The sequence below is a fragment of the Triticum urartu genome, chromosome 1, assembly GCF_003073215.2.
Source record: "Triticum urartu cultivar G1812 chromosome 1, Tu2.1, whole genome shotgun sequence".
Taxonomy (NCBI): Eukaryota; Viridiplantae; Streptophyta; class Magnoliopsida; order Poales; family Poaceae; genus Triticum; species Triticum urartu.
In genome coordinates this window covers 286,276,421-286,348,509 of record NC_053022.1, presented here as the reverse complement: position 1 = coordinate 286,348,509, position 72,089 = coordinate 286,276,421, and the positions used below count along the sequence as shown (strand labels likewise).

General features: G+C 46.1%; 1 protein-coding gene and 1 pseudogene across 2 annotated transcripts; one reads left to right on the top strand and one right to left on the bottom strand.

The window, feature by feature from the left end:
• The first annotated feature begins 13,604 nt into the window (after positions 1-13,604).
• LOC125508058 lies at positions 13,605-16,137 on the top strand (annotated as a pseudogene).
• A 27,254-nt stretch (positions 16,138-43,391) lies between these two features.
• Positions 43,392-48,854, bottom strand: LOC125508052 (U11/U12 small nuclear ribonucleoprotein 65 kDa protein). Of its 2 annotated transcripts, none has more exons than XM_048672618.1 (12): positions 48,551-48,854; positions 47,671-47,963; positions 47,400-47,471; positions 47,049-47,255; positions 45,969-46,050; positions 45,683-45,862; positions 45,447-45,605; positions 45,204-45,374; positions 44,522-44,609; positions 44,361-44,419; positions 44,075-44,140; positions 43,392-43,786 (listed from the first exon to the last, which is right to left on the bottom strand). In XM_048672618.1, the coding sequence occupies exons 2-12, from the start codon at positions 47,877-47,879 to the stop codon at positions 43,700-43,702; spliced, it is 1,380 nt and encodes a 459-aa protein (XP_048528575.1). In that variant the 5' UTR covers positions 47,880-47,963; positions 48,551-48,854; the 3' UTR covers positions 43,392-43,699. The 2 variants fall into 2 exon arrangements, with proteins under 2 accessions (XP_048528575.1, XP_048528580.1); XM_048672623.1 differs by having other exon boundaries at positions 47,049-47,249.
• Positions 48,855-72,089: the final 23,235 nt, after the last annotated feature.

The window sequence follows — 72,089 nt, the reverse complement described above, 5'->3', positions numbered from 1 at the left end:
GTGTTGTTATTTGTGTGCAGGTGTTGTTTACATTGTGTTGCTTGGTTCTCCTACTGGTTCGATAACCTTGGTTTCTTCACTGAGGGAAATACCTACCGTTGCTATGCTGCATCATCCCTTCATCTTTGGGGAAATACCAACATAGTCCTAGCAGACATGAGCTTTTCTGGCGCTATAGACAGAGAGTGATCACACGCAGACTTCAACTCAACGCTAACAACGGCTGGTTCTATGGCGGAATTTATGCCACACGTTTAGCTCGAGGGCTTGGTGTTTCACCTTTGCCCTTTGATGCTATTATACCCACACAGTATTTAGATTTTAACACCTTAAAAGACCATAAGATTCTCAAGGGAAAGGCTGATAACTTCACTTATAGTCTTTTGTTTAACCTAACATCTCCTGTGCAAACATATTTGCCCGCACCTGCTCTTTTTTATTATCACAGCAAGGGAAGATATTTTGTTCTTCAGAGCGAGGCCCGAGATCACAACACAGTAGTAGAGGCAGCACGGCGGGCCGAGTCATCCGCACCAAGAGCCTCCGTGAGCTACCACACCGACTACTACCCTCCAGGCTACTGATCGACTACCAAGTTAGGCCAAAAGCCTAAGCTTCGGGGAGTACTTGTTTCCACCGACTTTACATTCATGTTCACTTATTCCATTTGTCGGTGCTCACACTTTTTCATTGTATCATCCATGCTTAGATTTATTTTCTTGCTTTCTTCTTGTGCGTTTGAAAAACTTCAGAGAAAACGAAAAAAAATAGTTATGGTTAATTTACTTTCTATGCATTCTTAGTTGTAGTATTAAGAAGAAAACCCAAAAAGATTTCCTTGTTCTTCTTTTGATTGTTGGGGGCTTTCCCGTGTAAATAGTTTTTCTCATTTTTTTTCTTTTCTCTTTTATTTGCTTGTTCAAGAAAACCGAAAACTACAAAAATATTGCAGTGTGTTCCTCTGAATTTCTTTTCTTTTTATTCGAGTCGTACCGAGGATAAGACCACGATGAAAATGTTGAGTGGCTCTCAATTGAATAATTATTGAACTAATAAAGAGCACATTTTACCTTGTCTTCTCCTATTGAATAAAATGTTTTGCAGATTCCAGCTTAGTCCATGGCAATCTTGCACTATTATTATTTTCATATCATTCGGTCGTGCAAGTGAAAGGCAATAATGATGACATTCGAAGAACTGGCCGTGGCAGAGAGAAACTGGTATGAACTTGACTTGTTCTGTCTGTGTAAATATGTTTAACCTAGCATCCATGATTCAACCCATTATGATTAAACATGTTTGCAATGACAATTAGAGATTATAGTTTCTCATGCCATGCATAAGTAGCTGGGAGTTGATAATGATTTACCTTGGATCTCAACATAGCGTTAAAATGATTGTGATGTAGTATGATGATATGGTATCCTCCTCTGAATGTTCAAGTGGCTTGACTTGGTACATGTTCATGCATGTAGTTGAATCAAAACCAACATAGCCTCTATGATATTTATGTTCATGGTGTTCATATCCTACTCATGCTAGTGTCCAATGTTACTTATGCATAATGCATGGTTATGATCGTTGTTGCTCTCTAGCTGGCCGCTTCTCAATCTAAATTGCTAGCCTTCGCCTGTACTAAGTGGGAATTCTGCTTGTACATCAAAAACCTTGAACCCAAAGTTATTCCAGATGAGTCCACCATACCTACCTATATACGGTATTACCCTGCCGCCCTAAGTAAATTTGCATGTACCACCTCTAAAAACTTCTAAAAAAATATCCATTTTGTGTGCCTGGATCGTTCATGGAACGACAGGAGGTGGTCGGTATCTTCCATGCTAAGCGGGTTATTCTCAGGTCGAGTGTTTATTCACTCGCCATCGCACGAGAAAATAGCGGTAATAGGGATGCCCAGTCCCAAACTGCAAAATACAAAAAGAGTTAATCGCTCGGATAATCAAACAAAAACTTGCAATGGAGTCAAAACCTTTACTTTTATCGCTTGGGAACCGCCACTAGCCTGTTTAGCATGGGAGAGATGTTGATAACTCATGGTTGTGAAGTAAATGAAAAGGGTGGATGTCTCAAAATATCATTTACCTCTGTTTTAAAAATTGAGCTCTGGCACCTCTGCAAATCACTACTTCCCTCTGCGAAGGGACTATCTATTTACTTTTATGTTGTGTCATCACCTTCTAAAACAAGCGCCAGAAACTGAGCAAAGCACAATTGTCATGATTTATGCATTATGTGTAGCTAATGTTGGGTGCATCATGACTGGATCGTTTCTACCATGAATTACAATGTTTAGTCGCTGCTTGAACTTTGGAGGTGCTCTGCATTTATGTTTTGCGGTCTCAGAAAGGGCTAGCGAGATACCATTATTGTCATATTATATCATGGTTGTTTTGACAACGTGTTGCTGTTTGAGATATCTTATTATTGCTCGCTAGCTGATTATGTCATTGATATGAGTCATTATAATCTTTAACAGTTATTGTCAGCATGGTTAGTTATAATGTTGGCTGAAAACATAGGTGTTGTTTAAGCTTATTTATGCAAACAAGAGCAAAAGAGTTTGTAAAAGTTTTTCTTTTTCACTTTCAGTTTATCAACTAAATTGCTTGAGGACAAGCAAATGTTTAAGCTTGGGGAGTTGATACGTCTCCAACGTATCTACTTTTCCTAACGCTTTTCCACTTGTTTTGAACTCTAATTTGCATGATTTGAATGAAACTAACCCCGGACTGACGTTGTTTTCAGCAGAACTACCATGGTGTTGTTTTTGTGCAGAAATAAAAGTTCTCGGAATGGAACGAAACTTTTTGAGGATTTTTTATATCGATAGTAAGAATTACTGGAGCCAAGACCCACCAGAGAGGGGCCCGTGGGTGGGCACAACCCACCAGGGCGCGCCCCCCTCTCCTGGCGCGCCCAGGTGGGTTGTACCCACTCTGGAGGCCCTGCTGACGACCCCCCTGATACTATAAAATCACATATTTCTCATGCTTTTCCTCTTGTTTTGGACTCTAATTTGCATGATTTGAATGAAACTAACCCCGGACTGACGCTGTTTTCAGCAGAACTACCATGGTATTGTTTTGTGCATAAATAAAAGTTCTCGGAATGGAACGAAACTTTGCAAGGAATTTTTATATAATATATAAGAATTTATGGAGCCAAGACCTGCCAGAGAGGGGCACCTGGGTGGGCACAACCCACCAGGGCACGCCCCCTCTCCTGGCGCGCCCAGGTGGGTTGTCCCCACCTGGTGGCCCCGCAGACCCTGAAACCAACGCTATAAATTCCTATTTTTGAAGGAAAAAAACAGGGAGTAAGAATTATTGCGATCCACGAGATAAAGCCGCCACCAAACCTTGTTCTTCCTCGGGGGGGGCAGATCTAGAGTCTGTTTGGGGCTCCGGAGAGAGGGATCTTCGTTCTTCATCATCACCAACGCTTCTCCATCGCCAATTCCATGATGCTCCCCACCGAGAGTGAGTAATTCGTTCGTAGGCTCGCTGGTCGGTGAGGAGTTGGATGAGATTCATCATGTAATCGAGTTAGTTTTGTTAGGGCTTGATCCCTAGTATCCACTATGTTCTTAGATTGATGTTGCTATGACTTTGCCATGCTTAATGCTTGTCACTTTGGGCCCAGGTGCCATGATTTCAGATCTGAACCGTTTATGTTATCACCATTATATCCATGTTCTAGATCCGATCTTGCAAGTTATAGTCACCTACTACGTGTTATGATCCGGTAACCCCGGAGTGACAATAACCGGGACTTCTCCAGTAATTACCGTAGTTTGAAGAGTTCATGTATTCACTATGTGTTAATGCTTTGTTCCGGTTCTTTATTAAAAGGAGGCCTTAATATCCCTTAGTTTCCATTATGGACCCCGCTGCCATGGGAGGGTAGGACAAAAGATGTCATGCAAGTTCTTTTAACAAAGCACGTATGACTATTTACGGAATACATGCCTACATTATATCGATGAAGTGGGGCTAGTACCTAATAACCCTAGGTTATAACTGGCACATGATGAATATCATCCAACAAGTCACCGATCCAATGCCAACGAACTTTTTCATATTGTTTTTGCTAAGTTACTACTGCTATCATCACTGTTACACTTGCTACAAAATTACTGCTATCACTGTTACTGTTACTATTGCTGCTGACACTACTATCAAAACTACTAAACTACTTTGCTATTGATCACTTTGCTGCAGATAATTAATCTCCAGGTGTGGTTGAAGTGAAAACTCAGCTGCTCATACCTTCAAATATTCTTTGGTCCCCTTGTGTCGAATCTATAAATTTGGGTTGAATACTATACCCTCAAAAACTGTTGCGATCCCCTATACTTGTGGGTTATCAACCGCTTCATCCAACAATACCGCCAAATCAAAATAAGACGTTGGTGGTAAGCAGTATGACTATGATCGCCCACAACTCTTTGTGTTCTACTCGTGCATATCATCTACGCATAGACCTGGCTCGGATGCCACTGTTAGGGAACGTAGCATGCAATTTCAAAAAAAATCCTACGATCACACAAGATCTATCTAGGAGATGCATAGCAACGAGAGGGGGAGAGTGTGCCCACGTACCCTCGTAGACCGAAAGCGGAAGCATTAGGTTAACGCGGTTGATGTAGTCGAACATCTTTGCGATCCAACCGATCAAGTAACGAACGTACGGCACCTCCGAGTTCAGCACACGTTCAACTCGATGACGTCCCTCAAACTCTTGATCCAGCAAAGTGTCGAGGGAGAGTTTCATCAGCACGACGGCATGGTGATGGTGATGTGATCCACGCAGGGCTTCGCCTAAGCACTACGACAATATGACCGGAGGAGTAAACTGTGGAGGGGGGCACCGCACACGGCTAAGAAACAACTGTTGTGCTTTGGGGTGCCCCCTGTCCCCATATATAAAGGAGGAGGGGAGGAGGCCGGCCCTAGGGGCGCGCCCAAGTGGGGGGGGGACCGACTAGGACTCCCAATCCTAGTTCCCCCCTTTCCTTTCTTTCGGAGAGGGAAAGGGGAAGAAGAGGGAGAGGGAGAAGGAAAGGGGGCCGCGCCCCCTTCCCCTTGTCCAATTCGGACTCCCATGGGGCGCGCCATCCCTTGCGGGCTCCCCACTCTCTCCCCTATGGCCCATGTAGGCCCATTACTTCCCCCCGGGGGGTTCAGTAACCTCCCGGTACTCCGACAAATACCCGAACCACTCTGAAACCATTCCGGTGTCCGAATACTATTGTCCAATATATCAATCTTTACCTCTTGACCATTTCGAGACTCCTTGTCATGTCCGTGATCTCATCCGGGACTCCGAAGAATCTTCGGTCACCAAAACACATAACTCATAATACAAATCGTCATCGAACATTAAGCGTGCGGACCCTACGGGTTCGAGAACTATGTAGACATGACCGAGACACATCTCCAGTCAATAACCAACAGCGGAACCTGGATGCTCATATTGGTTCCTACATATTCTACGAAGATCTTTATCAGTCAAACCGCAATGACAACATACGTGATTCCCTTTGTCATCGGTATGTTACTTTCCCGAGATTTGATCATCGATATCTTCATACCTAGTTCAATCTCATTACCAGCAAGTCTCTTTACTCGTTCCATAATGCATCTGATACGCCCATTTTGCATCATGCTTTTATATCGATATTTATTGCATTATGGGCTGTTATTACACATTATGTCACAATACTTATGCCTATTCTCTCTTATGTTACAAGGTTTACATAAAGAGGGAGAATGTCGGCAGCTGGGATTCTGGGCTGGAAAAGGAGCAAATATTAGAGACCTATTCTACACAGCTCCAAAAGTCCTGAAACTTCACGGAAGTCATTTCCAGAATATATAAAAAATACTGAGCGCAAGAAGTTCCAGAGGGGGGCACACCCTGCCCACGAGGGTGGGGGCGCGCCCTACCCCCCTGGGTGTGCCCCCTGCCTCGTGGGCCCCTGGTGGCCCTCCGATGCCCATCTTCTGCTATATGGAGTCTTTCGATGAGGAAAAAATCATAAGCAAGCTTTCGGGACGAGACTCCGCTGCCACGAGGCGGAACCTTGGCGGAACCAATCTAGGGCTCTAGCGGAGCTGTTCTGCCAGGGAAACTTCCCTCCAGGAGGGGGAAATCATCGCCATCGTCATCACCAACGATCCTCTCATCGGGAGGGTGTCAATCTCCATCAACATCTTCACCGGCACCATCTCCTCTCAAACCCTAGTTCATCTCTTGTATCCAATTCTTGTCTCCAAGTTTGGGATTGGTACCTGTGGGTTGCTAGTAGTGTTAATTACTCCTTGTAGTTGATGCTAGTTGGTTTAATTGGTGGAAGATCATATGTTCAGATCCTATATGCATATTAATACCCCTCTGATTATGAACATGAATATGCTTTGTGAGTAGTTACGTTTGTTCCTGAGGACATGGGAGAAGTCTTGCTATTAGTAGTCATGTGAATTTGGTATTCGTTCGATATTTTGATGAGATGTATGTTGTCTATCCTCTAGTGGTGTTATGTGAACGTCGACTACATGACACTTCACCATTATTTGGGCCTAGAGGAAGGCATTGGGAAGTAATAAGTAGATGATGGGTTGCTAGAGTGACAGAAGCTTAAACCCTAGTTTATGCGTTGCTTTGTAAGGGGCTGATTTGGATCCATATGTTTCATGCTATGGTTAGGTTTACCTTAATACTTTTGTTGTAGTTGCGGATGCTTGCAATAGAGGTTAATCATAAGTGGCATGCTTGTCCAAGTAAGGACAGTACCCAAGCACCGGTCCACCCACATACCAAATTATCAAAGTACCGAACGCGAATCATATGAACGTGATGAAAACTAGCTTGGCGATAATTCCCATGTGTCCTCGGGAGCGCTTTTCTCTATATAAGAATTTGTCCAGGCTTGTCCTTTGCTACAAAAGGGATTGGGCCACCTTGCTGCACTTTATTTACTTTTGTTACTTGTTGCTCGTTACCAATTATCTTATCACAGAACTATCTGTTACCTATAATTTTAGTGCTTGTAGAGAATACCTTGCTGAAAACCGCTTATCATTTCCTTCTGCTCCTCGTTGGGTTCGACACTCTTACTTATCGAAAGGACTATGATAGATCCCCTATACTAGTGGTTCATCAGCATCATACTGCAACTAACTCATTATTCACATTGCTTGCAAGGCTTATCGTGATGTGCATTACCGAAAGGGCCCAGAGATACCTCTCCGATACTCGGAGTGACAAATCCTAATCTCGATCTATGCCAAACCAACAAACACCTTCCGAGACACCTTTAGAGCATCTTTATAATAACCCAGTTACGTTGTGACGTTTGATAGCACACAAGGTGTTCCTCCGGTATTCGGGAGTTGCATAATCTCATAGTCAAAGGAATATGTATAAGTCATGAAGAAAGCAATAGCAATAAAACTTATCGATCATTATGCTAAGCTAACGGATGGGTCTTGTCCATCACATCATTCTCCTAATGCTGTGATCCCGTTCATCAAATGGCAACACATGTCCGTGGTCAAGAAACTTAACCATCTTTAATTAACGAGCTAGTCAAGTAGAGGCATACTAGGGACACTATGTTTTGTCTATGTATTCACACATGTATCAAGTTTCCGATTAATACAATTCTAGCATGAATAATAAACATTTATCATGATATAAGGAAATATAAATAACAACTTTATTATTGCCTCTAGGGCATATTTCCTTCAAAAATAAGATGCATAAAAGATAAACATCACATGCAATCAAAATATGTGACATGATATGGCCATCATCATCTTGTGCCTTTGATCTCCATCTCCAAAGCATCGTCATGATCTCCATCGTCACTGGCTTGATACCTTGATCTCCATTGTAGCGTCGTGGTCGTCTCGCCAACTGTTGCTTCTACAACTATCGCTAACGCATAGTGATAAAGTAAAGCAATTACATGGCGTTTGCATTTCATACAATAAAGCGACTGTTGGGGAACGTAGTCATTTCAAAAAATTTCCTACGCACACACAAGATCATGGTGATGCATAGCAACGAGAGGGGAGAGTGTTGTCCACGTACCCTCGTAGACCGAAAGCGGAAGCGTTAGCACAACGCGGTTGATGTAGTCGTACGTCTTCATGATCCGACCGATCCAAGTACCGAATGCACGGCACCTCCGAGTTCAGCACACGTTCAGTTCGATGACGTCCCGCGAACTCCGATCCAGCAGAGCTTCACGGGAGAGTTCCGTCAGCACGATGGCGTGGTGACAGTGATGATGTTGCTACCGACGCAGGGCTTCGCCTAAGCACTGCTACGATATGACCGAGGTGGAATATGGTGGAGGGGGGCACCGCACACGGTTGGGAGAGATCAACTGATCAACTTGTTGTGTATAGAGGTGCCCCCCTGCCCCTGTATATAAAGGAGCAAGGGGAGAGGTGGCTGGCCTAGGAGGAGGGCGCGCCAAGGGGGAAGTCCTACTCCCACCGAGAGTAGGACTCCTCCTTCCCTTGTTGGAGTAGGAGAGAACGAAAGAGGGGGAGAGGAACAAGGAAAAGTGGGCTGCACCCCTTGTCCAATTCGGACCAGAGGGGGGCGCGCGCCTCCTTCCTTTTGGCCTCTCTCCTCTATTCCCGTATGGCCCAATAAGGCCCATATACTTCCCGGCAAATTCCCGTAACTCTCCGGTACTCCGAAAAATACCCGAATCACTCGGAACCTTTCCGAAGTCCGAATATAGTCGTCCAATATATCGATCTTTACGTCTCGACCATTTCGAGACTCCTTATCACGTCCCTGATCTCATCCGGTACTCCGAACTCCTTCGGTACATCAAAACATATAAACTCATAATATAACTGTCATCGTAGCATTAAGCGTGCGGACCCTACGGGTTCGAGAACTATGTAGACATGACCGAGACACGTCTCCGGTCAATAACCAATAGCGGAACCTGGATGCTCATATTGGCTCCTACATATTCTACGAAGATCTTTATCGGTCAGACCGTATAACAACATACGTTGTTCCCTTTGTCATCGGTATGTTACTTGCCCGAGATTCGATCGTCGGTATCTCAATACCTAGTTCAATCTCGTTACCGGCAAGTCTCTTTACTCGTTCCGTAATACATCATCCCGCAACTAACTCATTAGTTGCAATGCTTGCAAGGCTTAAGTGATGTGCATTACCGAGAGGGGCCAGAGATACCTCTCCGACAATCGGAGTGACAAATCCTAATCTCGAAATACGCCAACCCAACAAGTACCTTCGGAGACACCTGTAGAGCACCTTTATAATCACCCAGTTACGTTGTGACGTTTGGTAGCACACAAAGTGTTCCTCCGGTAAACGGGAGTTGCATAATCTCATAGTCATAGGAACATGTATAAGTCATGAAGAAAGCAATAGCAACAAACGAAACGATCAAGTGCTAAGCTAACGGAAAGGGTCAAGCCAATCACATCATTCTCCAAATGATGTGATCCCGTTAATCAATTGACAACTCATGTCTATGGTTAGGAAACATAACCATCTTTGATCAACGAGCTGGTCAAGTAGAGGCATACTAGTGACACTCTGTTTGTCTATGTATTCACACATGTATTATGTTTCCGGTTAATACAATTCTAGCATGAATAATAAACATTTATCATGATATAAGGAAATAAATAATAACTTTATTATTGCCTCTAGGGCATATTTCCTTCAGCGACAACCATAAGGCTCCTGCCAGTTGCCGATAACTTTTACAAAACATGATCATCTCATACAATAATGTATATCACATCATGTCTTGACCATATCACATCACAACATGCCCTGGAAAAACAAGTTAGACGTCCTCTACTTTGTTGTTGAAAGTTTTACGTAGCTGCTACGGGCTTCTAGTAAGAACCGTTCTTACCTACGCATCAAAACCACAACGGTGATTTATCAAGTTTGTCGTTTTAACCTTCAACAAGGACCAGCCGCAGTCAAATTCGATTCAACTAAAGTTGGAGAAACAGACACCCGCCAGCTAACCTTTATGCAAAACTAGTTGCATGTTTGTCAGTGGAACCGGTCTCATGAACGCGGTCATGTAAGGTTGGTCCGGCCGCTTCATTCAACAATACCGCTGAATCAAAATAAGACATTGGTGGTAAGCAGTATGACAATCACCACCCACAAGTCTTTGTGTTCTACTCGTGCATATCATCTACGCATAGACCTGGCTCGGATGCCACTGTTGGGAAACGTAGCATGCAATTTCCAAAATTTTCCTACGCTCAAGCAAGATCTATCTAGGAGATGCATAGCAAGGAGAGGGGGAGAGTGTGTCCACATACCCTTGTAGACCAAAAGTGGAAGCGTTTGACAACGCGGTTGATGTAGTCCAACTTCTTCTCGTTTCGACCGATCAAGTGCCGAACGTACGGCACCTCTGAGTTCTGCACACATTCAGCTCGATGACATCCCTCGAACTCTTGATCCAGCAAAGTGTCGAGGAAGAGTTTCGTCAGCACGACGACATGGTGACGGTGACGGTGAAGTGATCTGCGCAGGGCTTCGCCTAAGCACTACGACAATATGACCGGAGGAGTAAACTGTGGAGGGGGGGGCGTCGCACGCGGCTAACAGTTGTTTCTGTGTGTTCTAGGCGCCCCCCTCCTCACATATATATAGGTTGGAGGGGGAAGAGGCAGCCAGGGGCGCCCAAGTAGGCCATATCCTACTTGGGCTCCCACCCCAATTTGCCCCCCCCCCTTCCATGTTTTCCGAAGAGAGAAGGAAAGAGGAGGAGGGAGAGAAGGAAGGGGGAGGCCGAATCCCTCCCCTCCCCTTCCTTTTTCTCTTTCCCCTTTCCTTCCTCTTCCTATTCGGCCTACATGGGGGCCGCAGTAGCCCATGCTGGCTGCTGTGTTTCCCCTCTTGGCCCAATAGGCCCAAATCTTTGCCGGGGGGGGGGGTGCCCGGAACCCCTTCCGGTGACCCGATATGTACTCGGTACCCCCAGAACACTTCCGGTGTCCGAATATCATCGCCCTATATGAATCTTTACCTATTGACCATTTAGAGACTCGTCGTCATGTCGTTAATCCCATCCGGGACTCCGAACAACATTCGGTCACCAAATCACATAACTCATATAATACAAATCGTCATCGAACGTTAAGCGTGCGGACCCTACGGGTTCGAGAACTATGTAGACATGACCGAGACACATCTCCGGTCAATAACCAATAGCGGAACCTGGATACTCATATTGGTTCCTGCATATTCTACGAAGATCTTTATCGGTCAAACCTTAATGACAACATACGTTATTCCCTTTGTCATCGGTATGTTACTTGCCCGAGATTCGATCGTCGGTATCTCCATAGCTAGTTCAATCTCGTTACCGGCAAGTCTCTTTACTTGTTCCGTAATGCATCATCCCGTAACTAACTCATTAGTCACATTGCTTGCAAGGCTTATTATGATGTGCATTACCAAGAGGGCCCAGAGATACCTCTCTGATACTCGGAGTGACAAATCCTAATCTCGATCTATACCAACCCAACAAACACCTTCGGAGATACCTGTAGAGCATCTTTATAATCACCCAGTTACGTTGTGATGTTTGATAGCACACAAGGTATTCCTCCGGTATCCGAGAGTTGCATAATCTCATAGTCAAAGGAATATGTATAAGTCATGAAGAAAGCAATAGCAATAAAACTTTACGATCATTATGCTAAGCTAACGGATGGGTCTTGTTCATCACATCATTCTCCTAATGATGTGATCCCATTAATCAAATGGCAACACATGTCTATGGTTAGGAAACTTAACCATCTTTGATCAACGAGCTAGTCTAGTAGAGGCTTACTAGGGACACGGTGTTTTGTCTATGTATCCACACATGTATCAAGTTTCCTGCTAATACAATTCTAGCATGAATAATAAACATTTATCATGATATAAGGAAATATAAAATAACAACTTTATTATTGTCTCTAGGGCATATTTTCTTCACTTTGGCGCCAGGAGGGCGCAACGCTTGCGCAGCTCCTACGCGTGGGCCCACGCCAACCGCATCAGTGCCGACACCGGGATGCGGTGCGGATCAAGCTATCGTGCGGGTGGTTGACATTCGCCCGCGATAGCGGCTGGCAGTAGTGCCAGTGCAATATGTATAGCCGGTCCCATGATCGGCGACCACTAGTCGCACGTTGGCCCATCGCGCAGGCTGACCGGGGCGGCGCCGGTGGCGCCGTTGGAGGTGGAGGCGGCGCGCAGGACGAGGTGGTGTCGGAGTCGAGCTTTCCCTTGCTCTTGCAGAAGATACCCATGGCTAGCATTTGCACTGTCGACGGCGAGGGGAGCGAGCGTGGTCAGATGTGAACGGGGAGGGGAAGTGGATGAGGCTCCCCTCCCCTTCGCCCCCCCCCCCAACACACACACTTGCATTTAAATGAGCACTCCAAAGGATTCCAGACGCTGCCATCCGTGCCCGAGTTAGGTGGACGCATTGACTACGGCCGCGTGAGGTAGTTGTGTGGCCGACACGTGGGCCCGTGGCGGATACCAAGTGGACTTGCGACGTGTTCGTCTCGTGTTGGCGTGGACGCAAATCATGGAAAAAATTTAGGCCGCAAATGTGTCTGAAGGACAGCGCGCGAGCAGCTTTTAGGTTTGATTTATCGCGTATGGCTGGTATTTTTATCTGTTTGGACGCAAACAGACACACACAGACAGTTGGATGAGCACGTTGGAGTTGCTCTAATCTATGTCAACATCTGCTTCTTGCAAGAGACTAATTAACGTCAAGAGCTCTTTGCTGCTTGCTCATGTGTTGATGTCTGCTTCAAATTGATGGCTTGGTTCGATTCGAGCAAATGGGTTTAACCCAAAGTTTTAAAATATTTTTTTGCTGATTTCGGCTGGAGAGTTTTGTTTATATAAATTTGGATTGTGTTGGTAAGTATTAGTTTGCATGGTCTACTTTTCCTAGCTGGCTTGCCTGTTTGTTGTTTAATTTTTTTTTATTTGTTCAAAAGTTTTGCCGAACGTTGAATGGCGGATTTAAACATTTTTTTCAAATACTTTTGCTGGAATTTTGGCTTTTTTACTTTGCTTTGTCATATCTTTTAAGATTCTAAGCTCTCTTGAAATGTTGGCTCCTGATCCATTAGGGCATTGAGGAGTTGGTCGGCCCACCTATAAGAGAGTAGATCGCTCATGCGAGATTTTCTTGTGTCCACTTACAGTCGAATATGAGAATTATATATTCATTTCTGTGTTACATATGAGAATACCACAACCACTCACAAAACAATTTAGTTCACCTCGCACATAAAAATTGCCTCTATCGAGCAAGAGCGAAGCCAACAAAAAAGAAAAATATCAGTGTAATTAAAAGTCAGCTTAACTCATGTGAAACACACAACGAAGCCAATAATCATAATATTATATCGGGCAAAAAGGAAGGTTTAATTCATGTCTGAACGACGGCGTGGTAAAGCGTGTGTCACCCTCAGCTCCAATCGCGGCAAGAGCATGAGCTACAGAGTTACAGCTACGAGGAGCGAACGATACAGAAACAGCAATCTCCTTTTGCTTTTCTTTTTGGAAAAACAAAAGTCTCCTTTGCTTCAACGATTGAGCAACCAGCAATCTCTTGGTTTAGGGCCGACATGTCATAGACTCATGGGCCTCCCCTCAACCCTCGTCGCACAGAACGAGATTCCTTCCTCCCCCCGAAGGCCGGCGGCGCCATGGCCGGTGGCAGCCTGGAGACGGCGTGGGAGCTCGCCCAACTTTTCGTCCTCCGCCCCGTCCTGGCCGTCACCTTCGTGCTATCATTCATCCTCCTGAGTACGGCGGCCGTCCCTTCACCTTGGCTCGTTCCCTTTTAATTTCGGCCCGTTCGTCTTGGTCAACTGACGAGCCTCAGGCTGGTATGTGGCGTGGAGGACGGTGCTGGTGCACGTCCCGCTCGTGCAGGAGATCGCCGGGCTGCGCCGGAAGAAGCCCGTCAAGCCCAAGCCCCCCAACCGCGGGCGCATCGCCAGGTTCTACGAGTCGCAAGCCCAGAGGTGAAGGCTCTAACCTCCCCAAGTCTCCTTTTACTTCTGTTCTCATTTGGATGTGCTGCTGTTGGGGTCTGCGGCAATTCACCTTCACCCACTTTTGCTCAATTCTACTCAGTGCTGTCGAATGTAGATTGGGTTGGTGTATTGATGGATAGCTTTATTTTGATGTTCGCAATTGCTCACGAGAATTTGATTATCATTGCAGTTTTCCTTTTATCGAAACTGATCTGTGAAATATTAGTTTAAGCTATCTATTGCCTACCCGTGGCCTTGATGTTTGCTGCATTGGTTGCGTCCTTCTCTGCAACTACACTGCAGTCTTTTAGTTTGATCTTGGTGCAGTGGTAGAACTGTTAAATGCTTTGGAGAATTTGTGAACGGTAGAATGGTGAAACACTCGTATTTAAATTCAAAGGAAACTTGTTGAGTAAATCAGACAACCATATGTTAAGATTAGCCGCTGGCTGTTTCGGAGCTGCATTAGAGGGATTAGAGTACGATTCTAATCACTCCTAAGAAGCAGAACTATTTAACGGCTGGCACTGCAAATACCTGCAGCTGTATTGTTTCAAAACTTTTTATCCCTTCTACAAAATTTGTGGGAAATATGGTTGGAGAGCAATGAGTATTAAGTTTCATGCATCAACCAGTAGAACCAAAAGTCCAAACTGACGCAGAAGGTTGGGCAAGTCAACGTATACTTCAACAGAAGAAAATATCTGTAAAGCCTGTTTTGTTCATAGAGAGTTCAGATTAAAAGTGCCTATGAAATTTTCTATATTTTATCACTATTAATTGAAAATTGAGCATGATAAATGTGATTGTCAATTCGGGCATTTTTATCCGTAAAGAGTAAGTATTTGAAAAGAGGAAAGATATTTGTAAAGTATTATGATGTGTATATTCTAGCATCTGAGTTATGTTTTGTTGTCTCCGTAAGAGTCTTCTTGTTTTACTTTCACGCGTAGACCAACATAAAAAATTACCACGCTTTTCAGTTGTATGTTAATACCGTTCCTTTTTGTCATAAGAGTTGCATACAATTGTTTTGCCAAATGGTGCTGAGTTTCTTGATATTGGGTCGCTAATACGTAGCCAGCTGCTGTGATAACCAGTTTAATATCAAATGTTTGATTAGTTTTGTTGACTGGTTAAGAGCTGATGCGACTTGACAAGGAATTGTTTCATGCTAATTTTTAGAAAATTCAGACAAGAAGCTAACAGGAAGAATGTGGCTTGGTGTGTCACAGAGTGTTACATTCCTTTCTTCATCTAAGTTTAGAGCATATTGGTCTTACATATAAAAGTTACAACCTCTGTTCACAAATGTAAGACATTTTGGCAATTTAAATTAAACTGCCAAAACGTCTTACATTTGTGAACAGAGGGAATACATTAGAAGATAGACATGATTACTACAGGAATGCTATCTGAAGACTCTGGTTATTCAGAGTGTTGCACACTTTCCAGACATACCCCAGCATTTCAAATCATAGTGTGCTCACTTGCAAAAGTAATACTCCTATCTTATATGACATTCTGACGAAGATAGCTGCTTTCTGCATAGACGATATAGCCTAGTTTTACTTTTGCTAAAATGCTAAGATGATGGTTCCACCCCTAAACCATCTGAGATTCTAGAACACACTTGGCTAGTTTGGGATCTGTTTTTTTCTTTTCTTTTTTGTTTTATATGCTAACGTGAACATGGCTGTTTAATATTGGTTAACAGGAACAGTAAATCAGAAGGGATCTCTTAAGGAATAATCTTTGGAACTTTGAAAGAAGCAACCTCAGTCGGCAGAACCCCTCATCTCATTCCAATTCAGAATGTTGTACGTCCAGTGAAATGGCATATTCTCTTCTTTGGGCAGATCTCAACACGTTTAGGTTGCAACCCCAAATACACAATAATGTATGCACTGTATATTAACCAGCCCCTGTGTAAAGTTAAGGATCTTGTCATAAGATTGTAAATACACATGTACTAGCATGAGAACGCTTGTCCTCTGGAATAATCAGTGTACGATTTTCTCCACAAAGTTTTCCTTGTTAAGTTGATATCTAATCATTGACTCATAACGTCACTTCCAAAGACGAAAATTGCTTTTATCTGATAGGATTATGCCCCGCATTGTTTCTGCTGATCATCCATTCGATCGTTGGGTGATTCCCTGGAGGAGAGAAGGTGAGGATCTAACCTAACCTGGCACGAAGGACTCATAAACCATGACCAAACCATTTGCCACTTTTTGTGTGTGTATCGAAGCTGCTTTCTACGATTGTAATCCATATTTAAACAGAACTAGTGACCTGTTCATCCTTAAGCAGCACGAGTACTACAATGGAAGATCGAGTTTATTTCAAAAATATTTTCAGAATCTTTTGACTTTTTATTTAATTACTATTTTTCCATATAGGGTGCAGATACACCCATAGACCAAACGTCCGCCTCTGGTAGAACCTGTCTTCGGTTGTATTTCTTCAGCTCATAGGCATACCCTTTGTCCCTTTCTTTCTACTATCTCTCAGATGCAATTCCAGGATTTTGTAGTACATGTTGTACTATGCATTTGAGCTGAATGAAGTTGGCGCCTTTTGGTGCCTTTCCCTGTTAAAAAAAAGAAGAGTGATGCAAAACGCTTCAGTTCTAAGAAATGAGAGGGTATGAGGTCTGTTAGAAGGGAGAGAGAGGATTGGTGGAATAGTTGTTGTATTGAGTATATGGTCAAATTGGAGTACAAGACAAGTCGGAACATATCCTAGTCTATCTCATATTTCCTAACTAAACATAATACTCAACATCCCCCCGCAGTCACAACGGTAGCGACGCAGACGATGAGACTGAAGAAGAATCCAAAAAGGGAAGCCGACGGACACCCCCCACAGTCGTAACGGTCGATGCATCGCGGAGTCGTGGCTGGAGAGGAAACCAACAAGGTTGCTCAAGCAAGGCGGTAGCTCTTTGTGCCGTTTGTTGAGGTAGCCGAGAGCGTAGGTTGTGTAGTCGTAGTTGAGGTAGCCGTGCGAAGAACGTCGTGGACGGTGTCGAGTCGGGGGTCGCCGGTGTCGAGGTAGTCGCCGTGGAGCCGCGGAAGAAGAGTAGCGGCGGCGGCCTAAGGAGGCGGCGACGGCTAGAGAAGGAGCGCGGCGGCGGTGTCGAAGTAGGCGATAATGAACCCGTCAACGTGACGAAGACCGACGCGGACGGTGACGTTCCCGCGCCAAGGGAGGCGGCGCGGCGCATATCACGCGGAAGTCAACGCATGTGGACGGCGGTGGACCACGGGCCGCAGCGTTACGACCCGAAGGGGCGAGGCAACGGCGGTGGGCAGGTCGGGGCGACAACGGGGAAGACTTTAGGGCGGTTGCAGGGATCGCGTGCCACTCTCGCTACGGCCCGACGGGGCGACGCAGCGGCAGCGCGAGGGTCGGTGCAGTTTCGGGATGACCTAGAGCGGACGACCTCGGTGCGACGGTTGACCACGGGACACGGCACTACGGCCCGAAAGGGTGACACAGCGGCAACGCGCAAGGTGGTGCAACCACGGGGACGGACTCAAGGCGACGGCGGAGATCACGTGTTGTGGCACTATGGCCCGAAGGGGAGACGCAGCAGCGGCGCGGATCGGTGTAGGCACGGGGAGAACCACGGGGCGGTGGCGCTGCGGCCCAACGGGGAGACACATCGACAGCCTGTTGCTCGATCGGCGGAGGGGCGCGTTGAACTCGGGGATAGGGCGGTGATGGCCGGCGTAGCTCGACGAGCGGGCCGACGCGCGGACGATGGCCGTGAGGGGCCGCCTATCGCGCGAGGCCGTCGGGTCGGGGCGACGGGCGGGCGGACGTGCGGACGACGGCCGTTAGCGGCCGCCTGTCGCGCCAGGCCGCCGGGTCGATGAAGAGGCCAACCGGTCGCGTCGGTGTCGGAGTAGAGGCGCATGGGCGTCAACGGCGGCAATGGGCAACGCAAACCGATCAAGCATAGATCAGAAAACCAAAAAGAAAAAACGCCGATCAAAACGACCAACGAGAGAGCGAAAAAAACCCGGAGCAAGGGCTCGGGAAAAAACTCTCTAAGGCAGCCGATCAACACGGCCGGCGGACGAACCTAGGTACGGGCGGTGCGGCCCCCGGCGACGGTCATGGAGGCCGACAGCCCCGAAGGCGGCGCTCGGGTTCAGAAGCGGCGGCGGCTAGGGTTTAAAACCCAAAAACCGATACCATGTTAGAAAGGAGAGAGGGTGTTGGAAATATGAGCAATTTACCGAATGATTTTATGAACAGAAATATTAGATAAAGCATGACTAATATAACAGGGTTAAAACTAGTCATGTGATTTGACAGAGAGAAGGTAAATAACATGGACATATATGAACTATAATCAAGCTTATCTAGAGCAGATAGTAGGGCAAGTTTCATATATGAAGTAGAATGTAACACATCTAGGACAGACAGCAGAACCAGGAACTGTGGCAAGACCTCGAGCAGAAAGGAGAGGAGCACATACGGGACAACACCAGCAGCAGCACTGGACTTGGGGTCGGTGTCCTCGCCAGCCATGTCGTCGAGGAGGTTGTCGACGTCGGGGAAGTAGTCGTCGTCGGGGAAGTAGTTGTCGGAGTTCGGGATGTCCGTGATGAAGAAGTCAGTAGTCGCACTGAGCGCTCCCCAAAAACCTTATCACCCTGCTCCCGTACATGACTCAAAACGTGCGGTTCCGGAGGCCTACTGTCCCGACCTGCGGTACACGCTGCAAGCCAAGATGGGGAAGAACGTAGCAGCAACGCAGTGCTCAGGAACTTGTGGCGAGAGAAAGAAAAGGTTCTGGTGCATCTCTCTGAGAGGAGCGACCTCCCTTTTATAGGCACAAGAGAAGAAGGTGAGAGTGCGTCGTTCGTATTCAATCTCCACTACAGCAAAAACGTTTCAGCTTCCGCGTGACCTTTCGTATACCCGTCGTGCATGGCAAAAATTTAGACATCGGCTCGGCTCATTCTCACAACCCGCAGCGTGTCGAGGCGAGGCGAGGCGGATGGCGGAGGAGGAGCGCGCGTGGATGTCCCTCTTGTTCTCATCCTCATACATGTGGAGAAAGAGCCTCCCTTATAAAGAGGTCCAACTCCCTTTAAACTAGCAATGTGAGACTAAACTTTAGTTCCACCTCTTGCCTTGCACGAATGGGCTGCATGGGCCTCTAGGATTTATTAGGAATTTCTGAAACTGCTATTGGGCTAGGCCCAAAATAGACAAAATTTCGGCAATCCCCCACCAGATCCCAGAGGCATACAAAATTTTCCTTTAGTTCCAAAACACTGTTTTATATACTGGTACTGCAGTGGAGACTGTTAAGTTGAACTTCCACCTAGAACTCTATGCTACACTAGTAAGCAATTTGAACAATGGATTGGGCCTTGAACTGTAAGTTTTCTGCGAATCTAGCTTCACATAAAGCCTTGATCAATACGTGGCTACCGTGGATCTTCCCCGCGGGTGGAGCTTATGCGCCATACTCCGAAACCTTTCATGAGTTTACTAGAGAGAACCCTACTTTCATAGATTGTGACGTTTAACAATCAGGCTCATATAGGTGCGTTCTTCAAAAGATGTTCTGCAGGACGACATATCTGCTTCAATGAGCCACTTAGAACACATTAAGATATACATCAACCTGCCATGCATATTAGGAGAGTATTGCATCTTCATGGAGTGGTATTGTTAATAGTAAGGATACTCTCCTCTCAGTTGACCAATAGCTTGTCTTCCACATCTAATTCACGGGATCTCCGATCATATAGACTAGGTTACAACTGTGAACAACTCATATTGTGGGTCTCATACCCATCTCCCTCGATGCATTATCTATCACATCACATGATAGACCCTTAGTGAAAGGATCTGCCAGATTTTTAGACGTTTGGATATAATCCAATGCAATAACTCCGGAGTTTCTCATTTTCCTGACAGACTTTAACCTTCTCTGAACGTGTCTTGATGACTTCATGTTATCCTTTGAGCTGCTCACTTTCGTGATCACAGTTTGATTGTCGCAGTTCATAAGGATACCCGGTACAGGTTTCTCAACAACCGGTAAGTCATTCAAGAGCCGGCGAAGCCAATCTGCTTCGACCGTAGCTGTATCTAGTGTTGTGAGTTCTGCTTCCATTGTTGACCTCGTTAAGATGGTCTGCTTGCAAGACTTCCAAGAAACAGCGCCACCTCCATGAGTGAATACATAACCGCTCGTGGCCTTTATCTCATCAGCATCTAGGATCCAGTTTGAGTCACTATACCCTTCAAGCATCTTTGGGTGCCCGGTATAGTGAATTCCATAATTCGCAGTGCCTTTCAAGTAACGCAAAACTCTCTCTAGAGTTTTCCAATGCACATCTCATGGTTTTGAGACAAACCGACTCAGTTTGCTAACAGCAAAAGAGATGTCAGTTCTTGTAGCACTGGCTAAGTACATAAGCGAGCCAATAATCTGAGAATATTTCAATTGATTTTTAGAAATTCTTCGATTTTTGAAGTAACACACTCGCATCATATAGTGTTGGAGAGGGCTTGCAGTCACTATAGCCAAAGCGACTCAAGATCTTTTCCACATAGTGAGATTGAAGCAATGTAATCCCACCATCACCGTCTCTCAACAACTTGATGTTCAGAATGACATCAGCCACTCCTAAATCCTTCATCTCAAAACAACGAGATAGGAAATCCTTGACCTCCTTAATAACATTCAGGTTTGTTTCGAAAATCAGTATGTCATCAACATACAAGCAAAGGATAACTCTGTCGCCCCCACCATGGCGATAGTACACACATTTTTCAGCTTCATTTACAACAAAGCCTGCAGCTGTTAAAGTTCTTTCAAACTTCTCATGCCATTGTTTGGGTGCTTGATTGAGTCCATACAAAGACTTTAGCAACTTGCACACTTTTCCTTCCTGATCATCTAGTACAAACCCATCTGTTTGTTCCATATAGATTTCCTCGTCCAACACTCCATTTAGGAAAGCAGTCTTAACATCCATTTGATGAACGAGAAGACCATGTGAGGCAACTAGTGAAAGTAGAACTCGAATAGTGGTCAGTCGAGCCACAGGTGGGTAAGTATCAAAGAAGTCTTCACCTTCCTTTTGGGTATAACCCTTAGCCACAAGCCGAGCCTTGTACTTTTTAATAGTACCATCAGGCCTAAGCTTGTTCTTGAATACTCATTTGCATCCTATAGGTTTGCACCTGTTAGAGTTGTGTCGAATATTATTGTACAAGGTAGGTTACAGTTGGACTTGGTTTTGGACTGTGTGTAGACAAAGTAGAGTTGTGTCCTAATAAGACACTTGTATCCTAGGCCTCTCATATATATCCGGGGTAGACACACGATGTAACATATGCCAACATAATAGCACGGGCACGCGGGGGGAGCCTGCGGCGTGTGCCGGCACCCGGGCGGCCGGGGTGCGGTATTGTAGCAGTGTCATGGGGAGGAGCGCCCGTAGTCATGCCCCGGGGATGTAGTCATGATGATGAACCTCGTTAACAAATCTCGGTGTCGTACTTGTGTGAATGATTGGTCCTCGGATGATCAACGGTATGCCTCAGATTTATTCTAACAAATGGTATCATGAGCTAGGCGTGAGGCGGGTTGATCAAGAGGAGGTGCAGCCGAGAAGATGAGATCGGATTGGTTCGTAGTTTGTCCGGTGATCGGGAGTAAAGACTCGGAAGATCAATGGTGACAGAACTAGCAGCGTATGCGATCAGATTGGAGGTCAACTCAACGGAATTGGTAAAGCAATCGGCGACATGCAGCAGGCGGCAGATCAGATACGTACGACAGTGGGCTGCCTTGGTGCAAGGTTGTAGCATGCAGACCGGAGCGGCAACACAAGGCCAGGCCTACTGGTCGGTGGCGTCGGCAAGATCGATTCCCTCGATCGAAGCGGCGGCGGCTGTAGCGCTAGGTCAGGGGTTTGGCTGGAGGCGTGTGGCCGACCAAAGGCCCAGGCAGGGCCTCGAGGCCCAAGAGCGGGGCTGGGTTTGAGTGCCGGGCAGACCGAACAAAGGCCAGGTACGTGTGGACTGCGGAGTGCACAGGCAGCTGCGTAGGAAAGGTTGCCAGAGGGACGCAAAAAAAGGAAAGGTTGCCAGAGTACATGTGATGCTGAACCGCAAGGCGTGAGATTTGTTTGGAAAAAAAGCTGCGTAGGAAAGGTTGCCAGAGGGACGCAAAAAAAGGAAAGGTTGCCAGAGTACGTGTGATGCTGAACCGCAAGGCGTGAGATTTGTTTGGAAAAAAAGAGCTTCCTGATACGTGGAGAAGCTAATTCATGGGAAGATAAGATGAAGGAATTGTGTAGAGAAGGGATCCAGCGGGGTCATGTCTTGCACGAATATTTTTTCTTTGGGTCCAATATGATGAGGAGCTTCGAGTATCTATGGCGAGGACCGGCACATAAGGCTTGAAGAAGTCTGAAGTGCGTCATGGTAGGGATCATGCATACACAGGGCGTCAAAGCAATGCACGGAGATGTGCGGGCGAACACGACGCAGGGTGGAGTATGTTTGCAGTCGCATAATTGCGGCTGGGTTGGACTGGACTGTCTGACGGATCGACGGGGATGTCAGTCAAGGGCGGTGATTTCGGCGACGACGACATAGGAGCGTGATGCTGATGGTGGCCGACGTCTGGGGCGTGGAAACACGTGGTGCAGCCTGAGGGCTTGTGTGGCTTCAACAAGACTATGACGCAGGGTTGATTCAAGGCAGTGCACACATGAGAGCTTGAAGTCGACGGGGCGTGGTGGTAGCATAGCGCAGCTACATGGAGTCATGTTGAAGGTGGAGCTAGAGTCTGATGAACGACTTCACTCTGTGCTGGTGGAGGGGCTACGGCGTAAATGCATGGAGAGTCGAAGCCTATTTCAGCGAGAAAAGCGAGAGACACGTGGATCGGACTGGGTACCCGTGGTCTGATGGAGACGTGATACTCGGCATCGGTCGGTGATGATCGGTGGTTCTCTGTAGTAGGGGTTGAGTGGTGTGGGTTCGCGACCTTGGAGACTCGACCAGGACAGCAGAGGCTCGACGCGGCTATAGCGGCGAGGCGTGCGGTAAGCACGGGACACAACGACAGGCCAAGGCACTGGTGGTCAGACATGTGGTCAGACAAATTGTGCAGGGGGTGCTGAAGCAGTGTTGTCGAGTACCAGATTCAAGTTGGTGACTGGGTCTATCGGTGCCGGAAGATGGACAGGAGTTGACCATGGAGAATCTGAGAAAGTGGTGGAGAGTTTGAAATTGTCAAAAGTTGAGAGAGTACATGGCTGCATATTCTGTGGTGTTCGATGCACATGGCAAAGTGCGGATGACAAATACAGAAGGAGGCGGAGTGTTATAGATATGGGACACGTGAGAGGCTATCCGGGAAAAAGGTGAGACAACTGTGAATATGACTCAAGGTGACACAGGTCGACGGTGAAATCCCTTCAAATTTCACACAGACGGTCAAGAAAGGGCGGATGTTGAGTTCAGTAACTCTTATATGTGGCGTCTAATATGTGAGTTGTTCAATTTCATGCAGGCAGTGGTCGGTGTGTGATAGCGTTGAATGGATTCTCCGGATGTTGGGAGCACAAAGTAGAGTAAGGAGGAACTTAATTTATTGCTCGAGTGTTGGCTGTGAAGAAGACGAGAAGGGACTACAGTTGCAGGTGGAGTCACATGGAGTCTGGGAGTAGCAGCGGTGCTCATGGTGAAGGAAATATGCCCTAGAGGCAATAATAAAGTTATTATTTATTTCCTTATATCATGATAAATGTTTATTATTCATGCTAGAATTGTATTAACCGGAAACATAATACATGTGTGAATACATAGACAAACAGAGTGTCACTAGTATGCCTCTACTTGACTAGCTCGTTAATCAAAGATGGTTATGTTTCCTAACCATGAACAAAGAGTTGTTATTTGATTAACGAGATCACATCATTAGTTGAATGATCTGATTAACATGACCCATTCCATTAGCTTAGCACCCGATCGTTTAGTATGTTGCTATTGCTTTCTTCATGACTTATACATGTTCCTATGACTATGAGATTATGCAACTCCCGTTTGCCAGAGGAACACTTTGGGTGCTACCAAATGTCACAACGTAACTGGGTGATTATAAAGGAGCATTACAGGTGTCTCCAAAGGTAGATGTTGGGTTGGTGTATTTCAAGATTAGGATTTGTCACTCCGATTGTCGGAGAGGTATCTCTGGGCCCTCTCGGTAATGCACATCACATAAGCCTTGCAAGCATTACAACCAATGAGTTAGTTGCGAGATGATGTATTACGGAATGAGTAAAGAGACTTGCCGGTAACGAGATTGAACTAGGTATTGGTATACCGACGATCGAATCTCGGGCAAGTAACATACCGATGACAAAGGGAACAACGTATGTTGTTATGCGGTCTGACCGATAAAGATCTTCGTAGAATATGTAGGAGCCAATATGGGCATCCAGGTCCCGCTATTGGTTATTGACCGGAGACATGTCTCGGTCATGTCTACATTGTTCTTGAACCCGTAGGGTCCGCACGCTTAAGGTTACGATGACAGTTATATTGTGAGTTTATGCATTTTGATGTACCGAAGGTTGTTTGGAGTCCCGGATATGATCACGGACATGACGAGGAGTCTCGAAATGGTCGAGACATAAAGATTGATATATTGGAAGCCTATGTTTGGATATCGGAAGTGTTCCGGGTGAAATCGGCATTTTACCGGAGTACCGGGAGGTTACCGGAACCCCCCGAGAACCATATGGGCCTTAGTGGGCTTTAGTGGAAAGGAGAGAGGGGCAGCCCAAGGTGGGCTGCACGCCTCCCCCTTCCCCTAGTCCTATTAGGACTAGGAGAGGTGGTCGGCCCCCTATCTCTCTCCCCCCCCCCCCGAGGAATCCTATTCCAACTAGGATTGGGGGGGGGGATCCTACTCCCGGAGGGAGTAGGACTCTCCTGGCGCACCCCTTGTGGCCGGCCAGCCTCCCCCCTTTGGTCCTTTATATACTGAGGTAGAGGCACCCTAGAACACACAAGTTGATCCACGTGATCTATTCCTTAGCCGTGTGCGGTGCCCCCAGCCACCATATTCCTCGATAATACTGTAGCGGAGTTTATGCGAAGCCCTGCTGCTGTAGTGCATCAAGATCGTCACCACGCCGTCGTGCTGACGAAACTCTTCCCCGACACTTTGCTGGATCGGAGTCCGGGGATCGTCATCGAGCTGAACGTGTGCTCGAACTCGGAGGTGCCGTAGTTTCGGTGCTTGATCGGTCGGATCGTGAAGACGTACGACTACTTCCTCTATGTTGTGTTAACGCTTCCGCAGTCGGTCTGCGTGGGTACGTAGACAACACTCTCCCCTCTCGTTGCTATGCATCACATGATCTTGCGTGTGCGTAGGAATTTTTTTGAAATTACTACGAAACCCAACAGTGGCATCCGAGCCTAGGTTATTTATGTTGATGTTATATGCACGAATAGAACACAAGTGAGTTGTGGGCGATATAAGTCATACTGCCTACCAGCATGTCATACTTTGGTTCGGCGGCATTGTTGGACGAGACGACCCGGACCAACATTACGCGTACGCTTACGCGAGACCGGTTCCCCCGACGTGCTTTGCACACAGGTGGCTTGCGGGCGACTGTCTCTCCAACTTTAGTTGAACCAAGTATGGCTACGCCCGGTCCTTGCGAAGGTTAAAACGGAGTCTATTTGACAAACTATCGTTGTGGTTTTGATGCGTAGGTGAGATTGGTTCTTACTTAAGCCCGTAGCAGCCACATAAAACTTGCAACAACAAAGTAGAAGACGTCTAACTTGTTTTTGCAGGGCATGTTGTGATGTGATATGGTCAAGACATGATGCTGAATTTTATTGTATGAGATGATCATGTTTTGTAACCGAGTTATCGGCAACTGGCAGGAGCCTTATGGTTGTCGCTTTATTGTATGCAATGAAATCGCGATGTAATGCTTTACTTTATCACTAAGCGGTAGCGATAGTCGTGGAAGCACAAACTTGGCGAGACGACAACGATGCTACGATGGAGATCAAGGTGTCACGCCGGTGACGATGGTGATCACAACGGTGCTTCAGAGATGGAGATCACAAGCACAAGATGATGATGGCCATATCATATCACTTATATTGATTGCATGTGATGTTTATCCTTTTATGCATCTTATCTTGCTTTGATTGACGGTAGCATTATAAGATGATCTCTCACTAAATTATCAAGAAGTGTTCTCCCTGAGTATGCACCGTTGCGAAAGTTCTTCGTGCTGAGACACCACGTGATGATCGGGTGTGATAGGTTCTACGTTCAAATACAACGGGTGCAAAACAGTTGCACACGCGGAATACTCAGGTTATACTTGACGAGCCAAGCATATACAGATATGGCCTCGGAACACGGAAATCGAAAGGTCGAGCGTGAATCATATAGTAGATATGATCAACATAATGATGTTCACCGATGAAACTACTCCATCTCACGTGATGATCGGACATGGTTTAGTTGATTTGGATCACGTGATCACTTAGAGGATTAGAGGGATGTCTATCTAAGTGGGAGTTCTTAAGTAATATGATTAATTGAACTTAAATTTATCATGAACTTAGTACCTGATAGTATCTTGCTTGTTTATGTTGATTGTAGATAGATGGCTCGTGCTGTTGTTCCGTTGAATTTTAATGCGTTCCTTGAGAAAGCAAAGTTGAAAGATGATGGTAGCAATTACACGGACTGGGTCCGTAACTTGAGGATTATCCTCATTGCTGCACAGAAGAATTACGTCCTGGAAGCACCGCTGGGTGCCAGGCCTGCTGCAGGAGCAACGCCGGATGTTATGAACGTCTGGCAGAGCAAAGCTGATGACTACTCGATAGTTCAGTGTGCCATGCTTTACGGCTTAGAATCGGGACTTCAATGACGTTTTGAACGTCATGGAGCATATGAGATGTTCCAGGAGTTGAAGTTAATATTTCAAGCAAATGCCCGGATTGAGAGATATGAAGTCTCCAATAAGTTCTATAGGTGCAAGATGGAGGAGAACAGTTCTGTCAGTGAGCATATACTCAAAATGTCTGGGTATAATAATCACTTGATTCAATTGGGAGTTAATCTTCCAGATGATTGCGTCATTGACAGAATTCTTCAATCACTGCCACCAAGCTACAAGAGCTTCGTGATGAACTATAATATGCAAGGGATGAACAAGACTATTCCCGAGCTCTTCGCGATGCTGAAAGCTGCGGAGGTAGAAATCAAAAAGGAGCATCAAGTGTTGATGGTCAACAAGACCACTAGTTTCAAGAAAAAGGGCAAAGGAAAGAAGAAGGGGAACTTCAAGAAGAATGGCAAGCCAGTTGCTGCTCAAGAGAAGAAACCCAAGTCTGGACCTAAGCCTGAAACTGAGTGCTTCTACTGCAAGCAAACTGGTCACTGGAAGCGGAACTGCCCCAAGTATTTGGCGGATAAGAAGGATGGCAAAGTGAACAAAGGTATATGTGATATACATGTTATTGATGTGTACCTTACTAATGCTCGCAGTAGCACCTGGGTATTTGATACTGGTTCTGTTGCTAATATTTGCAACTCGAAACAGGGGCTACGGATTAAGCAAAGATTGGCTAAGGACGAGGTGACGATGCGCGTGGGAAACAGTTCCAAAGTCGATGTGATCGCGGTCGGCAGGCTACCTCTACATCTACCTTCGGGATTAATATTAGACCTAAATAATTGTTATTTGGTGCCAGCGTTGAGCATGAACATTATATCTGGATCTTGTTTAATGCGAGACGGTTATTCATTTAAATCAGAGAATAATGGTTGTTCTATTTATATGAGTAATATCTTTTATGGTCATGCACCCTTGAAGAGTGGTCTATTCTTATTGAATCTCGATAGTAGTAACACACATATTCATAATGTTGAAACCAAAAGATGCAGAGTTGATAATGAGAGTGCAACTTATTTGTGGCACTGCCGTTTAGGTCATATCGGTGTAAAGCGCATGAAGAAACTCCATACTGATGGACTTTTGGAACCACTTGATTATGAATCACTTGGTACTTGCGAACCGTGCCTCATGGGCAAGATGACCAAAACACCGTTCTCTGGTACTATGGAGAGAGCAATAGATTTGTTGGAAATCATACATACAGATGTATGTGGTCCGATGAATATTGAGGCTCGTGGCGGATATCGTTATTTTCTCACCTTCACAGATGATTTAAGAAGATATGGGTATATCTACTTAATGAAACATAAGTCTGAAACATTTGAAAAGTTCAAAGAATTTCAGAGTGAAGTTGAAAATCATCGTAACAAGAAAATAAAGTTTCTACGATCTGATCGTGGAGGAGAATATTTGAGTTACGAGTTTGGTGTACATTTGAAAAATTGTGGAATAGTTTCGCAACTCACGCCACCTGGAACACCTCAGCGTAATGGTGTGTCCGAATGTCGTAATCGTACTTTACTAGATATGGTGCGATCTATGATGTCTCTTACTGATTTACCGCTATCGTTTTGGGGATACGCTCTAGAGACGACCGCATTCACGTTAAATAGGGCACCATCAAAATCCGTTGAGACGACGCCTTATGAACTGTGGTTTGGCAAGAAACCAAAGTTGTCGTTTCTAAAAGTTTGGGGCTGCGATGCTTATGTGAAAAAGCTTCAACCTGATAAGCTCGAACCCAAATCGGAGAAATGTGTCTTCATAGGATATCCAAAGGAAACTATTGGATACACCTTCTATCACAGATCCGAAGGCAAGACTTTTGTTGCTAAATTCAGAAACTTTCTAGAGAAGGAGTTTCTCTCGAAAGAAGTGAGTGGGAGGAAAGTAGAACTTGACGAGGTAACTGTACCTGCTCCTTTATTGGAAAGTAGTACATCACAGAAAACTGTTTCTGTAACGCCTACACCAGTTAGTGAGGAAGATAATGATAATGATCATGAAACTTCAGAACAAGATACTACTGAACCTCGTAGATCAACCAGAATAAGATCCGCGCCAGAGTGGTAGGGTAATCCCGTTCTGGAAGTCATGATGCTAGGTCATGATGAACCTACGAACTATGAAGAAGCAATGGTGAGCCCAGATTCTGCAAAGTGGCTTGAAGCCATGAAATCTGAGATGGGATCCATGTATGAGAACAAAGTATGGACTTTGGTTGACTTGCCCGATGATCGGCAAGCAATTGAGAATAAATGGATCTTCAAGAAGAAGACTGACGCTGATGGTAATGTTATACAAAGCTCGACTTGTCGCAAAAGGTTTTCGACAAGTTCAAGGGATTGACTACGATGAGACCTTCTCACCCGTAGCGATGCTTAAGTCTGTCCGCATCATGTTAGCAATTGCCGCATTTTATGATTATGAAATTTGGCAGATGGATGTCAAAACTGCATTCCTGAATGGATTTCTAGAAGAAGAGTTGTATATGATGCAACCAGAAGGTTTTGTCGATCCAAAGGGAGCTAACAAAGTGTGCAAGCTCCAGCGATCCATTTATGGACTGGTGCAAGCCTCTCGGAGTTGGAATAAACGTTTTGATAGTGTGATCAAAGCATTTGGTTTTATACAGACTTTTGGAGAAGCCTGTATTTACAAGAAAGTGAGTGGGAGCTCTGTAGCATTTCTGATATTATATGTGGATGACATATTATTAATTGGAAATGATATAGAATTTCTGGATAGCATAAAAGGATACTTGAATAAAAGTTTTTCAATGAAAGACCTCGGTGAAGCTGCTTACATATTAGGCATTAAGATCTATAGAGATAGGTCAAAACGCTTAATTGGACTTTCACAAACAACATACCTTGACAAAATTTTGAAGAAGTTCAAAATGGATCAAGCAAAGAAAGGGTTCTTGCCTGTGTTACAAGGTGTGAGATTGAGTAAGACTCAAAGCCCGACCACTGCAGAAGATAGAGAGAAAATGAAAGATGTTCCCTATGCTTTAGCCATAGGCTCTATCATGTATGCAATGCTGTGTACCAGACCTGATGTGTGCCTTGCTATAAGTTTAGCGGGGAGGTACCAAAGTAATCCAGGAGTGGATCACTGGACAGCAGTCAAGAACATCCTGAAATACCTGAAAAGGACTAAGGATATGTTTCTCGTATATGGAGGTGACAAAGAGCTCACCGTAAAAGGTTACGTTGATGCAAGCTTTGACACTGATCCGGACGATTCTAAATCGCAAACCGGATACGTGTTTACATTAAACGGTGGAGCTGTCAGTTGGTGCAGTTCTAAACAAAGCGTTGTAGCGGGATCTACATGTGAAGCGGAGTACATAGCTGCTTCGGAAGCAGCAAACGAAGGAGTCTGGATGAAGGAGTTCATATCCGATCTAGGTGTCATACCTAGTGCATCGGGTCCAATGAAAATCTTTTGTGACAATACTGGTGCAATTGCCTTGGCAAAGGAATCCAGATTTCACAAAAGGACCAAGCACATCAAGAGACGCTTCAATTCCATCCGGGATCTAGTCCAGGTAGGAGACATAGAGATTTGCAAGATACATACGGATCTGAATGTTGCAGACCCGTTGACTAAGCCTCTTCCATGAGCAAAACATGATCAGCACCAAGACTCCATGGGTGTTAGAATCATCACAGTATAATCTAGATTATTGACTCTAGTGCAAGTGGGAGACTGAAGGAAATATGCCCTAGAGGCAATAATAAAGTTATTATTTATTTCCTTATATCATGATAAATGTTTATTATTCATGCTAGAATTGTATTAACTGGAAACATAATACATGTGTGAATACATAGACAAACAGAGTGTCACTAGTATGCCTCTACTTGACTAGCTCGTTAATCAAAGATGGTTATGTTTCCTAACCATGAACAAAGAGTTGTTATTTGATTAACGAGATCACATCATTAGTTGAATGATCTGATTGACATGACCCATTCCATTAGCTTAGCACCCGATCGTTTAGTATGTTGCTATTGCTTTCTTCATGACTTATACATGTTCCTATGACTATGAGATTATGCAACTCCCGTTTGCCGGAGGAACACTTTGGGTGCTACCAAACGTCACAACGTAACTGGGTGATTATAAAGGAGCATTACAGGTGTCTCCAAAGGTAGATGTTGGGTTGGCGTATTTCGAGATTAGGATTTGTCACTCCGATTGTCGGAGAGGTATCTCTGGGCCCTCTCGGTAATGCACATCACATAAGCCTTGCAAGCATTGCAACTAATGAGTTAGTTGCGAGATGATGTATTACGGAACGAGTAAAGAGACTTGCCGGTAACGAGATTGAACTAGGTATTGGAATACCGACGATCGAATCTCGGGCAAGTAACATACCGATGACAAAGGGAACAACGTATGTTGTTATGCGGTCTGACCGATAAAGATCTTCATAGAATATGTAGGAGCCAATATGGGCATCCAGGTCCCGCTATTGGTTATTGACCGGAGACATGTCTCGGTCATGTCTACATTGTTCTTGAACCCGTAGGGTCCGCACGCTTAAGGTTACGATGATAGTTATATTATGAGTTTATGCATTTTGATGTACCGAAGGTTGTTCAGAGTCCCGGATATGATCACGGACATGACGAGGAGTCTCTAAATGGTCGAGACATAAAGACTGATATATTGGAAGCCTATGTTTGGATATCGGAAGTGTTCCGGGTGAAATCGGGATTTTACCGGAGTACCGGGAGGTTACCAGAACCCCCCGGGAACCATATGGGCCTTAGTGGGCTTTAGTGGAAAGGAGAAAGGGGTAGCCCAAGGTGGGCTGCGCGCCTCCCCCTTCCCCTAGTCCTATTAGGACTAGGAGAGGTGGCCGGCCCCCTATCTCTCTTCTCCCCCCCCCCCCGAGGAATCCTATTCCAACTAGGATTGGGGGGGGGATCCTACTCTCGGAGGGAGTAGGACTCTCCTGGCGCGCCCCTTGTGGCCGGCCAGCCTCCCCCCCTTTGGTCCTTTATATACTGAGGTAGAGGCACCCTAGAACACACAAGTTGATCCACGTGATCTATTCCTTAGCCGTGTGCGGTGCCCCCAGCCACCATATTCCTCGATAATACTGTAGCGGAGTTTAGGCGAAGCCCTGCTGCTGTAGTGCATCAAGATCGTCACCACACCGTCGTGCTGACGAAACTCTTCCCCGACACTTTGCTGGATCGGAGTCCGGGGATCGTCATCGAGCTGAACGTGTGCTCGAACTCGGAGGTGCCGTAGTTTCGGTGCTTGATCGGTCGGATCGTGAAGACGTACGACTACTTCCTCTACATTGTGTTAACGCTTCCGCAGTCGGTCTGCGTGGGTACGTAGACAACACTCTCCCCTCTCGTTGCTATGCATCACATGATCTTGCGTGTGCGTAGGAATTTTTTTGAAATTACTACGAAACCCAACACATGGCGTATCTCAAGTCCAATGTACATGGAGGTTCGATGCATGGACGAATTCAAGGTGGTGAAGAATATTCGCCAAGGTGGAGTTTGTTAGAGTTGTGTCGAATATTATTGTACAAGGTAGGTTATAGTTGGACTTGGTTTTGGACTGTGTGTAGACAGAGTAGAGTTGTGTCCTAATAGGACACTTGTATCCTAGGCCTCTCATATATATCGGGGGTAGACACACGATGTAACCTATGCCAACATAATAGCACGGGCACGCGGGGGGAGCCTGCGGCGTGTGCCGGCACCCGGGCGGCCGGGTGCGGTATTGTAGCGGTGTCATGGGGAGGAGCGCCCGTAGTCATGCCCCGGGGATGTAGTCATGATGGTGAACCTCGTTAACAAATCTCGGTGTCGTGCTCGTGTGATTGATTGGTCCTGAGATGGTCAACGGTATGCCTCGGATTTATTCTAACAACACACATAAGGACGATCAGTTATCTCCCAAGTTTCATTCGCCAAGATGGAATCCATCTCGCTACGAACCGCTTCCTTCCAGTAATCGGCATCTTCAGATGCATAGGCCTCTGAAATAGAACTGAGAGTATCATCTATGAGATACCCAAGGAAATCATCACCAAAGAACTTTGCAGTCCTCTGTCTCTTGCTCCTAGTAGGAACTTCATTGTTCTCCTCCACAAGACTTTCAAAGTGTTCCATTAAAATGGCAGGTTCGATAATTGTAACTGGTTCCTGATTCGATGAAGTAGGCATCTCCTGATTAGATGAGGTAGCCATATCCTTCATGGGAAAGATATCTTCAAATAAAGTCGCATCATTCGACTCCATGATCGTACCGACATGCATGTCAGGTATCTCAGATTTTACAACCAAGAATCTATAACCAATGCTATGAAAAGCATATCCCAGGAAAACACAATCCACGGTCTTTGATTCAAGCTTGCGCTTCTTTGGAATTGGCACATTGACTTTCGCTAAACAACCCCAGGTTCGTAGATAAGAGAGTTTTAATCTTTTCTTCTCCCATTCCTCGAATGGAGTTATCTCTTTATTCTTTGTGGGAACTCGGTTTAGGACATGACATGCAGTCAATATCGCCTCCCCCCACCATGCCTTGGAGAGACCCGATGTGCCTAACATGGCGTTAACCAAATCTGTTAGAGTACGGTTCTTTCTTTCGGCCACCCCATTTGACTGAGGTGAATAGGGAGGCGTCCTTTCATGGATTATACCATGTTCCGCACAAAAAGCATCAAATTCATTGGAAAAATACTCTCCACCACGGTCGGACCTAAGCCTCTTGATTTTTCGATCAAGTTGGTTTTCCACTTCAGCTTTATAGATCTTGAAAAGGTTCAAAGCCTCATCCTTAGATTTCAAAAGATACACACGGCAGTATGTAGTGGAGTCGTCAATTAACATCATGAAATATTTCTTCTCACCTTTTGTCAAAACACCATTCATTTCACATAGATCTGAATGTATGAGTTCTAGTGGCGCAAGATTTCTCGTTTCCACAGTCACATGAGACTTACGAGGTTGCTTAGCTTGCACACACACTTGACACTTGGATCCCTTGACAGTGGTGAAACTAGGGATTAAGTTCAACTTCGCTAGTCGCGACATGCAACCAAAGTTAACATGACAAAGACGTGAATGCCACACATTTGATTCATTATTGTTGCAAATATGATTAACAACTTTATTGCAAACGTCTGATAAGGATAAACGAAACAGGCCTCCTGACTCATAGCCTTTACCAATAAAGCTTCCATACTTGGATATTACAAATTTATTTGACTCAAAGACAAGCTTGTAGCCATCTCTACACAGAAGAGATCCGCTAACAAGATTTTTATTGATGGAGGGGACATAATGCACGTTCTTCAGCCGCACGATCTTCCCCAAAGTAAACTTCAGATCAACCGTGCCAACACCACGAACAGAAGCACTTGAACCGTTGACCATCAGCACGGTTGAAGTCCCTGCGGTCTGATAAGACGAAAACATGGAAATATCACCGCATACATGCACATTAGCACACGTGTCAATCAACTAATCAGGAGAATGACATACTGAAATAATAATGGGAAATATACCATACTCAACATCCTTCATGTCAATGTCTCCAATGACAACATTATCGGTCTTGCCGCCTTTCCCAGGATGACGCTTGTCATAGCGATTAGGGCAACTAGGAGCCCAATGATCAGGATCCCCACAAACATGACAAACACCTTTATTCTTGTCATTTTTCTTCTTGAAGTTCGTGTGTTGCACAGCCTTGTTCTTCCCATCAAACTTTGCTTTACCATCAAACTTGCCCTTGTTCTTGAACTTGTGGGGCTGGAAGTTCTTCTTCTGTACCAAATTGGCACTAGATCCTCCCTCAATACCTCGAGCACGTGTGTCCTTTGCTCTCGCCTTTTCTTCCACATCAAGAGTGCCAATGAGATCCGGAACGGAAAACTCCTGCTCTTATGCTTCAGTAAGGTAGCAAAGTTCCTCCACGAAGGAGGAAGCTTAGTGATGATACCTCCGGCAACAAACTTGTCTGGTAGCATACAATTGAAGTGCTCAAGTTCTCTAAGAAATGACTGTATCTCATGAGCTTGCTCAACCACGAAGCTCTCTTCAGTCATCCTGTAATCATAGAATTGCTCCATGATGTACAGCTCAGTGCCTGCATTCGAGACCCCAAACTTGGACTCGAGTGCATCCCACATATCTTTTCCATTATCAATTGACGCATAAGCATCAACTATGTTCTCACCAAGAACACTCAAGAGAGCAGCCTTAAACAGAGTATCCATTTTCTGAAAAGCTTGTTCCTGTTGGGCATCAGACTCCCCTTCAGGTTTGCCAAGAGTGGCGTCATAGCAACTCATGGTTTGAAACCATAAGACTGCTCTCACACGCCACCCCTTATAGTGGATACCCTCAAACATAGGAAGTCTCATGGAAGCAGCAAAACCACTTGGGTTAAATTGCCTATAATAAGGTTTTTGGATTGTTGGAAATATGAGCAATTTACCGAATGATTTTATGAACAAAAATATTAGATAAAGCATGACTAATATAGCAGGGATAAAACTAGTCATGTGATTTGACAGAGAGAAGGTAAATAACATGGACATATATGAACTGTAATCAAGCTTATCTAGAGCAGACAGTAGGGCAAGTTTCATATATGAAGTAGAATGTAACACATCTAGGACAGACAGCAGAACCAGGAACTATGGCAAGACCTCGAACAGAAAGGAGAGGAGCACATACGGGACAGCAGCAGCAGTAGCATTGGACTTGGGGTCGGTGTCCTCGCCAGCCATGTCGTCGAGGAGGTTGTCGACGTCGGGGAAGTAGTCGTCGTGGTGGAAGTAGTCGTCAGAGTCCGGGGCGTCCGTGACGAAGAAGTCAGTAGTCGCGTTGAGCGCTCCCCAAAAACCTTATCACCCTTCTCCCATACATGACTCAAAAGATGCGGTTCCGGAGGCCTACTGTCCCGACCTGCGGTGCACGCCGCACGCCGGGATGGGGAAGAACGTAGCAGCAGTGCAGTGCTCAGGAACTTGTGGCGAGAGGAAGAAGAGGTTCTGGTGCATCTCTCTGAGAGGGTGTAACGCCCGGATAATCAAGCTACAGTAACCTCTGCTAATGATGCCTCGTCACCACTCTTACTGTTGTAAACCTCGCGATGATTCAATCCCATTCGAATTCAAATTTCAAAATCAAAGCAAACAATAAAAGTTTTTCAAAATTTAAAACAAAAGTGTTCGGGAGATGCCATATTTTACATAGGTCAATATGGTGTAATAAACACAATTTTATAAACTGCCTAAGTATTTTAAAATAAATAAAGACAGAAAAGGAAAATAAATAAAAGAAAGAAACTAACAAAAAAAGAGAAGAAAGAGGGAACCCCCTCCCACGGCCTACTGGCCCAGTTGGCCGGCCCATTCGGGCGCAGGCCCAACCGGCCTTCCCCCCCCCCCTTATCCATTCCCCCCCCCCCAAACCCTAACCCCACCCCGTCGCCCCACTCCCCCCCACTCCCTCCCCGATCCAGATCGGATCGGGGGCGTTCGCCGCCGCCGCCCGGATTCCACGCCAGGAGCCCCCCCCTTGTCGGAACAACCTCGCCGCCCTCCTTGCCGGTCCCCCTCTACCTCCTCTTGATCGGGATCGAGGGGATCCACCCCGGCCTCCTCCGCGCCGGACCTCCCCCTCTATGTTGCCGTCGTCTCCGTCCTCCTCCCCAAAGGCTCCACCGAGCCTCGCCGACCCTCGTCTCTGCAACGCCGGTGAGGCCACGGCCTCCTCTTCCTCTTTGCGCCCGCTCTGCACGTCTCCCCGTCGCCACCCGCACCGGCCTCCCCTGCTCGACGCGCCACCGCGCGCGCCCGGCGCTCGTCGCCGCGGCCACCGCGCGCGTGCGCCCCGTGCACGCCTCGCCATCCCACTCGTCGCGCCCGAACGCCCGCAACCCCGCGCTCTCCGTGCGCTCACCGCAACCGCCGCCCTCACTCCCCTGCTTGGCCGCGCGCACTCGCGCGCGCGCCCTCGCCGCGGCCCCCTGTACCGCCCCAGTCATCCCCCCCGGTCACCGCGGCTAACGCCCGCCTCCCCTCTTCCCTGCCCGTGGTGGCTGACCAAGGCCGGTCGCCGTTCGGTCCGGCCGCACCTCTCCACGGCCCCGGCGCCCTCCTCCGGTGGCCGCCGCTTCACCACGGCACCGCTCCGCCCGTGGCCTCGCCGTGGCCATGGCCACCCGCGCCTGGCGCCTCCACTGGCCTATGCAGGCGCCCAATCGGGCTACGGGTTGCGCCCGCACCCCCCTGCACACGACGCCCGTTAGGCCGAACCGATAAGGCCCCCTGGGCCACTGACACGGGGGCCCCATGGCCCCAGAACGTTTTGTTAAAAAAAAGGAATTAAAAATAATATGTAAAATAGAAAAGAATAAAAATATATATATAATAATAATAAAATTAATTAATTAATTAAGGAATTAAGGAATTAATTAAGTTAATTAATTATAATTAGATTAACCTAATCACTAATTAACCTAATTAACTGTTAGTTAATTAAAACAGAGTATGACGATCGGGACCCACCTGTCAGGTTGACCAAGTCAACTACTGACGTCATGTTGACGTCATGATGACGTCAGCAGACACTATTCTGGATAATGTTGATTAAATTAAATAAATAAATCCTAAAAATGATTTAAATCTTTTAAAATTAATATAAAATAAACCGTAGCTCGGATGGAAAAACTTTGTACATGAAAGTTGCTCAGAACGACGAGACGAATTCGGATACGCAGCCCGTTCGCCCGCCACGCGTCCCTAGCATAGTGAACCTGCAACATTTCACCTCCGGCTCCTCTGCCCGAAAACGCGAAACACCGGGGATACTTTCCCGGATGTCATCCCCCTTCACCGGTATCACCTACTACCGCGTTAGGGCACCTCTAACGTCGTTACTTGTCATGTCATGCATCACTATGCTTATGCTTGCTTATATATTTATTGTTTCTCCCCCCTCTTCTCTCGATAGACACCGAGACCGACGCCGCTGCTACCCAATACGACTACGGAGTTGACAACCCCTCTCTCTTGCCAGAGCAACCAGGCAAGCCCCCCCCCTTTTGATCACCAGATATCGCCTACTCTTCTCTATACTGCTTGCATTAGAGTAGCGTAGCATGTTACTGCTTCCCGTTAATCCTATACTGATGCATAGCCTGTCCTTGCTACTACTGTTGATACCTTTACCTGCAATCCTAATGCTTAGTATAGGATGCTAGTTTATCATCAGTGGCCCTACATCCTTGTCCGTCTGCCATGCTATACTATCGGTCCGTGATCACTCGGGAGTTGATCACGGGTATATACTATATACTTTATACATGATACATGTGGTGACTAAAGACGGGTCGGCTTGAGGAGCACCCGCGAGCGGATCTTTGAGGCGGAGCGACAGGGCAGGTTCCGACCACCTAGGAGAGAGGTGGGCCTGGCCCTGGTCGGCGTTCGCGGATACTTAACACGCTTAGCGAGATCTGGGTATTTGATCTGAGTCTGTCCATTTGGTCTATACGCACTAACCATCTACGCGGGAGTAGTTATGGGTATCCCGGCGTCGTGGTATCAGCCGAAGCCTTCGTGACGTCAGCGGCTGAGTGGCGCGCGCCGGATTGGACTGGAAGGCCACTAGGCTAGGTCTGCTTTCGGCCGCGTTCGCAACGTGCAGGTGTGCTAAGGGCGATGGGCCCAGACCCCTGGGCGCTTAGGTTTAGACCGGCGTGCTGACCTCTCTGTTGGTCTAGGTGGGGCTGCGACGTGTTGATCTTCCGAGGCCGGGCATGACCCAGGAAAGTGTGTCCGGCCAAATGGGATCGAGCGTGTTGGGGTATGTGGTGCACCCCTGCAGGGAAGTTAATCTATTCGAATAGCCGTGATCTTCGGTAACAGGACGACTTGGAGTTGTACCTTGACCTTATGACAACTAGAACCGGATACTTAATAAAACACACCCTTCCAAGTGCCAGATACAACCGGTGGTCGCTCTCTCACAGGGCGACGAGGGGAGGATCATCGGTTAGGATTATGCTATACGATGCTACTTGGAGGTCTTCAGTCTACTCTCTTCTACATGCTGCAAGACGGAGGCTGCCAGAAGCGTAGTCTTCGAAAGGACTAGCTATCCCCCCCTTATTCCGGCTTTCTGCAGTTCAGTCCACATATGATACCCTTATTCCATTTGATACCAATGCATACATATGTAGTATAGTTCCTTGCTTGCGAGTACTTTGGATGAGTACTCACGGTTGCTTTCTCCCTCTTTTCCCTCTATCCCTTCTACCTGGTTGTCGCAACCAGATGTTGGAGCCCAGGAGCCAGACGCCACCGTCGACGACGACCCCTACTTCACCGGAGGTGCCTACTACTACGTGATGCCCGCTAACGACGACCAGGAGTAGTTAGGAGGATCCCAGGCAGGAGGCCTGCGCCTCTTTCGATCTGTATCCCAGTTTGTGCTAGCCTTCTTAAGGCAAACTTGTTTAACTTATGTCTGTACTCAGATATTGTTGCTTCCGCTGACTCGTCTATGATCGAGCTCTTGTATTCGAGCCCTCGAGGCCCCTGGCTTGTAATATGATGCTTGTATGACTTATTTTATTTGTAGAGTTGTGTTGTGATATCTTCCCGTGAGTCCCTGATCTTGATCGTACACGTTTGTGTGTATGATTAGTGTACGATTGAATCGGGGGCGTCACAGAGGGGCAACCTCCCTTTTATAGGCGCAAGAGAAGGAGGCGAGAGTGCGCCGTTCGTATTCAATCTCCACTACAGCAAAAACGTTTCAGCTTCCGCGTGACCTTTCGTATACCAGTTGTGCGTGGTGTCATGACGAGGCGTGGCGAGGTGGGCGGCGGAGGAGGAGCGCGTGTGGATGTCCCTCTTGTTCTCATCCTCATACATGTGGAGAAAGAGCCTCCCTTATAAAGAGGTCCAACTCCCTCTAAACTAGCAATGTGGGACTAAACTTTAGTTCCACCTCTTGCCTTGCACGAATGGGCTGCGTGGGCCTCTAGAATTTATTAGGAATTTCTGAAACTGCTATTGGGCTAGGCCCAAAATAGACAAAATTCCAGCAAGAGGATTGGTAGAATAGTTGTTGTATTGCTTGAGCCTCGTGGGCATATATATATAGGAGTACATAATCAACTTGAAATACAAGACAAACCGGAACATATCCTAGTCTATCTCATATTTCCTAACTAAACATAATACTCAACAAGGCCAACTCCGTTAGTTCTCTTGCATAGACAAGAAACAAGCCTCCCCTTCCGTGGCTAGCCACCCCGGCTCGCTGTTGTCCCCTGGTGCCATAGCAGCCACCACTTCCCACACCGTGGTTTGTCGTCGTTCAGCCTCATCGCGGCACCGAGCCGGAGTGTCGCTGGCAGGAGGCCAGCCTCAACACAGGCTCCTCCCCCATCACTAGGAGCTCAAGACATGTCTCCTCCGACACGCGGTTGTCCTACATTATGGATGCAGCCTCGTGATTGGCTCCTACCTCGGCTGCAACGCTACGTCGTCATCCGCGTGGAGCAACCTGCTTGGTCGTCGCTCCGCACGCTCTGGCAAATGTCGACGGTTGGTAGCATTAGGGCCCTCGCTGTAGGCGCACTACTGCTCAGTTGGCAAAGCTTAAGAGCAAGTACTTGAAATACCTGTCTAAGAGGCACGGGGGGAAGGATTGTACTTTATGGCCATGTTGTCACCGCTTCAAGGAACTACGCCATATGGCCATAAATGCCAGGGGCCATGCAACCCTCTTACTCGTGGCAGTGACGGGCAGTGGTGCGCCCTCTGCAACACGTGGAAGGACTCACGTCCTTCGAGCGGCGGCATTGTTTTGCCTTATCTATAAAGCGGGGCGAAATCCTATTTCGATAGAGCGTCGACACTGCATCCAGGGCCTCCACCAAGTGTCATCGTCATGGCAAGTGCTCCATCATCAAGTGACACGTGCTCCATAAATAGAAAGCTGAATCTTCTTCTCATACCTTGTGTACCGTTAGGTTTGAGCCAAACGTCACCATGGCATGAAGGAGGTCAAACACAAGAGAACATCCATACAGTCCAAGAGGGAAGCATGGAAGCAGAGAAGGAAGTGCGGAGACAGAGACACGAATCACGAAGGTGGCACCCCCCCCCCCTCCCCCCCCCAACCGAAGGCCACTGCCTATGTTGGAACTTCAGGGCTAGCATCTCATGAACCTTCAGAGTTATGTTGTTTTCCTTCGTGTTCTTCATCAAGTCCACCTCCAATTCGTGCAGATCGGGCCACCTTCATGCTTTGCCTCATATCATTTGATGTCATGAGCAAGGTTGCCAGGATTTGGAGCCCATTCCCCTCATCTTTCTAGCCTCTTGTTTGTTTGTTCTTGCCAAATTGAAAAATACTCACCAAAAATAATGATACCCAGTTTTTTGGTTATTTTTTGGATTTCATGCGAACTAGTTGGTTTGATCCATGAATCTCTTGCAAAACTAGTTGACCAATTTCCCCTTTCCCCCCTTCAATTCAAGCTGGAAATCAAGTTTTCCCGCCCCCGAACTCATATCCATAATTTTGGGTTTAACCGACACTTCTATGCAAACCCGGAATTTCTGGACACCGGACATTGGCATGGCACGCATGAAATTTCAGCATCCACATCCTTTTTGGTTGTAAGTTTTGATTCCAGACTCCAATTTTGGTGTTCTTGGGCTCGTTTCGAAGCTATCGACGTGCTCTTGATCGTCACATTGGTTACCACTTCATTTGTTTGAGAGAAAATTGACACTGGCATCTTTGCCTAAAGCCTTCATCCATGACAATTTGAAAGCGTGCTTCTTTGCCAGTTTCCTGCTTCAAAGTTCCTAGCCAAGGACATTGTACCTCTACACCGACTCCACGGTCCACCAAGCTCTCCTACAACGACAATCACTTCATCCTTTGACACCACAGCCGGGAGCAAGGCTGGTTATGTCCTACCTCGACTAATGTATTGTGTCGATGAAGGTATCCATTATGTCAAACGCTTGCCTTCCTTGTCATTAACTTTGTGAGTCATTCTACCTTTGGTGATACCCTTGATCCTATTGAGATTAGTTATTTGAGTATTGTCGGGCATCGTACACTTGACCACCGTAGTGACATCTTCGTCATATACATCATTGCTATCTTGAGTATCTGCATAGTAAGAGTAATTTGATATCTATTTTGTGCCTCACTTGTATATTGGCATAAAGAAAATGAGAAGTAAGAAAAGTTCCAAAAGTAAGTAAGAAAGAAAGAAAGCTAATAAAAGGAGATACAAGTGCCAATAATACTTCATATAGTGAAACGTCAAGTTTATGAGTCGTTAGAGTGGTGCCAAGTTTACGAAGTTGTTACCCTCTACATGCAATCAAGCTAGCGTATCTCCTTGAGTTTGTGCCACATGATCTTAGTATTTGATAGGCAAATCTTGTATGATCATTCCTTTGGTTAACCCATTATCTTTGAGCGTGAGCCTCTTTTGTTTCCTCTTACATTTGAGGTCATCTTGCATTGCTTTGAGTTCATTTGGATCTGGCCTAATTATTTTAATATCTTGATCCACTTATTGCTTTGTTTTGGTCCACTAAGCCTCCAAGCTCAACATATTAGCCTTTTGCAGGTTCATAGGTGTGGGAACATTTATCAACAATTCAACATCATCTTACTCATTTGGTACACATTGATCGATAGTTGATCCTTTGCATCCGAGTGGAGAAGTGTCATCATGTATAGGGAGAGGATTTGTAGAGCAATTTGTGAGAGGCCTTGATGCAAGAAAACCACACAATGGCGGCGGCCATGGCAAATCCACCAACAAAAAACACAAACCAAGTGTACATAAAAAAAGTACAATGACAAGGACCACCACCGAACTCACGAGGTGTCGTGAAGGGTTGTGAACACTGCACAAGGCAACTGAGTGGAAAAGAAGCTGGATAAGTGCTAGGTTAGCTGAATGTTGAGCACATTTGGTTCCGACGAGATCAACACAAAAGCTTGTTCAATTCAGAGAAGTTGAAGTGCGCTCCAAGCCGTGGCACACACGACTGCCCCTAAAAACTCACCCTCCACCTCAAATGGACGTGGGCGCACGGCGGTCAGCACAACATGCAGACCTTTGCAGCCACAGCTACTACCACTCAGGTGCGACATAAGTAATTCCGGACAGAGGAAGTACATTACCCCGAATTCAGAATCTGGAGAAGAGAAGCACAAGATAGTAGATACAGCTGTTTCTTCCACACGACATGCCTAGCTGTCTTACAGTCCAACACCATTCAGGGCAGTGTGCATATATAGCGTAGAATAGTTACAGAATTTGTTCTCATGGAGAGATGCAGTACGTTAGATAGACGTAAGCGGGTCAAATTAACCGACGTCGTTGCTTACCTAAAGTTCTAGCAACACTGTAAGAGCGACTTGGAATTTAACAGCAACAACGGCACCAGCACAGGTAAAAATGAGAATCTTGGTTGCCAACTCCAACAGCTTCACAGCACATCAGAGTCGGAAAGAATGCAACCTCCTAGGAAGAAGTTTTGGTAGCAGCAGGGCTTCTACCAAACTGAATGATCATCGGCTTGCCCTTGAACGCATAACCATGCGCTAAATTCTGCAAAATCAGAAACCGCGCCATTCTTTAGCACTTCTGGCTCTCAAGGACTGAATAATAAGGAATTAAAAGAAACTCCAATTGGAACTTATTTCCTGACAACAAATGGCATTCAATGTTTTTCCTTTTTGGTCTTATAACTTTGCTACTTCAGACAAAGTTTGTTAGTGCTGGGCACAGTGAGCAGCTTTTGATCTGAGTATCCAGATGGGATTTCTACCATAATTTTAGTAAATTAGCTTTATTTTGTCATATTACAAACTAATGGGTAAAATCAGAGTCACTAACCAGTGCACGTTGAGCAAGTTCGACAGATGGAAATGTCACAAAAGCTTGGCCCCGCATTCGACCTTCCTGGAGCAAGATCAGAATATTTCAGAAACAGAAGAATGTGCTAGCAAAATAAAACAAAATGGTGGCAGATTTTTTAATGTTGTCCAAAAACAAACGTCAGCTTGCTCGATAATTTTCACCATGATCCACAGATGCAGGAGCAAGGAACATCATTTGGATATTGATTTATGAATAGGTTCCTTTTTTTTAATCATAATCATAAGATATGTACACATCTAACCTGCATTAACTTGATACTTAAACCAGACCTTGCAGCATCCAAGCTTTCAAACACAGATCCTGTTAAGAGCAGTTTGAAACAAGGTGAGGAAATGAAAAGGCACTAAGATGTGCAGAATCAACATTCTAAGAAACACAGTATTCAGTCTCCCTCGGTCATACCAAAGACATAGTAGAAGTCATCATGAACAACATCTTTTGCCAAGTTCTTAATATATAATACACTGGCAGGATTCCCTGGCGTGTAATTCTGCAAAACAGACACAAGCATGTGTCAGTGAGGCATCAAACCATAATTGAACTGTATGTTATTTCAATAAACAGAAGGGACATTTTGTAAGTCTTGAATTGCGAAAAATCAGCATTTTCCCATAGTTTTTCGTTAAAAAAGCGGATAATGATGTTCATTTTGATGAATAGCAAGAAAAAAACAAATACAAGTTTATGAAAAAAACTAATGCCCATCAGTTGATCATTGTGTCATAGTGACATAATAGACCCAACCACATAACAACCAGCAGCACCAGCTTATGAAACCACATTTAAAATCTGCTAATAGGAACCATGCTTCCAATTATTAGCATCTCATCATCAAGATAAAAAGAACGAAATTAAGTGAACAGATGATGATACATACACTGTGTATTGGTAATAATCATCTTTTAGTTAAAAAGAAATATCACTAAAACTGTACATCATCGAGATGTTCAGGCTGACCAGTACTCACGATGTTTGTGCAACAACAACAACAAAGCCTTTCAGTCACAAACAAGTTGAGGTAGGCTAGAGTTGAAACCCATAGATGATGTTTGTGCAAATGGCATAAAATACTGAATTCATCTACCTTGAACATGGGAAGGGACAAAATCTCCTCTGTCGGTAATTTCTCTTTCTCTATTTCCAGAGGCGTAGCAAAATGTTTCTCTTCAAGTTGTTCATCTCTAGAGGCCAATCCCTTGTCGATAGTACTCCGATCAGCAAGTTCCTTATAAGCAGCCTTAGGGACAAGTTTTATCTGCACAGAACCATTGCACTTGAGAATGAATAAGTAAATAAAACTTTTGAGTTCTGAGAAAGAATGCTTCACCTGCAGTATTGGATTTTTCTTTTTTATTACTTGAAGCTCATTGGGAACTAATGCAGTTGGTTTCACCCCGACCGATTCATGGGCGACACTTCTATCAACTGCAGGACCAACAATAGCTTCATGCTTTGCGCGCTTGACTTTCCTTGTATCAACATCTTCCTATATATAAAGCACACATAAACTTTTGGCGAAGATACTACAAACTAAAAGATAGAAACGCAAGAATTGGTACGAACATCAGAAGACTCCATCTCAGACTCATCACTAGACAAATCAGCCAAATGAAGTTTCTCTGCCATAGAAGGCTGCGGTGGTGGAGGGGGAGGAGGAGCAGGCACTTGTGATGATAGAGGTGGAGTAGGCAATCCCGTCCGAAATGGAGCTGGAAGGTTCATCTTGTTCATCAAATGCAACACCTGTTACAGAAATACATCAATCCAAATACATTTGCTCATGCTAAATGCACAAAATAATACCTTGTGAACTGTAACAGTAGTTCACGAGGTTGAAATTCTAATAAACCTGAGTGTAAAATCGGGGAACGGCAATGAGAGAGTTGACAATATTTGTCAATATGTTTCCATCTGGTGGTGGATATGCATACCTAAAAATAAATAAAGAGTTAATCACATTTCTCAAGTAAGATGGTGGATTAGGACTGCTAACATGGATAACAGAAAGAACTTCTGCAGAAAAGAATTGGTTGACCTCGTTGGAAAACTATGAAACATTTCAGAAGTATGGAGTATGGAGTCTCAGAAGTCAGAATTGCATCTTGGTCAGGATATAGGACTTCAAAGTTCGGAAGTGGCAATAAATGCTTGCATTGATAACTCACAGGCCTTTAGACGGGTCATAAATCCAGTAGTGGTAAATTGAGCTACTAACTTCTCATACAGACAAGCATTTTGTTGAAACGGGAACAAAGAAGACAACTTTTAAATTAGAGATACAACCACTACTTTTTTCTTTGAACAACACAATGTACTTATGTAATCCCTGCTGGTAATAGAATAGACCAGGATTCCCTCAAAATAGAATAAGACCAGGTCATCTTACCCTTGTCGAGCTATACAAATGGAAACAGCAACTTTGGTCGCCATCTCCATATCTGGTTTACTTGTAAGCTTTACTGGGTATGCCTTATATATCGCGTTTGGGCAACCCTCTCAACAATTAAGAGATCCATTCAAAGAACACGGAGACTAATTTTTACAAAATACCTTTAATAGCAGGCATTTTTATATAAGGTGCCCACACATTCCAAAAGAAATTTGGCCAACAATTAGACCAATAAAATGTCGGTTATGTGACATGAAAGAGATATCATTTAGGAATTCAACGATATTAATTTTGTGTCACAGAACTAAAATAATATCGGTCTAGCTCTTGGTGGGTCCCTTGTATTTTAGAACAAAAGAGTACTACAAATACAAAGGTGAAGTTGCAGATAGCAGCTCGCATCTTTAGTTACTTCGCTTCATTCTAATAACACATAACATATCAATTACCTATATGAAATGGCTTAAGTGATCATAACTCATAAGAAAAGGAAGATGTTGGAAGATAATGAGTGAAACAACGACGATGGCGATAACATACTCAAGATGAGGAGGAAATGAATAGTCCACACCAAGCCTAGAAGCGATCGGTTCGGCAGTTGATGTAGGATTCTCTTGATTCTGGGAATTCGTACTTGGCACTTGAGGCATCCCATGAGCTAATTCCTCCTGATGCTTCTCGTTCACATTCTTGGCATTTGGCTGGTTTGCTCTCTCAACTATCAGTACTTTCCCAAGGATCCTGAACCTGCCAAAACCAGCCCTTAGCAAAAAAAAATGAAGGAAAGAAATTCACAAAATTAAGATCACAAAAAAAATCATATTCCGCAGCTAGTTCGAACAAAGAAAATGTACAACTAATCAAGCAGAGCGTGTACTTGAGGAAAGGAACCTGTTCAACACAGACTGCGCCTGATTGGCCGCCATCTCGTCCCTAAAATCCACAAATGCACAGTTCCGCAGCCTGTAACGGTGAAAATAGTTTCAGTAAAAAATATACCACATGTATTACCTAGGCGAGCAGACAAATCTCAGTATACCTAAAGAACTTCTTTTGAAATAGTATACATAAGGAACTCTGCTAGCTAAATCACAAGTTATCAAACACAGTAAACATGTAAAACACCAAAGAAAGCAGGAGCGGACAGGGAGGAGGGAAGTACTTTCCACCGCAGAGGCGAACGGATGTGGCGCCATAGTGGGAGAAGAGTCCGAAGAGCATCTCCTGTGTGATGGCCTCTGGGAGGTGCCGCACCAGGAGCGTTGCCGGCGCCGGAGCAGACCCAGCCTGCTGATGTAGAAGCGGTGGCGGCGGAGCAGAGGAGGGATTCCCGGGCAGTGGAGGAAGCCGATGCGGCGGAAATGACTCCATCGGAGACGCCGGTGGCTTGGCGATGGATTTGGACAGGTAGCAGTGGCGGGGCGTGACAGCAACCAAGAGGGGGCCGATTTCAAACTGAAGGCAAAATATGCATGGAAATTCACAACATAAAGTGAAACAAAATATACATGGTTACACTAATACATGCGTATTGTTGTCCAAGTACCAGTATCTAGTGCTCCACATCACTAGAATACACCGGAATGACCAAAAGAAGACTAAATATAACCAATAACCACAGATATGCTCTTCTAGACTTCTTAGCTTTGAAATTGGCAATTATATCATCATTACTTATTTTACGTGAAACAAAAAACAAAAAATCTTCATTACTTCTCTGAATCAGACATGGATGACTGCACTAAACATATCATTTTGTGAAGTAAACTAGCAAAGTAGCAATCCAGTGGCAACTGGCAAAAACTGCAGATAATCTTCTCTGAATCACCATTGGGTATCTTAATTTGCTAGTGATTGTTGTGAAGTAAGCATATAATACAAAAACTGAAGATAATATAAGGGATTAGTGTCTCCTTTATTTATTTATTTATTTATTTATTGTACATGTTTGTTCAGTGCTAGACAGGAGCGGAGTAGTAGTAGCAGACTAGCAGTGAATGTATATAGAATCGCCGTATGATACTGGACCGACGGATGCATACCTTACTAGTTGCTTGCTCCTTCGACCTCCGGTCCTTCAGGCTTCGGCAGCAGTTCACAGAATAGCCGGCAGCACGAGAAGGGCCAGCAGCCAGCAATGACTGCGTGCAGCGCTTGCAACAACCAGCCGGCGGAGGCCGGCGGGCGGCGGCTAGAGGACGGTGCGGCGGACCGGCGGACGGCGGCGCTCGGCACTTTGGCAGTCGAAAGAAGGGGAATTGGGAGGAAGACCTATAACTTATTATAAATCGCCATGGCAGAAAGAGAGGTCCCTATGTGCCGGTCAATGCGTCCAGGAGCAGCGGGACGCACATAGGGCGACCCGACTGGGCCAGCCCATTCTTCAAACGACGCGGGCTGTAGCGGTATTTTTTCACACGTACTTTACCACTATTTTCTCAGGAAAAAACGTACTAGTTTAGCAATACGTACTGTAGCGCTTCTTTTCAAGCGTAGTTTTTTTTGCGGGTTCTTTTTTCACGCGTACTGCAGCACCACATACTATTGCGTTTCGATGAAAAAAAAACATACTATTGCGTTTCTTTCTAAAACGCAGTCGTTTGTTAATACTCCTTCCGATCCATATTACTTGTCGCTCATATAGATGTATACATCCATTTCTTCGACAAGTATTTCCGGACAGGGAGAGTATTTGCGAACAAACTTTTGAAAAAATTGAACATTATTGAAACACGAATATTAAAAAAACTTAATATTTATAAATTTTCTGAATAATTTTCGAATATTATGAACATTTTTTTATTTTTGAAGATATTCGTACAAATTTGAAAAAAAAACATATTTTTTAAGAATGTGAACTTTTTTAAACAAATTTTGGAAACACAGGCAAAAATTTGAAAAATAAGAACAAAATATTAAATTCCAAACATTTTTGAAAAACACAAAAAAATTTGTAATTTTTTTGAAAATACAAACATTTTTAAATTATAGTTTACCACAGACCTACGGGTCCATAGCTAGTAGCTAGATGACTTCTTCTCTCTCTTTCATCCTCAATACCATGTTCTTCTCGATATTCTTGGAGATCTATCCGATGTAATATTTTTTTGCGGTGTGTTTGTTGAGATCTGATTAATTGTGAATTTATGATCAGTTTATCTATGAATATTATCTGAATCTTCTCTGAATTCTTATATGCATGATTTGATTATATCTTTGTATTTCTTTTCGAATTATCGGTTTGGTTTGGCCAACTAGATTGGTTCTTCTTGCAATGGGAGAGGTGCTTAGTTTTGGGTTCAATCTTGCGGTGTCCTCACCCAATGACAAAGTAGGGGTAGCAAGGCACGTATTTGTATTGTTGCCATCAAGGGTAAAAGATGGGATTTTCATCATATTGCTTGAGTTTATCCATCTACATCATGTCATCTTAATTAAGGCGTTACTCCGTTCTTATGAACTTAATACTTTAGATGCATGTCAGATAGCAGTCGATGTGTGGAGTAATAGTAGTAGATGCAGGCAGGAGTCGATGTACTTGACACGGACGTGATGCCTATATTCATAATCATTGCCTTGGATATCGTCATAACTTTGAGCTTTTCTATTAATTGCTCGACAGTAATTTGTTCAGCCACCGTATCATTTTCCTTCAAGAGAGAAGCCTCTAGTGAAACTTATGGCCCCCGGGTCTATTTTCCGTCATATATTTTCAGATCTATAAACCAAAAATACCTTGCTGCAATTTATTTACTTTTATTTTGTTTTACGTTTTAGCAACCTTTTATACCTATCTCTATGAGATCTCACATTTGCAATTGACCGTGAAGGGATTGACAACCCCTTTATCGCGTTGGGTGCAAGTGTTTGATTATTTGTGCAGGTGCATACATTGCGGACTTTCTTGTACCTCCTACTAGATTGATACCTTGGGTCTCTAATTGAAGGAAATACTTATCTCTACTTTGCTGCATCACCCTTTCCTCTTCAAGGGAAAAATCAATGCAAGCTCAAGAAGTAGCAATGACATGATGTAGAGGGATAGTCCAATCAATATGAACAAAACCCATCTTTTTATCATTAATGACAACAATACAAATACGTGTCACGTCCCTTTCTTTCACTGGGAATGAGCACCGCAAGATTGAACCCATTGCAAGAAAAATCAATTTACTTGGCCAAACCAAATCAATAGATCGGAGAGAAATACTAAGATATATAAATCATGCATAAAAGAGTTAAGAGAAGACTCAAATAATATTCATAGATAATCTGACCATAAACCCACAACTCATCGGATCTCAACAAACACACCGCAAAAGAAGATTACATCAAATAGATCTCCAAGAACATCGAGGAGAATATTGTATTGAAGATCAAAGAGATAGAAGAAGCCATCTAGCTACAGCTATGGACCCCTAGGTCTGTGGTAAACTACTCATGTACCATCGGAAGGGCAGCAAGGTTGATGTAGAAGCCCTCCGTGATCGAATCCCCCTTCGATAGAGTACCGAAAAAGGTCTGCGATGGGACCTCACAAAGACAGAAACTTGCGACGGTGGAGAAGTATTTTTGGTGTGCCCCTGGTCTTAGGGGAAAATTTGGGTATTTATAGAAGAAGAATTAGGGTTAGAGGATCCACGGGGGGGGGGCACAAGCTTGGGGGCGCCCCCCTGAGCTTGTCATCGCCTCGTGGCCCTTCTGGCTTCCTCCCGAAGCTTCTAGTGTGTCTTGTGGTCCAAGAAAAATCATCAAAATGTTTCGTGCCATTTGGACTTCGTTTGATATTGATTTTCTCTAAAGAAAAAAATAAGGAAAAAACAACAACTGACACTGAGCACTAGGTTAATAAGTTAGTCCCAAAAATGATATAAATAGTATAATAATGCATATAAATCATCCAAGATTGATAATATAATAGAATGGAACAATAAAAAATTATAGATATGTTGGAGACGTATCAAGGCACAATGCTCCCCAAAATGCCACTAGGGCCACCGTATTCTCCCCACGCCCTCGCACAATGCAGGGTGTTGTGATTCCACTAAGGGACCCTTGAGGGTGATCACTGAACCCGTACAATTGGTGACCCTTGGGGTGGTCGCCAAACCCATACAAATTGCTCAGAGCAATCTCCACAACTTAACCAGAGACCTCGAAGTTTGCCTGGAGCTTTATACCACAATGATTGAGCTCCGTGATACCACCAACCGTCTAGGGTGCCCAAGCACCCAAGAGGTACAAGCTCTAGGGTTCCCAAACACCCAAGATTTCTGAACTTCCGTTTCCTCGTATCACTGTAAGAACTCAAACCGATGCAACTAATGCAATGACAAGAACACATTAAGTGCTCAAGTCCCACACTCTGAAATCCCACCAAAGCAACGAAAAGCTATGGAGGAATATGAGAGGAAGAACAATGAGAACTCAAAAGAACTAAAAGATCAAGATCCACAAGGTTCCTCTCACAAAGGAGAGATGGATTGGTGGAGAATGTAGATCTAGATCTCCTCCCCCCCAAACAAGATGTCAGAATCATGAGAGGAATAGAGAGAAAGCAAGCTCCAAGAGGTCAACAATGGTGGGGGAAACTTGCTCAATGATACGTCTCCAACGTATCTATAATTTTTGATTGTTCCATGCTATTATATTATCAACCTTGGATGTTTTATATGCATTTATATGCTATTTTATATGATTTTTGGGACTAACCTATTAACCTAGAGCCTAGTGCCAGTTTCTGTTTTTTCCTTATTTTTGAGTTTTACAGAAAAGGAATATCAAACAGAGTCCAATTGATGTGCCAATTTTTAACGATTTTTATGGACCAAAAGAAGACCCCGGAGTAAAAGAGTTGGGCCAGAAGAGTCCCGGGGCGTCCACGAGGGTGGGGGGCGCGCCCACACCCCCGGGCGCGTGGGCTTACCTCGTGGATGACTCGGGCACCTCCTTGACGTGAGACCTAGGCCAAAAATTCCTATAAATCCAGAAACCTCCAGAAAATAACCTAGATCGGGAGTTCCGTCACCAGAAGCCTCCGTAGCCACCGAAAACCAATCTAGACCCGTTCCGGCACCCTGCCGGAGGGGGTAATCCCTCTCCGGTGGCCATCTTCATCATCACGACGCTCTCCATGATGAGGAGGGAGTAGTTCTCCCTCGAGGCTGAGGGTATGTACCAGTTGCTATATGTTTGATCTCTCTCTCTCGTGTTCTTGAATTGGCACGATCTTGATGATTGGCGAGCTTTGCTATTATAGTTGGATCTTATGATGTTTTCCCCCTCTACTCTCTTGTAATGGATTGAGTTTTCCCTTTGAAGTTATCTTATCAGATTGAGTCTTTAAGGATTTGAGAACACTTGTTGTATGCCTTGCACGTGCTTATCAGTGGTGACAATGGGATATCATGTGATCCACTTGATGTATGTTTTGGTGATCAACTTGCACTCTTTGAAGTTATTTGTGTTGGTTGAATAGATGAATCTGAGATTGTGTGATGCATATCGTAAAATCATACCCACGGATACTTGAGGTGACATTGGAGTATCTAGGTGACATTAGGGTTTTGGTTGATTTGTGTCTTAAGGTGTTATTCTAATACGAACTATATGATAGATTGAACGGAAAGAATAGCTTCGTGTTATTTTACTACGGACTCTTGAATAGATCGATCAGAAAGGATAACTTCGAGGTGGTTTCATACCCTACAATAATCTCTTCGTTTGTTCTCCGCTATTAGTGACTTTGGAGTGACTCTTTGTTGCATGTTGAGGGATAATTATATTATCCAATTATGTTATTATTGTTGAGAGAACTTGCACTAGTGAAAGTATGAACCTTAAGCCTTGTTTCCTAGCATTGCAATACCGTTTACACTCACTTTTATCATTAGTTACTTTACTGTTTTTATATTTTCATATTACAAAAACCTATATCTACCATCCATATTGCACTTGTATCACCATCTCTTCGCCGAACTAGTGCACCTATACAATTTACCATTGTATTGGGTGTGTTGGGGACACAAGAGACTCTTTGTTATTTGGTTGCAGGGTTGTTTGAGAGAGACCATCTTCATCCTACGCCTCCCACGGATTGATAAACCTTCGGTCATCCACTTGAGGGAAATTTGCTACTGTCCTACAAACCTCTGCACTTGGAGACCCAACAACGTCTACAAGAAGAAGGTTGTGTAGTAGACATCAAGCTCTTTTCTGGCGCCATTGTCGGGGAGTTTAGCGCTTGAAGGTATATCTTTAGATCTTGCAATCGAATGTTTTTGTTTCTTGTTTTATCACTAGTTTAGTCTATAAAATAAAATTACAAAAAAATGGAATTGAGGATATCTCATATGCTTCATCTTTTTAATGTCTTTCATGAAAATAAGGATTCCGATAATTGTGCCAAAGTGTTAGAAGAAGAATGCATTAGAATGTTTGGCACTAAATCTTTGTATGATGAGCATGATTGCAATGTTGTTAGTATGAATTCCTTATATATCTATGATGCTAATGATATGCAAATCCACAAGCTTGGGAGTGCTATGTTTGATGAAGATGATATTTTTTGTCCCCCAAGTTTTGATGAGAAAATTTATTTTGATGATAGCATGCCTCCTATTTATGATGATTATATTGATGAAAGTGGGTTTGGAAGAGTGTCAACTTTAGGAAGTAATGATCCCACTATTTTGGAGGGTGTTGAACCTTATTGTGGTAATTATGAAAGTGGGTTTGGGGAGGTCATGACTTTAGTTAATGTTAATCCCACTATTTTGGAAGAGTGTCAATTTTGCATACTTGTAGATCATGAAAAGAATGCTTTATGTGATGGTTATATTGTTGAATTAATTCATGATGCTACTAAAAATTATTATGAGGGAGGAATATATGCTCGTAGGAATTGCAATAATATCAAGTTTCCTCTCTATGTGCTTAAAATCTTGAAGTTTTGCTTGTTTTGCTTTCCTATGCAAGTTGATTCTTATTCCCATAAGTTGTTTGCTCACAAAATCCCTATGCATAGGAAGTGGGTTAGACTTAAATGTGCTAGTTATATTCTTCATGATGGTCTCTTTATGTTTCAATTCTTATCTTTTATGTGAGCATCATTGAAATCATCATGCCTAGCTAGGGGCGTTAAACGATAGCGCTTGTTGGGAGGCAACCCAATTTTATTTTTGTTCCTTGATTTTTGTTCCTGTTTAGTAATAAATAATTCATCTATACTCTGTTTATATGTGGTTTTATGTTTTAAAGTGTTTGTGCCAAGTAGAACCTTTGGGAAGACTTGAGTAAAGTCTTTGCGATCTTGCTGTAAAAAACAGAAACTTTAGCGCTCACGAGATTTGCTGCTATGTTTTACTGGAGAGTGATACTTAGTTGATTATTTTTTAAGATGATTAATAGAAAAATTCCTCACATCCAGTAATTTATTTTAGAATTTTTGGGGTTCCCGAAGTATACGTTTGATACAGATTACTACAGACTGTTCTGTTTTTGACAGATTCTGTTTTTATGTGTTGTTTGCTTATTTTGATGAATCTATGAGTAGTATCGGAGGGTATGAACCATAGAGAAGTTGGAATACAGTAGATATTACACCAATATGAATTTAGAATGAGTTCACAACAGTACCTAAGTGGTGATTTATTTTTTTATACTAACGGAGCTTGTCGTGGTTCTAAGTCTGACAGTAATGTAGGGGGTAAGTATGGAGAGGCGAGGTCTTAGCTATGGAGAGGTTGTAAGGACGCAAGGTTTACGAGTTCGGGCCCTTCTCGGAGGAAGTAAAAGCCCTACGTCTCGGAGCCCGGAGGCGGTCGACTAGATTATGTGTGTATGAGTTACAGAGGTGAGAACCCTTGTCTCGGAGGAGGGGGTGGCTTATATAGAGTGCGCCAGGACCCCGGCCAGCCCTCGTTACAAAGGGTTCAATGTACATTAAGGCAGGGCGTTACTGATAAAGCTAGTAATAAAGTGCTATGATGACCATAAAAGCTACTTAATGACCGACCGTTAGCGTGCGGAGTGACTTTAGGTCTCCTGGACGTCGAGTGGTTGGATCTTGGTCGAGTAATTGCTTCTTGGTCGAGTGTCTTCGAGTCTGTCGAGTGGAACACCTCCAAGTCGATTGAAAGGTGATTTATTCTAGAGGTGTCCTTGGGTTGGATAGTTAGGACAGGTCCGTGACCCTACCCTAGGTACATAGCTTCATCATTAGCCCCCGAATGGATCGAGGTTTGAGTGGGTAAGGAGTTGAGGACTTCTCCGACTCGTTTTCCATGCCGTGAACATATCTTGTTTCGGATCAACGGACCTGAGTGATGACAGCAACTTCCTTTTCAGTCGCCTTGATCCATTCTTAATTCTTCGTCGAATGAGTTTCTTTACTTGTAAGGCTCCGAGTGATGGTGCGTAGGAGATCTTTGGTCTGACAAGTTGTTTGCTGCCCGCGGATTTAGTGGGATCCGAATTTTGGGAAGTGCGCGGGACGGGGGAGGCCACAGTAATCGGATGGGATAGAGCGGAGCCGCCTCGATCCCCGCGCCACCTTTTTTTGCCACGTATCGCTCACGCGGTCGTTACGGGATTTGACAGAGCCATCTGGGCCTACCTGTCAGCCACTCGGAAGCGGCCTCATATAAGGCGTTGGACCGGAGTCCCTCGAACAGTGCACCCCATTACCTCTTCTCCTCCTCACGCCTCTCTGTTGCGCTCGCTCTCGCCCCAGCGCCACCGCACCACACGCATCTCGTCGGCGACAATGGTGAAGGAGAAGACAGCGGCTCTGGAGCGGGCGAAGAAGGCGACGGCGAGATCGAAGGGGAAGGCAACGAGCCGGGGCGGATCTTCCTCGCGGACTGGCCTGCCGAAGGGTTGGATCCAGGGCGACTGGATCCACTCGAGGATCTCCCAAGAAGACCTCGACGACCTGGCCGAGGGAGGGCTGATCCCCTACGACTCGGCGCGGCTTCCAGGGAAGGAATCCGAGCCGCAACCCCGGGAGGGTGAGCGTGTTCTTCTTGCCACCCACGTCGACCGTGGGTTTTCCTTGCCTCCTCATCCTTTCTTCCGAGGGTTTCTGAACTTCTTTGGGGCTCAACTCCACCATTTTACCCCCAACTCAATCGTTTATCTTGCCGCGTTCATTTCCTTGTGTGAGAACTTCTTGGGTTGTCGACCTCACTGGGGTCTTTTCAAGCATATTTTCACTTGTCGGTCCCAGACAGTGAAAAAGGCTAATCCGAGTGACGAGAGGACCCAAGTGATCCAGATGTGTGGGGGTCTTGGCATCCAGACGAGGGGAAAAAGCTCCTTTCCGGCCATGATTCTTCCCGATTCAGTTCGCGGATGGCAGTCGACCTGGTTCTACTGCAAAGACCAGTCGACGCCAGGGCAATCGACTGGCCTCCCTCCCTTTACCATGGACCGAGTGGAAAAACCCTCCCCTTTGAAGGTGCTCCCGGAGGAGAAGGCGCACGTGAAGGTGTTGGTCAACCGAGTGGTCCAGCTCATTCTTGACAGGGTCACTGGTATGGATCTCTTGGAGGTCTTCCTTCAGCGGCGCATCCAACCTCTCCAAGCCCGAGACCACCCGATGTGGATGTATTTGGGTCTAGAAGACTCCACTCGGATCCACCCGAAGGAGGTCAATGACGACACGCTGGAGAAGTGGTTGTCGAGCATTAATGGGAACAAGGACAATCCCAGAGGAGCCAGGAGAGTTCCTCCATTCGACCAGTCGCGTGCACCAGAGCAGGTCTGATTCTGAGTTTTTGCTTGTAATCTGAATTCACTCGCGTAGCTATCTGTATTGCATCGACTGACTTTGTTCTCCCTGCTTTCTTTCAGGCCATTATTGAAATGTATTCGATGCCCAACGGGGAGCAAGAGTAAGCTCTGGAAGGCGAGGCGAGTGGTGGTGAAAGTGGCGAGTGGACTTCCGATGGTGAAGGGGATGGTGGAAGTGACGACTCAAGTGATGGGAAGAAGTCGAGTCGCCTCCTCGCATAGAGAGACGATCCAAGCTTGACCAAGAACGGCCGAGTGCCCGCGACAAGGCAACTGCTCAGGCTGGTCAGTCTTCGAAGCGTCCTCGGGTCTCTTCACCAACCCCGACTGAGAAGGCGCCAAAGCACCCCAAAGTTGCAGAGCTGAAGACTCGGAAGGCACTGCCGAAGATCAAGATCGATATCCTTGTCGCCTCCGCGTGAGTGTCTCTCCTTGTATTCACTCGACGCTCCGCGCTGTTTGTTTTTCTGGTTTTAACTAGACGAACTTTGGAATTGTTAGCGCTGCCACTTCCGGGACCTCAGCTTATAGGGATGATGATGAGGTGATGGAGGATGCGGTCACTTCTAATCCGGGTATGATTTCTGCCATACTATCTTTCTTTGGTCGATTCAACTGCATCGTGCATCATTGGGTGACGTGATTTTGGCAATTCGAACTTTGCACAGCTCCCAACATTATTGACCTCCCTGATGATGATGAAGAGCCCGAGAGGTCTTTGACGAGGAAGGGTAGGCGAGCTCCTGTAAGTGAGGCGCTACAGTCGACGCCGAGGGCGGAACCAGTCGTTCAGGACACTGGTGACGTCAATCGGGGTTCTGTTACCTTCGCGGAGCCCCTGTCAAGTGCCTTGCCTTCTTCTTGGACTGCTCAGGCCCCTGTCGACCCGCCTTCAGTTTTTGCGACCCATCATGTCCCAGAGGACGAGGTGAATGCTGCTAGGGAAGCCATACGCCAGGCGGGCATTATGATGGAGAAGATGAAGATGGTGTGGGACGCCAGCCAAGCCGCCTATGATGCCAGCTCGGCTCTCCAGAGCAACGTTCAGGTTAGTCGGCTATCTGAAGATTCTTTCTGAAAATCTTTGCGTCTGTACACCCACTAGGTGTGTCGATTGAAGTTTTGGACTAGTGGAGACTACGGTGGACTGCTGGCAGTCGACTGTAGTCTTTGTGTTTTGCCGAATGCATAAACCAAACTGGTAGTTTGTCTCTTCCACTCGACTTCGGCGGGCCGGTCGAGTGGGATCAGAACCGGTGGGGGCGCGCTAAGTGCACCCACTGGGTGTAGTCCTCGAGACTATGGTGGACTGCTGGCAGTCGACTGTAGTCTGAGTTCTACTTTCTTTCTCTCTTTTTTTTGGACTCGACTTCGGCGGGCTGGTCGAGTGGGATCAGAACCGGTGGGGGCATGCTAAGTGCACCCACCGGGTGTAGTCCCCGAGACTATGGTGGACTGCTGGCAGTCGACCGTAGTCTTAGTATTTATTGCCTTTGTTGTTTTTTTGCTGTAACGATAACTTCTCCCCTTTGATTTCAGAAATCTTGCGATCTTGGAGCTCGCTTTGTTGACTTGGAGAAGCAGCAGATTCAACTGAACCTTGATTTGGAGCTGGCCAGGACAGAGCTGCAAAAGGTCAGAGACGGCGCCGCAGGTAAGACGATTTTGTTGACTGGTTAGTTTTAGGCTTGAGTACCCTTCTGCTATTTCCGAATCAATCATCATTTCTTTGCAGAAAAACTGAGAGAAGCTCTGGCGAAGAAGGATCAGGACTTGGCTGCTGCCCGTAAGGAGGCTGACGACAAGACCGCTCTGGCCGAACAGAAGCTGGCTTCGGTCAGCCAGTTAGAAGAAGAGAATACCAGGCTGAAGACCGCTCTGAATGAAGCCAATAGGGAGTGTACACGTTGGAAGAAGGATAACCTCAACCTGAATGAAAAGATGGAAGGCATCGCTCGCAGGAGGGACGATCTGGAGAGCTACTTGAGGAGCCTCGCCAAGAAGTTGTACATCAAGCTTGAAGGTGCACATTTAGTTCCGACTGGTGTTTTTTTTTGTCGACTCAGTGTATGAAAATTGACTTATCCTTGGATCGTAAATGCAGAGTTTTGCCAGAACTTTGAAGAGGAGACTGGGCGGATCGAACCAGGTTTGGATCCAATCAACTCTCCCGTGAAAGATGAAACTGCCATGAATCTGCTCCGACTGGAATCTCGCATCGACGGTGCCGTGGACTACTTGGCTCGACTGAAGGTCGCCATGTCACGGATCGACCCGGCACTTTGGCCAGAGGCTACGCTCCAAAACGATCTCGAGTCTCTGATGACTCGACTTAACGGAATCCCTGACCGAGTGCAGGAGTGGAAGAAGTCTTCTGCTCGGTGTGGCGCTGATGTGGCTCTGTCCTTGGTTCGTGTCCACTGCAAGGAGGTGCGACAAGACAAGCTGGCAGCAATCAAGGTCGCCAACACCCAGAAGCATGACTTCCTTACCTTTATGGAGACTTTCATCGCTGCACTCGGATAGCCGACGGCGTCGACCTGGATGAGTTCGTCGAGCCTGCCAGCCCTCCTCCCGCGGAGTGAACAAACTCTTATGTCCCACCTTAAATTTGCCTCGGAATGCCGAGTGGTTTTTGTAACCGTTAAACTTTTTCGGGCTGCATGCCCGAGTACTTCGATCTGTGGTCTAGAACCTTTAGAATTTATCTGAACTTGGTTTACCGTTGAATATCTTTATGAATCTCCTATTGAGTGAACCCATTCTTCATTCGAGACAACTTTTGCACTCGCAGCGCAGTTCCGAAGGAGAGGGAAGCAGTCGACCCATGTCTTGTATTTGTGGCGAAGCTCCCCAAGGGAAGGCGGCGGTCGACCCACACCCTGTTACTGCAGAGTGGGACGGAGCGCACATTGTATTTGTGGCGAAGCTCTCCAGGAGAAGGTGGCAGTTGACCCGTACTTCGTTACTGTAGAGCGGGATGAATCGCGCATTGTATTTGTGGCGAAACTCTCCAGGAGAAGGTGGCAGTCGACCCGCCCTTCGTCGTCCTTGAGGATTGAGATGTGTTTCGTACTTAGGCGAGTACTGGACTACAGCTAAGCCCCTGAGTGGGAGGATCGCTCTCCACTCGATAGGATTTTTTCAAACTTAGGCAAGTGCCTGACTGCAGCTAAGTCTCTAAGTGGGAGAACTTAGGCGAGTACTGGACTGCAGCTAAGCCCCCGAGTGGGAGGATTTCTCTCCACTCGGTAGGATTTTTTCAAACTTAGGCAAGTGCCCGACTGCAGCTAAGTCTCTAAGTGGGAGAACTTAGGCGAGTACTGGACTGCAGCTAAGCCCCCGAGTGGGAGGATTGCTCTCCACTCGGTAGGATTTTTTCAAACTTAGGCAAGTGCCTGACTGCAGCTAAGTCTCTAAGTGGGAGAACTTAGGCGAGTACTGGACTGCAGCTAAGCCCCCGAGTGGGAGGATTGCTCTCCACTCGGTAGGATTTTTTCAAACTTAGGCGAGTGCCCAACTGTAGCTAAGTCTCCAAGTGAGAGAACTTAGGCGAGTACTGGACTGCAGCTAAGCCCCCGAGTGGGAGGATCGCTCTCCACTCGGTAGGATTTTTTCAAACTTAGGCGAGTGCCTGACTGCAGCTAAGTCTCTAAGTGGGAGAACTTAGGCGAGTACTGGACTGTAGCTAAGCCCCCGAGTGGGAGGATTGCTCTCCATTCGGTAGGATTTTTTCAAACTTAGGCGAGTGCCCGACTGTAGCTAAGTCTCCAAGTGAGAGAACTTAGGCGAGTACTGGACTGCAGCTAAGCCCCCGAGTGGGAGGATTGCTCTCCACTCGGTAGGATTTTTTCAAACTTAGGCGAGTGCCTGACTGCAGCTAAGTCTCTAAGTGGGAGAACTTAGGCGAGTACTGGACTGCAGCTAAGCCCCCGAGTGGGAGGATTTCTCTCCATTCGGTAGGATTTTTTCAAACTTAGGCGAGTGCCCGACTGCAGCTAAGTCTCCAAGCGAGAGAACTTAGGCGAGTACTGGACTGCAGCTAAGCCCCCGAGTGGGAGGATTGCTCTCCACTCGGTAGGATTTTTTCAAACTTAGGCGAGTGCCTGACTGCAGCTAAGTCTCCAAGCGAGAGAACTTAGGCGAGTACTGGACTGCAGCTAAGCCCCCGAGTGGGAGGATTGCTCTCCACTCGGTAGGATTTTTCAAACTTAGGCGAGTGCCTGACTGCAGCTAAGTCTCCAAGCGAGAAAACTTAGGCGAGTACTGGACTGCAGCTTAGCCCCCGAGTGGGAGGATTGCTCTCCACTCGGTAGGATTTTTCAAACTTAGGCGAGTGCCTGACTGCAGCTAAGTCTCTAAGTGGGAGAACTTAGGCGAGTACTGGACTGCAGCTAAGCCCCCGAGTGGGAGGATTGCTCTCCACTCGGTAGGATTTTTCAAACTTAGGCGAGTGCCTGACTGCAGCTAAGTCTCCAAGCGAGAAAACTTAGGCGAGTACTGGACTGCAGCTTAGCCCCCGAGTGGGAGGATTGCTCTCCACTCGGTAGGATTTTTCAAACTTAGGCGAGTGCCTGACTGCAGCTAAGTCTCTAAGTGGGAGAACTTAGGCGAGTACTGGACTGCAGCTAAGCCTCCGAGTGGGAGGGTTACTCTCCACTCGGTAGGATTTTTCAAACTTAGGCGAAACGGATTCGCAGCTAAGCCCCCGAGTGGGAGGCTGGCTCGCCACTCGGTAGGAAATTGTTTTTACAAACTTAGGCGAAGCGGATTCGCAGCTAAGCCACCCACTGGGGGATTTCTTACGCAAACAAAAACAATAATAATCACTGGGAAAATTATAACGCTCTTGTCTTTGATAAATAAACTACAGGAGTTTTTCTTATTACATCTCATCCGAGTGAGAATTCAAGTATAAAAGGGGCGGAGTAGCTCCGCATTCCAGGCTCGTGGCTCATCAATCTGGCGATCGACATTGTAGAGGTGGTATGCTCCATTGTGGAGGACTCTGGTGACTATGAAGGGGCCTTCCCAAGTAGGAGCAAGCTTGTGTGGTTTCTGCTGATCCACTCGAAGGACTAAGTCTCCTTCTTGGAAGGCTCGGCTCTTCACGTTTCTGGCATGGAATCGACGCAAGTCTTGCTGATAGATGGTCGATCGGATCAGGGCCATTTCTCTTTCTTCCTCTAGGAGGTCGACTGCGTCCTGCCGGGCTTGTTCTGCTTCATCTTCTGAGTAGAGCTCGACTCTGGGAGCGTTGTGAAGCAGGTCACTCGGTAAGACTGCCTCGGCTCCGTAGACCAGAAAGAATGGGGTTCTTCCGGTCGATCGATTCGGGGTTGTCCTCAATCCCCAAAGGACTGATGGGAGCTCGTCGACCCATGCACCCGCCGCGTGCTTGAGATTGCGCATCAATCGGGGTTTCAGTCCTTTGAGAATTAGGCCATTTGCCCTTTCTGCTTGTCCATTCGACTGGGGGTGAGCGACCGAAGCATAGTTGACCCGAGTGCCCTGAGAGGCGCAAAAGGCCCTGAACTTGTCGGAATCGAAGTTTGACCCATTGTCCGTGATGATACTGTGCGGAACTCCATATCTGAATATCAACTCTTTGATGAAACTGATAGCGGTGCAAGCATCGAGATTCTTGATAGGCTTGGCTTCAATCCATTTGGTGAACTTGTCGACTGCTACCATCACATGAGTGAAGCCGCTCCTGCCTGTTCTCAGTGGCCCAACCATGTCCAGCCCCCAAACAGCGAAGGGCCAGACGAGTGGAATGGTTTTCAGGGCTGACGCGGGCTTGTGCGGCATATTGGAGTAATACTGACACCCTTCACATTTGTCGACTATCTCTTTAGCCATCTCATTGGCCCTTGGCCAGTAGAACCCCGCTCGGTATGCTGTAGCCACAATGGTCCGAGAGGACGCATGATGACCACAGGTCCCCGAGTGGATATCGTTAAGGATCATCTGACCTTCTCTGGTGTGATACACTTCTGGCCAACCCCAGTCGCGCTTTCCCTATATAACTGTCCCTTTATGACTGTAAAGGCCTTGGATTGATGGACGATCTGTCGAGCCTCTTCCTCGTCTTCTGGGAGTTCTTTCCTTAGGATGTACGCGATGTACGGTTCTGTCCAGACGGGAGTGATAACCAGCACTTCCATTATCAGATCGACCACAGCTGGAACTTCAACTCCAGTCGGATCCGTGGCGCTTTTTGGCTGCGGGGCCTCTTCCGTGAAGGGATCCTCCTGGACTGATGGTGTGTGGATGTGTTCCAAAAACACATTGCTGGGAATGGCTTCTCTTTTGGAACCTATTTTTGCCAAATCATCAGCTGCTTGATTTTTCAGTCGGGGTATGTGATGAAGCTCTAACCCCTCGAATTTCTTCTCCAGCTTTCTCACTGCATTGCAATAACCAGTCATGGCTGGACTTCTGACATCCCATTCCTTCATCACCTGATTAACCACCAAATCTGAGTCGCCATAGACCATGAGGCAACGGACGCCGAGTGAGATGGCCATGCGCAACCCATATAAAAGTGCTTCATATTCTGCCTCGTTATTGGAGGAATCAAAATGGATTTGAAGAACATATCTGAGTTTATCTCCTCTAGGGGAGACCAACACCACCCCGGCATCGGAACCACTCAGCATCTTGGAGCCGTCGAAAAACATAGTCCAATGCTCCGAGTGAATCTGAGTCGGCAGCTGCTGTTCAATCCACTCGGCGACAAAATCTGCGATTGCTGGGACTTGATAGCTTTCTTTGCCTCAAACTTGATATCAAGGGGAAGGAGTTCAATCGCCCATTTTGCCACTCGACCAGTTGCATCCCTGTTATGCAGGATCTTTGATAATGGAGCGTCGCTGACGACTGTAATGGAATGATCAAAGAAGTAGTGAGCAACTTTCTTGGTGGTCATATAAATCCCATATACAAGCTTCTGATAGTGAGGATATCTTTGCTTCGATGGGGTCAAGACTTCAGAAATATAATATACTGGGCGCTGAACTTTGAAGGTTTTCCCTTCTTCCCGCTCGACCGTAAGTACCGTACTGACAACTTGTCCTGTGGCTGCAATGTAAAGAAGCAAAGGCTCTTTGCTGATTGGGGCAGCAAGCACCGGCTGGGTGGAGAGCAGAGCTTTGAGCTCTGCAAACGCTGCATCAGCTTCAGGAGTCCACTCGAACTTGTCGGACTTCTTCATCAATCGGTAAAGAGGTAATGCCTTTTCACCGAGACGAGATATGAATCGACTTAGGGCGGCCAAACAACCAGTAAGCTTCTGGACGTCGTGCACTCGCACAGGGCTTTTCATTCGGAGTATAGTGCCAACTTTTTCTGGATTGGCGTCGATTCCCCGTTCGGAAACGAGAAAGCCGAGTAACTTTCCGCCAGGGACTCCGAATGTACACTTTAATGGATTAAGCTTGATATCATACCTCCTGAGGTTGGCAAAGGTTTCAGCAAGGTCAGTCAGCAGGTCGAAACCCTTCCGTGACTTGACCACAATATCATCCATGTCTGCTTCCACGTTCCGACTGATTTGAGTGAGTAAACACTTCTGAATCATCCTCATGAATGTGGCTCCGGCATTCTTGAGGCCGAACGGCATGGTAACATAACAGAAGCACCCGAATGGAGTGATGAAAGCTGTCTTGATCTCGTCAGGTCCATACAGACGGATCTGATGGTACCCGGAATAGGCGTTTAAGAAAGACAGTCGCTCACATCCTGCGGTCGAGTCGACTATCTGGTCGATGCGGGGGAGAGGAAAATGATCTTTCGGGCAGGCCCGATTGATATGGTTTAAATCAATGCACATGCGAAGTGACTTGTCCTTCTTGGGGACCATGACAACATTGGCGAGCCACTCGGAGTGGTAGATTTCTTGGATGAACTCCGTTGCTAAGAGCCGAGCCACTTCCTCGCCAATAGCCTTTCTCTTTTGGACGGCGGACCGTCGGAGATGTTCCTTGACAGGTTTTACTTTTGAGTCGACTCTCAGGCGATGCTCAGCCAGCTCCCTGGGAACACCTGGCATGTCAGAAGGCTTCCATGCGAAAATGTCACAGTTCTCACGGAGGAACTGGATGAGCGCTTCTTCCTATTTGGAGTCGAGTGTTGTCGAGATATGAGTCGGAGCGGCGCTGGGGTCGGTCGGGTGGATGTGAGCTGTCTTCGTATCGCCAGTCGACTGGAAAGCTGACTCTGTAGCGGGCTTCTTGGCTCGCAACAGATCACTCGGGTCTGCAGTCTTCTGGTATTCCTGCAACTCCACCACTGCCATCTGCGCGTCGGTGATCCTCGAACCTTTCTGAAAACATTCTTCCGCTTTCTTCCGATTGCCTGTAATGGTGATCACATCTTTGGGGCCAGGCATCTTCAATTTGAGATACACGTAACATGGTCGGGCCATGAAGCGTGCATAAGCCGGCCTGCCCAGAATAGCGTGATAGGCACTCTGGAAGTCCACAACTTCAAACGTCAACTTTTCTTTGCGGTAATTCTTGGAATCACCGAAAACCACATCAACAGCAATCTGGCCGAGTGATTCAGCCTTCTTCCCAGGAATGACTCCATGGAAACTCATGTTGCTGGCACTAAGTCTGGACATCAGAATGCCCATCCCTTTCAACGTCTCAGCGTATAATATGTTCAAACTACTGCCACCATCCATCAGGACTTTGGTCAGTCGAGTGCCTTCAACAACTGGGTCGACCACCAAAGCTTGCCTCCCAGGGGTGGCGATGTGTGTTGGGTGGTCGGACTGGTTGAATGTTATAGCAGTCTGAGACCATTTCAGGTAACTAGGTGTCGCCGGAGCGACCATATTCACCTCTCGGTTAATAACTTTCAGTCGACTTTTGCTCTCAACATCAGCAAAAATCATCAGGGTGGAATTGACTTGAGGGTATCCGTCATCACTGTCCTCTTTGTCCTCGACCTTGTCTGACTCCTTTTCCTTACCCTTGGGCTGCTTGCCCTGGAACTGCTGGATCAAGAGTCGACACTGCCTAGTGGTATGTTTCGGGTAAATGAAATTACCCTCTTCATCTTTCTTTGTGTGGACGAGACATGGTAAGTCCAACACATCATTCCCCTCCTGGTCTTTAACCTTTTTGGGATTCCAAGGCCCTTTAGGTTTCCCTTTAGACTTTCCTTGGGCCAAAGCTAAGGCTTCCCCGGGAGCCGCTGGCTCGGCTTTCCGCTTCTGTTTCTGATTGGAATTGCCTTCGGTTTCTTGGGCGACTGACTTGAGCTTGCCACTCCTGAGTCGATCCTCATCTTCACCATTAGCGTACTTGGTGGCAATCTCCATCATCCGATTCAGGGACATATCACCGGTTCGACCGAATTTCAAATTCAGCTCTCTGTACTTGACGCCTTCCTTGAAGGCACAAACTGCTTGGTGGTCAGGCACATTCTCCACCGAGTGATGTAACGTGATCCATCTCTAGATGTAATCCCTCAAAGTTTCATTCGGATTTTGCACACAAGACCACAATTCCGTCAGTCCTGCTAGTCGCTTGCATGTGCCCTCAAATGTGGTGACGAACACTCGGGAGAGATCTTCCCAAGTGTAAATGCTGCTAGGCGCTAACTGGTTTAGCCACGCTCTGGCCGAGCCCTCCAACATGAGAGGCAGGTGCTTCATGGCCACTTCATCATTGCTGCCGCCAATCTGGACGGCCACTCGGTAGTCGTCAAGCCACGTATCGGGCTTGGACTCGCCAGTGAACTTACTGACTCCAGTTGCCAACCTGAAATTGGGAGGAATCACAGCAGCCCTGATGGCTCTACTAAAGCACTCTGGCCCCGAAACATGTACTCTGCTGCTGGCAGGCGCATCTCTGCCGTGGCCTTCTCGGTGGGCCCTGTTCCTGTCGACCAGACCCTGGACAAGGATGGATCTCGCGTCAAAGCCTGGCCCTCTGGGGTCGACTGGAATCCTTCGCCCACCACTATAAGGGCGCCTGTCATCCTGCTGGCGAGGCACATACGACCCGCTCCTCGGGGGAGGCATGGGCACTCGACATCGACCGTCATGATCGACTCGGTGATCATACTACTCATGGTTCCCATACTGGTCACGCCGGTCTCCACGTCCCTCACGCCTCGGGGGCGATCTCGGGCTGTGAGCCGACTGGACTGTGTCCGCGGCAACGGATCTGCTGTGAATTCTGTTCCGCGACTGAGAAACAGCGGAATTCTGATCTCCCGCTGCCCGGAGTAACGCTCTGATCTGTAGCAAGCCTCTGCCTGCCTCCGACTGGGAAGGCTGAGTCGACTCCGCTATACAGGCCGCAGCTGCTAAATTCTGAATCGGAGTCCGATATACCTGCGGGGGCGGGAAGAGCTGACGTCGAATGGATTCGGGAACCCGTTGTCGCGCACGCTCGTCGAGTGCTTGCTGGAGGTTCTCCAGTCGAGTGCGCTCGGCCAAGTTTGCCAGGCGTGCGTCCTCCAAGGCGCGAGCCTCGGGGGTTTCTCCAACGATAGGAGTGTGCAGCACATCCATGTTCCGGCGGCGAAGTTCCTCTCTCTGCTGCGACGTGAGAGGCTCGGGAAGATACTCCTCATGGGGACGCGACGGGACGCCTCCTCCTGCGCCTCCGTCGGTGCGGGTAAGACCGGGGGGGGCTGGGCGGTCCATCGACCATCAGAACCTCCGCCGCCGAATCGCTGCTGTCGCACTCGGATGTAGTCTCTTCGGAGCCAGTCGACAGGTCGAACAGGCCGTAGAGGGATTCGTCGGGCTCGATCGCCGCGACTTGAGGGGTGGCCGACTGACGGGCCACCGCGTGTCTCACCCACCGCCGAAGCCTCGACCGACCAGAGCGCTTGCACCGGCGGGAAGCGGGGAGGGAGGACAACACAGGAACCGACCGGTAGGGGGTCGACGGTTGCCGCAGGAGAACGCCGCGGACGCACGCGCTAAAGTGCGTTGCCCCGCGGACAAGGAGCGCGTCCACGTCGAGCGGAGCCTCCTGAAGCCAGGCGGAGTCGTCGGCGATGAACGTGAGCGCGCCGAGACGGATCTCGCGGCCCTCCACCAAAACTCCGTCGAAAACCATGATGATTCGGGTCAGAAAAGATCGCAACTCCTCCAATAAAACACTAAAACACCGGCCCCACGGTGGGCGCCAACTGTCGTGGTTCTAAGTCTGACAGTAATGTAGGGGGGTAAGTATGGAGAGGCGAGGTCTTAGCTATGGAGAGGTTGTAAGGACGCAAGGTTTACGAGTTCGGGCCCTTCTCGGGGGAAGTAAAAGCCCTACGTCTCGGAGCCCGGAGGCGGTCGACTGGATTATGTGTGTATGAGTTACAGAGGTGCGAACCCTTGTCTCGGAGGAGGGGGGTGGCTTATATAGAGTGTGCCAGGACCCCGGCCAGCCCATGTTACGAAGGGTTCAATGTACATTAAGGCAGGGCGTTACTGATAACACTAGTAATAAAGTGCTATGATGACCATAAAAGCTACTTAATGACCGACCGTTAGCGTGCGGAGTGACTTTAGGTCTCCTGGCCATCGAGTGGTTGGATCTTGGTCGAGTAATTGCTTCTTGGTCGAGTGTCTTCGAGTCTGTCGAGTGGAACACCTCCAAGTCGGTTGAAAGGTGATTTATTCTAGAGGTGTCCTTGGGTTGGACAGTTAGGACAGGTCCGTGACCCTACCCTAGGTACATAGCTTCATCAGAGCTTACGAGTTTTCTGTTAAGTTTTGTGTTGTGAAGTTTTCAAATTTTGGGTAAAGATTCGATGGACTATGGAATAAGGAGTGGCAAGAGCCTAAGCTTGGGGATGCCCAAGGCACCCCAAGGTAATATTCAAGGACAACCAAAATCCTAAGCTTGGGGATGCCCCGGAAGGCATCCCCTCTTTCGTCTTCGTTCATCGGTAACTTTACTTGGAGCTATATTTTTATTCACCACATGATATGTGTTTTGCTTGGAGCGTCATTTTATTTTCTTTTATTTTGCTTGCTGTTTGAATAAAATACCAAGATCTGAAATTATTAAATGTTAGAGAGTCTTCACATAGTTGCATAATTATTCGACTACTCATTGAGCTTCACTTATATTTTTTGTAGTAGTTTGCTGTTTGCTCTAGTGCCTCACTTATATCTTCTTAGAGCATGGCGGTAGTTTTATTTTATAGAAATAGATGAACTCTCATGCTTCACTTATATTATTTTGAGAGTCTTTTAGAACAGCATGGTAATTTGTTTGGGTTATAAAATTAGTCCTAATATGATGGGCATCCAAGATGGGTATAATAAAAACTTTCATATAAAGTGCATTGAATACTATGAGAAGTTTGATGCTTGATGATTGTTTTGAGACATGAAGATGGTGATATTAGAGTCATGCTAGTTGAGTAGTTGTGAAATTGAGAAATACTTGTGTTGAGGTTTGCAAGTCCTGTAGCATGCACGTACGGTAACCGTTGTGTGAAAAATTTGAAGCATGAGGTGTTTCTTTGATTGCCTTCCTTATGAGTGGCGGTTGGGGACGAGCGATGGTCTTTTCCTACAAATCTATCCCCGTAGGGGCATGCGCGTAGTGCTTGGTTTTTGATGGCTTGTAGATTTTTGCAATAAGTATGTGAGTTCTTTATGACTAATGTTGAGTCCATGGATTATACGCACTCTCACCCTTTCCATCATTGCTAGCCTCTTTGGTACCGTGCATTGCCCTTTCTCACCTCAAGAGTTGGTGCAAACTTCGCCGGTGCATCCAAACCCCGTGATATGATATGCTCTTTCACACATAAACATCCTTATATCTTCCTCAAAACAGCGACCATACCTACCTATTATGGCATTTCCATAGCCATTCCGAGATATATTGCCATGTAACTTTCCATTGTTCCGTTCATCATGACACACATCATCATTGTCATATTGCCTTGCATGATCATGTAGTTGATATCGTATTTGTGGCTAAGCCACCATGCATAATTTATCATACATGTCACTCTTGATTCATTGCCCATCCCGGTACACCGCCGGAGGCATTCGTATAGAGTCATACTTTGTTCTAGTATCGAGTTGTAATCATTGAGTTGTAAATAAATAGAAGTGTGATGATCATCATTAATAGAGCATTGTCCAAAAAAAGGCCAAAAAGGCCCCCCAAAAAGGGCAATGCTACTATCCTTTTTTCCACACTTGTGCTTCAAAGTAGCACCATGATCTTTATGATAGAGAGTCTCTTGTTTTGTCACTTTCATATACTAGTGGGAATTCTTCATTATGGAACTTGGCTTGTATATTCCAACAATGGGCTTCCTCAAATGCCCTAGGTCTTCGTGAGCAAGCAAGTTGGATGCACACCCACTTAGTTTCTTTTGTTGAGCTTTCATACATTTATAGCTCTAGTGCATCCGTTGCATGGCAATCCCTACTCCTTGCATTGACATCAATTGATGGGCATATCCCTAACCCATTGATTAGCCGCGTCGATGTGAGACTTTCTCCTTTTCTGTCTTCTCCACATAACCCCCATCATCATATTCTATTCCACCCATAGTGCTATATCCATGGCTCACGCTCATGTATTGCGTGAAAGTCGAAAAAAGTTTGAGATTACTAAAGTGTGAAACAATTGCTTGGCTTGTCATCGGGGTTGTGCATGATGAGAGCATTCTTGTGTGACAAAAATGGAGCATGACCAAACTATATGATTTTGTAGGGATGAACATTCCTTTGCCATGTTATTTTGAGAAGACATAATTGCTTATTTAGTATGCTTGAAGTATTATTATTTTTATGTCAATATTAAACTTTTGTCTTGATCTTACGGATCTGAATATTCTTGCCACAATAAAGAAAATTACATTGATAAATATGTTAGGTAGCATTCCACATCAAAAATTTGGTTTTTATCATTTACCTAGTCGAGGACGAGCAGGAATTAAGCTTGGGGATGCTTGATACGTCTCCAATGTATCTATAATTTTTTATTGTTCCATGCTATTATATTATCAACCTTGGATGTTTTATATGCTATTTTATATGATTTTCGGGACTAACCTATTAACCTAGAGCCCAGTGCCAGTTTCTGTTTTTTCCTTGTTTTTGAGTTTTATAGAAAAGGAATATCAAACGGAGTCCAATTGACGTGCCAATTATTGACGATTTTTATGGACCAAAAGAAGACCCCGGAGTAAAAGAGTTGGGCCAGAAGAGTCCCAGGGCGTCCACGAGGGTGGGGGCGTGCCCACCCCCCGGGCGCGTGGGCCTACCTCGTGGACGACTTGGGCACCTCCTTGACGTGAGACCTACGCCAAAAATTCCTATAAATCCAGAAACCTCCAAAAAATAACCTAGATTGGGAGTTCCGCCGACAGAAGCCACCGTAGCCACCGAAAACCAATCTAGACCTGTTTCGGCACCCTGCCGGAGGGGGGAATCCCTCTCCGGTAGCCATCTTCATCATCCCGGCGCTCTCCATGACGAGGAGGGAGTAGTTCTCTCTTGGGGCTGAGGGTATGTACCAGTAGCTATGTGTTTGATCTCTCTCTCTCTCTCTCGTGTTCTTGAGTTGGCACGATCTTGATGTATCATGAGCTTTCCTATTATAGTTGGATCTTATGATGTTTTCCCCCTCTACTCTCTTGTAATGGATTGAGTTTTCCCTTTGAAGTTATCTTATCAGATTGAGTCTTTAAGGATTTGAGAACACTTGATGTATGTCTTGCACGTGCTTATCTGTGGTGACAATGGGATATCATGTGATCCACTTGATGTATGTTTTGGTGATCAACTTGTGA

Coding starts and splice junctions, on each gene's coding strand:
- LOC125508052 (XM_048672618.1), bottom strand. CDS start 47,879: ATGGAGTCATTTCCGCCGCATCGGCTTCCTCCACTGCCCGGGAATCCC. Junction 45,375..45,446: donor AGAAAAATCCAATACTGCAG/GTGAAGCATTCT, acceptor GGTTCTGTGCAG/ATAAAACTTGTCCCTAAGGC. Junction 43,787..44,074: donor AACTTGCTCAACGTGCACTG/GTTAGTGACTCT, acceptor CTGATTTTGCAG/AATTTAGCGCATGGTTATGC.